The following is a 72,089-nucleotide window of genomic DNA, read 5'->3' as shown; positions in this document are numbered from 1 at the left end:
GTTTCTGCTGCAATTGATGCTGGATAGATTTGGAATATCAGATTCTTAAAAATCTTTGCTGTAAAACACCCAAAGTTCTTAACCTTTTCAAGTGTTGAAAGTTGACCGCTGTATCAACAGAATCACCTGCCCTTCCCTACTGCTCTTCAGCAGTGAAAACTTAATATTTTCTTAATAATACACAGAAAAATTACAGTTTCTAATATTCCCAGTGCTGTACAAGAGAGCAACTGAACAGAAATGAAATTGTGCTTTACTCTTTCATAACCACAGACAGCTCAGTCCTTTGTAAAGGAGAAAACACTATTCCTGTCTAGTGGCAGTGCCAGGCTCTGAAGGGAAAAAGGGGGAAGAGCAGAACTCCCATTTAGCATTAAGTCTATTAATATATTCGTGAAATTTGGATCAATCTTGTATTCACTGTACAGATATATAAATCAAACCAGGACTAGGTTAAATCAACTATGTTAGAGCTGCACACTAGAATTAGAAATAAAATAATCCTGAATTCCTAAATTTGCAACACTCCGTCAAGTCTTTAATAATAAACTACACTGTACTGATCATCTTTCTCAGGTCACCTCTTGGAGGTGTTGAATTTCCCATATCTGCTACTATAGATTTATGCAAAAGCATCTTATATAACTCATCTTATTCTGCCAAGAGAGGCAGCAGGGGAACTAACCTGATGTTATCACTGCCATTTAGAAGTATGTACTAGATATGGGCTGAGTTCTGACAATATTTCGGTCCAGCTTAAGCAAGGTTTCAGTGTTTGAGCCCCTCACTAAGTCAGAACTAAGGCTGCATACTCAGTCAGAACTTTCCTTTCTGCTTCCAAAACGTGTATAAAGATTTTGTGTTCAGCCTGAAGTGAGAAAATAGACTACTAATAGTTTGAGATCACCCCCATAAGGATGTCTTTAGAGCTACAAATCTGAATAACCTTCTCTTAACAGAGGAAAAGGATGATTTAAAATCAAACTTTCAGGTCCCTGATAAGTTTTGTATAACATAACCAAATTATCCTTTTACTCATTTTATTTAAATGGGGAGAGTATGTGTGTGGGGAATAATCACCAGCAACCACTGATAACTCCTGAACTTGGGCAACACATGAACAGATGCGAGAGCTGCAGGCCTGTGGTTACATTTTGTGGGTAGCTACAGCACTGATCAACTTAGGGGAAGTCTTAGTTTTCAGCTGGACTCAATAGCAAGTCCAAGCCACATCCAAAGGAATGACTAAAGTGACTGAGGTGAGGAAACACTAGGGGGGAAAAAAGTAACCCTGCCAAAGATTAACTATGGAGTGAAGAGTCACAAGTTTAGAGGGATCTTTAAGAACTGAAAAGAAGCTGGAGTACTTGGAAAACTTCCCTATAAATTACAGTTCTATACTTCTGCTGGGGATATTGAAATTGTATAACTGCAGAGTTCGAGCTCAATCTCTACATGCCCTTCTGTAATCAGTGATTACTTCTGCAAATGTCATACTGATTAATCAGATTCTCATTGTCAGAGAATTGTGCATTTCTGTTTTGTATAAACAATCAATGTACAAGAAGTCCTTTTCCAAGGGCACGACAGGCAAATACATTATGTAATACCCTACATTAAAGAAATAGAAAGCGTAACATTTGAGACCTTCTAGACTCTCCAGCTAAAACCAGTGTATCAGCAAAAAAAAAAAAAAACAACAAAAGGGCATTTCTTGTTGTGAAGAGGATAATCGAGATTTCAATCATTATGTTAAGTAATGTACAATGGAAATGAATTCACAATTTAGATACATCCTCAACTGCTGTAAGCCACTAAGTCTCAGTGCACACTAACTTAACCTTTGTGTCTCCTATGGAAAGTGAGCGTTTTGAAAGACATGTTAGTGAGCACCATACAAGCCTTTTGTATAGGCAGCCTGGGGAGGAGGAGGGCGGTAAACATGTATTGCAGAACTTCTTTGTGAACCATTAGCAACGAATTTACTCACTGAACTGAATGAAGAGACAAAATGCTAATAAAAGCTTGCCTTGGGGAACAACTTACTTTTTTTTTTTTAAGAAATCCTATTTCTATTTCCATCATCTCTGAGCATTACAAAAAAAATCATTTTACTTTATTCACAAGAACATTTGTTCCTGTGGCAGAGGAGTTGCCACACTTGGGGTGAATGCTCTTATTTGGCATGTCTGCTGTTTTGAGCAAGATCTATCTCCCCTTGTGTTAGACATGGTGTGACCAGCTCCACCTCAACAGGGAGTTTAGACTTCTTTCAAAGACACTGGGGAGAAGCAAGTTTATTCTAAGTAATATTAGTCCCTTTCTGGGGTAACTGTCAGAAATAGCAGACATAAATCATAGAATCATAGAATAGTTAGGGTTGGAAAGGACCTTAAGATCATCTAGTTCCAACCCCCCTGCCATGGGCAGGGACACCTCACACTAAACTATATCACCCAAGGCTTCATCCAAATCAGTGACACTTTTACTTAAAAAAAAAGAAATTAAATCACATCCTAGAAGTGAGTCTGTGAGGCAGTCTCGCTGACCAGCTCAGATGTAGGCACCTGTTTGACAGTCAGTTAAAATTAGATGAGGAAAAATCCCCATAATTCAACTCTGCAGTCTTAGTTTTGTGCATATCTGAAGCCACAGCCTATGCAGGAAGTTGTCAGGCAGACCAAGTATTACTACGTTAATCATTATTTTTGAACACTGGGTATTACCAGACAGCTTCATTCTTTCCTCTGCTTATTTCCAACATCAGTGAAAAAGGCTTCCTTCTGCCTCTCTTCCATTATAGCTTTAGTGATTAAGGTATTTCTGTTATTTTCTTTTCCTCCCAGGAAAGAACAGACCTCTGAAGCTTTTCTTTGTGCCTTTACATATGACATTCTTCAGAGCCAGTCATGAAACAGGGCCTTTCAGTAGCAGGTCCATCAGGTGCGTCACCAAGCAAAAAAGGAAGGGGGAAGAATATCTTGTTATATTGAGTATTAAAATAAAATAGTCCCGTTCCACTTAAGGAATAATAGTGTTCTCTAAGTGAAAAGTAAAGAGAATTACTGTCGCCTGTTCCTTTTAGAAGAGTATCCACACCTTGCCTGGACAACAGTAGGGAAGTTATTAAAAAAAACTAAATTAGTTTGGCCATTAAAGTACTGGCCTCTTTTATATTGCATGCTATATGATATGAATACCTAATTTATCATTCCTAGAAACACAGTGTAAAAACCATGAAAATACTACAAGTCTATGCATAGTTATAAATGGTCCCTTTCAAGAGTGAGGAAAGATAACCCTTTCTTCACATAAAAGCTTCATCATGATAGGCTATATTTATTTAAATGTTTGTTCATTTTTGATTTCTTGTAGCAATTAAAGTGAACTATTATCACGAGTTAGATAGAAGACTATATAGATCATTATGACGACACTGCAAATTTAGCGTTCTTTTTATGACTTTGCTGTTAGACCATAGGTTACTTAGATTCATTGACAGACTTGAAAGCTAAATTTGATTTCCTGCTATCAAAGAACTTTATATTCCTTCCTCCTCCCCACCCATTGCTTAGGTACGCTTTGTATTTTCTTTTTACATAGCCTCAGCAACCCCAGACTAAGAAAACTAATTGCTTTACTGTTTTTGAAATTGCTGCGAGCATTCCACTGTAGAGAAGCTGCTTTTCTAAAGCAAACATATATGGGTTTCTGAGATAGAAAGGCTTCAATTGACATCAGAGGGCTTTAGAATTGCTTCTTACTGTTTACATACTTTTTAACAAGGCTGAATTCCCTTTGTAGAAATCATTAGTGCAAAATTCTTTAGCAGACTACATTCACTTCAGTCATTTCAGTTGCTGTTTATTCTGAAATGATTTAACATTCAAAGCAAATGAAGGTCTGCTGCAGTAAAAAGACAACTTCTTGCTGTGCCGCTCTGTGCCACTGCATGTAGTAAATACAGATCAGACAGTACAACAGAATTATAGCAAGAGTGATTTGAAACATAGCCATTTCTCTAATGTTCTTACTGACCACTACTGCTTGTAATGCCGATAAAATTCACAGATTTTGTGCTATTTTAATGTCTCATTTCCTAGCTTTTCTTGTAGAAGTCAAATCAACATATCTGGCCTTAGTCTCATAGCAAAATGAAAAGCCAAAATCTTATGTCCAGTTAAGGAGTTAAACACATTTCCAATTAAAAGCTATTATTTTTATAAATCTATTTCCAGTGAGAAACCTTTCCTTATGACTTCTAAATCCGTAAGATAGGTTTGGGACAGTATAGCATCAGATCTTACTCCAGCTTCCACAGGGTATTAGAGGCAACTCAGACTGATGTGATCCTGACAGCTGTTTTAAAACAAGTGACAACTAAAACTTTCACTAAATTTCTTTTCCGGCAATGACAGGGCCAGCCAGTCGACCCTGAAAATCATAATGGAATAAACCAAGAATCCTAATTTCACAAACTCAAGGCACAGGGTAATGGAGGAAGACTGGTTCCAAAAACAGTCTCCTACCTATTCCCTTTGTACAAGTTCACTTCATTAGCAGCCATCAGCTACTGAATTAACAACAGACCTGAAGAAATCTACCATTTTCACATCAGGACTAAATCATATTATGTGTAAAAAATTAAACAGGAAAAAAAATAAAACCACCCAAAACATTTATGTCTTCTGCATATGAACTACTGGATTCCTATTAAAAATTTCCCAAAGACTAGTCAAGCACCAGGCAACAGATCAGTGCACTCAGTGTTTTCTGTATTTGAAAACCCTACTGCATAAGTTATGAGCCAGACTTTGAGCATAAACCGTGGAAGTTTGATATGCAAAGGAAAGTGGGAGCCAAGTGAGTGCATTTTCATCCGCATTCCTCCAGTACTAGCTTTAGTTACCTGGAGACAGCTGGCGTGGTCACACATAACCCATTGTGGTGCTTATAGCAGCTATGAAAAAAATCTGAGCTGTAATTTTTGGGGTTATAGGAAGGGTGTTTGCTTACCAGACAGGCCAATGTTATCAAATAGAAAAAAATAAGACACCCTGAAAAAAACTGGGGTGGCTGCAAAAATTATTTCTTTTTTATCTTCAGTTTCTTTAAACAAAACCAAGGAAACTGATAAAAAGGAATCTGACTCTGCCTGGAAATTTCAGTCTTCAATAAATGTGCATGTGAGAGACTGGGGGTGGGAGGGATATTCTCTGAATTACGTTTTGAACATCTTTAAACAACATTTCCTGTTATTTCTCTGCTCTTTAAAGTGGTTTTTCAGAAGAGGCTGCTATACACTTGATAAATTCCACTTTAATCAGCAGGTGTGTCTGTAACAGAGTAGAATAAAAAAAATGGCTAATCAGTCAAAATGTATATAATCAAATAAAGAAATCTCATAGAAACTCCAGGAGACAGTGTCTGGAGGTGATTAATAATTAACATTCCCATTTTCAAAAGGAAGTTTTATTCTTAGAGGTGACTAATTTTCCAATTCAAGATTCCATCTTCCTTACTTGCTTCAATATCCTGCTGCAAACAGAAGTGTTCTTCCCAAAATTTATAACTCTCAAATAAGACTCAAATGCATTTTGATAACAGCACTTGCTTCCTAGAGGTTAACATGGAGATTGTTGCCTCCCTTGGTTTATGTATTTCAAGGGAGATTAAGCTGTTCCTATACAGCATGAACACTGTGCAGCAATGGATGAAATTATAAACACTGTACAAATATTCTTGCTTGTCAAAATGGCTTCTACCTTAAACCAATACCCATAGCAAAACATTTGCCACAATGTCATTCATAATTTCCTCTATTTTCTCTCATTCCATGCAGATATATTTGAGAATTAAGATTGGAAATTAAAGGTTTTGTTCTCATTCTAACATAAAATAAAAAGTTATAGGTGAAATAAGGAATACTTGATATGCAGTGAAGAAATGAAAGAGCTGCAGTATTTCCCCTCCAGAACAGATTAACATAATTGCTGTAAACTATTTCTGTCTAAAAAGACAACTCTAGTTTATATTTTCTAGTAGATCAACTGTAGTTAACTATCCAAAACTCTTTAACACTTAACTCTATGACTTAATGAAAAGCACAGCATAACCTTCAGCAGTAAACCTCTTTCAAAAAGAACTCATGCGCTTAGACTGCCAAATGAATTTAAATAACCCCTAACAGTGAGAGAAACAGGAATTTCCTGCACCAGCGTGAGCAGGCATTAGCCATAGGAGAATCCTCTAGTCCAGCTCTTACACAGAGAGCACATGAACACAGTCTCTGCTAGAGAGCTCTCTCAGGGTCTCTTACAAGCCCCTAATTAAAATACCACCACCAAATTCAGAGAATCATAGAATAGTTAGGGTTGGAAAGTACCTTAAGATCATTTAGTTCCAACCCCCCTGCCCATGGGCAGGGACATCTCACACTAAACCACGTCACCCAAACTGAAGGTAGGATTGATTTCCCCATCTCTGATGGAGTGTGCCCCTTTCTGATTACTGCTTAATCATCCCTGCTAGAAATAACTTTCTCCTCGGGCTTATTAAGAGACTTCTGAAGAGAACCTTTTGCTTTCAGAATGTATCAGGCTGCCCAAATGGCAGGTATTTTCAAAGGTGTTCCCAAAGAAGGATAACCTCCCTACAAGGTCTTTACTGCTTTACCCAGCTCCAAGAGCTGCGCACTGCACCGGCATATTAGCATGCACAGCACCCCTTTATGAAAAAGCATAAACATTTCCAGCAAGGGCACTCCGTGCAAGTTTGTCTGCTAAGTGGCTTTGCCTTCTCCTTAAGATATGCTTAAAATAAAGCAGTTCTCAGCAAAATAGATTCCCTGTTATTCCTTTCCCTGTGGAATGTATTCAAAGCCAGGCCATTTTTAGATCCTTTCCATTAACTCCTGTGCATTTGCATCCAGCCCCTCCATCTTTTTATGGAGGGAAGATCTTATTACAGACTAAGCAACAGCCCCATGCTTGCACTTAACTGATGTGTTAGCAGTAAATCACTGCAGAACCAGCTCCCTCCACTTCAAACAGCCTCTGTCCTCTGCAGGCAAAGGTAAATCCTGGGAAGCATATATATGTCATTATTACAAAATCAGTACTGAAAATATTAGTGATCTGATGGTTACATATGACACTGGATTAGGCTTCAGCGTTCCTGTTGAATGTTACATTTTACTTGGAAGAAACAGTGGGAGGAAACCTACTGGATCTGTTTCATTTACATGCTAATTAGCAAAATTAAAGTGCCAAAATATTTCACCAAATTCTTTCAGACTTTTTTATATGAGCTATAGTTTCTGGAACAGTAAAAAAACTCAACTTGCTTTACTAACATATCAAAGGATATTATAGGGGCTCCCCTTTCTTGCACTGGGAAGAGGCTGTCTTCACAATTAGTTCCAAAGGCTCTGCATCCAAGGCATTTCTTGTGGTTAAAGATAAATAAAACCCTCTGATATGTAGCTACAAATATTAAATAATATAAATCTATATTAGTTATTTTTATTATTTGGTATTCATGGCTACAGATCAGATAGTCATACCAGTTTGCTTTGAATTAATCAAAGATATAAAATGAGACCAACATATATGCATATATGTATAGCTAAATATACATACACATACAAGTCCGCATCTCTTTCAAAGAATAGATACTGACAAAGACTACTCTGAATATCATTTCTTCCATGCACAGTGGTAGAACAAAATCTACAATTTAATTTAATGAAATTTTGATTTGAGCTACTTAAATTTCAACCAGCAGAAGTAACCATTTGTCACTTTGTCACACAGTATGGATTATATACTGTTAGTTCTTAAGAACCTCAAATATTTAAAGTCCTTTACACAATTCCTATTAATTTTATATTTGCCATTTATCTTTCACATTGTATTTTTGTACAATGTGATCTAACCAGTTAAAAAATTCATATTTGATAAACAGAAGCAACAGAAGACAACTCAAGCAAGAGAATATCCAGGTTGATGCTTCAGTTTAATAAAATACCGAAGTATCAGCTCCTTTGAGTTCACTGGAACTATTTATATACTTTAATAAACCACATGCTTCAAGCCAGAAGCCACAGAACACTATGGCTATATTGATAATTAGTTTGGAAAGATACCACTTTCATGTCCACCTCTGGCCCCAGCTCAGACTTGAAGTAAGTGAGTGGGCTTCATAAACCCCACAAGATGTGATCACCAAGCTGACTGCACAGAAATGAATGCAGCTCAGCCACCAAGAGACACCGGAGCAGAACAAGGCTTTGCCCCCTTGTCTAGGGCCTGCGTAGCTGTCCCAGCCAGCACAGCTAGAGTTACAAGAGAAGCAGATGGAAAACATCAAGACACCGTAGGTGTCTCCCCCTTCGTTACTCATAGGTGCTTATACCTGATTATGCTGAGCAAAGAACAGGAATGAGACGAGCAAAGAAAAGAATAGAAGCTTAATGAAAACTACCTTTTAAAATACTGACTGATACCTTTTTTAAAGCATGATAAAAATAGACAATACAATCTCTGGCAAAACCCCCAAACCTGCAAATCTATAGTTAGCTCAGCAAGTGAACAGCAGCAGAAGCTAAAAATCAGAGTGATGGCATATATTTTTAAGAGAACTGATAAATCATTCATCAGCCTTTAATTGTTGTACTCTATAATCACAGAATCAAGCAATAAGCATCTCATATCCAAATCAAACACTTCTACCTGGCCATTGACTAAAATTGGGAAGCACTTAAAAGACTTCTGTTTTGTTTTAATTACAGACAGCCCAATTTCAATCTATTTATTACGTCATTTGCATCTCATCTGAAAAATACATATGCATTTCAGCATTTTTAATTGTGTGATTAGACCAATGACACTAATATCTGCAAGACTGTTTCTTCTATTTTAAATATTACTACTCTGCTACCAGAACAGATTTGTTCTGAAAATACTTATTCACACTTTACTGTATTTTGAGAATGTTCTTCAGTACTCAAATTTAGATAAAAATAGAAGGAAAAACAAATTCTTCCTTGACAGTTTCTCATTGTGATTGCACATTTTTAAAATGCATTATTTCTACTACAACCCATGAAGTCTTACTTGGGACTTCAGTGAACCTATTATGCCACTTATCCTTGGAGTAAAAGGCCTGCTAAGGAACCCGCATGTCCTTGTAACAGAGAGAGCTAGAAATCAATTTGATGTCAGATTCCCCACTCAATCTTTGACATGAGGAATATCACATAAAGAGTTGGGTAGTTAACATATAATTTAATGACTTTACTAATTCTGAGAAAAGGTTAATTAAGGTAATTCAGAGATAATGGGGAATTGTTTGAAACTAAATGACAAGTTTTGTTAAAAACTCTCAAAAGCAAACCCTAACTTTATCAAGTTTTCCTACAAAGAGAATACTTCAGCAAATGTGTGGGTTTGACTGTCTCAGAGGGTATTTTTCCACAATATTGTTATACTCTTATGCTGTAAAGAAATGTTTTTGTAGAAGAACATTCAATTATAAGTTTAAAAAAGAGCAGGGTTTATACTCCATATGGATACATGCAAGATCGCCTTTTTATTATGTTAATGTAACTCTAACAATAATGGAGAACCTCTGACTCATTTATAGCTTTACTTGATCAAAAATATGCATTTAAAAACATGAGCTATAGTCTAAATAAAGAAACAGTCTTGATAGTCTGTTTAAAGTATGACCATAAGCAACTTTTGGCATCCAGTTTTACACAATCACACCCAGACCTGCTACAGTTTCTGCAGTATACTTGGCCAGTGTATACAAGTACTCGTTATTAGGATGTGTCCCTTTGAACAGGAAATTCTTTTCCAGCACCTTTGTTATCAATATCTCTTCCCCAGAATGTATTCAATTACCTTACAGTGTCTTCACATGTGATCTTGGCTGACAATGTATTTTAAGCAGGTTAAAAATAAAACCAGCCAAGTCTGTTTACCTTTGATATCAGTGCACATTTTTCCTTTTGGTTTCACTTGGGTTGGTGACATAATTGACCATAAACTTTTCAAAACAGAGTCATAACACTATATAACAAGCTTCATCAGTGACATCTCTGAAACAAGGCTGGTGTGCCCCAACATACTGCTAGAGGCATCTACTGACAGAAAACTTTGGAGATTCTGACTTTACCTTTGGGCATTGTAATTTTTTTATTCATCTGAGTTTCCCTGTGAAAATGTCCAAGCATGTCAGCTAAAGCAAAGAATCCTACAGAGACCATTATCTTTCACAAAAACCATGGCAGGGGGATTGGAACTAGACGATCTTAAGGTCCTTTCCAACCCTAACTATTCTATGATAAATGCATTGCTCAAGGTTAAGATATAGAAATAAGTTTTCTAAAACACAATAATGCAGTTAAACCTGGAACTACATTTTTAATCTTACCCAAAGAACCTCAGGGTCTGCACACCACTGCCAAATTTCCGACAAGAAACACGGTCCTGGGGGATAAGTGAGTGTTTGGGAGGAAACACATGCTCCCCTCACACCCTTCAGGTTACAAGTCTGTGAAACCCTTGAATGGAAAACTTGTGTGTAGCTATGTAGTACTTCTTCACTGCTACAGCTTTTCCATCCCCAAGAGTGTTAATACTAATGATGTTTGCACTTCAGACTTCACCAGTGTGAAATAGCTTCCAGCAGCTGCGATGCCTGGCCCTGCAAGTGTGAAGCCTGACATAGGCTATGTCCTGTGCTTCAGAACGACACCATGCTTGCAGACCATGGGAAGAGGGAGCTCTGCCACTTTTAAACTGACAACATAAAATGGCAGCTGCAACCAGCCCTGGGGGAAACTCCTTGGCCATTTAGCTGTCAGCAATATTTCACACATATATATATATGTACATATAGAGCCTGTCAATAGCGAATAGCACAGGTAAGAGATATTTCTTTGCCATAATAACGTTCTTCAGCTACCAAAAAACATTGCAAGAATTGCTCCATTTTCCTTTGAGATAACATACGCTTTTAGATTAACCTGGTTCTGAGTTCTATCAGTACCACAGACTCCTGAACACATAATTCCAGATCCAGAAACCACAAGGTTCAGCTTTACAAGGTTTTTGGTTTGGGGTTTTATTCACAGCTTTTCTAGAGGCAAAGAGCCAATCTTCTCAAGGTCCTTGTATTTTATCAAGGGCAGAGAGCGGACATTATTCCTTTCCAATTGAAATCTCATCCATATTATTTTCAGTACGTAGCTCTTGTTCATCAAGTTGACGAAAAATAACACACTGAAGAAACTTGCCAATCCATGCAAGTATTATATCTTGACATGCAAATACCAGGTACTGACACTCAATACTACCATACTATATATGAAAGGTTATTTCCTCAACTTAGGAGAAATGCAGCAGTCACATGAAGGAAAAACATGGCAAGAAAAACTAAGGTTAAAGAAATAATAGTGTTTGGTTGTTATCTAGATATAAATGTGCAAGGGAAAAGAACAGAAATTAAGTTTCACGTTTTGTACCAGCTCCTGTGCTTTAATCCTGTCTACTCACTTTATTGTCTGGATCTCCCAAAATGGGATGTGAAGGTCAGTGGGTCTCCTAGTACTGATGGGGAGAATAAAAGGGGCCTTTGAATTACTTTCTTTCCTTTTCTTCTATAGAATACATAGTGATTACAAAGAATATGCCTTATAAATTCATATTTGTTTTCTTTTCTTACTGCAGCTTACTTATTTGGTCAGAAGCTGTGTTAGTAAAGTATAGACACAGTACAATGATTTTGCTGGAAAAAGTAAGGGTTAGTTCAATGCTGTTGCTTATCTTGTTTAGGGCTAGGAGGTGCTATCTGAAATTCTGGAGATACAGAAATAAAACTGGAGTATTTTGTGTGAGTTTTTGTAGCTCTCTTAGTAATGCTACAAAAAAAAAAAATAAAGCCTGCAAAGCCACTCCTAAAAGACATACACACTTTTCCTGGGAAGGTTTAGTTATCTGTCTACTCATGCCTTGTGCTGGTCTTCTGAAGAGTCTTGAAAGGCTCTTTGAAGAGGGAGCAAGACAAGTGCCAATATCCTGAGCTAATCTATATATTAATTCCTCCAAATTCAGACACAAGACTTTGAAAATATGCATAAAAGGCCAAAAGCCAGGAATGGCACTTGTAACTGCATTCATTAACAGCAAGAGCATACCCATTCTCTGCCTAATGAGCATTCAAGATTAATAACTTACTGAAATCCCTGAGCTTTGATTTAGGAAGCTAGAATGTAAGATATAAATGCATTATAGTTATGTCATCAAAACCAGACCAAGGATAAAATCTTGAGCCTTTGTAATTGCTACACATCAGTTTTCATGATATGGGTCTTAATTTCAGAAACCCTGATTTACTTCCTGATTTTTGAGTAGTTTCTATTCTAAACAAACAACTGGAAATTCTGAGTTGATGAATAGTGTCACCATATAAATAAAAATTTAGAGTATGTAATTGCTTCTTTAATTCATCCATGGCATACAGTTACTACCTCTCTAGCCCTCTATAAGAAGCTATTTAACTGAATGTATAAATAGTTGAAGAATGATGCTGGGAGATTAAGTCTAGGAGTTAAGAAAATAATGCATACATTAAACCTACAAAATATTAATTCTATTTTAAAAATCAGTTTCTGTAGAGGAATTTAATAAACATTATGACTTACCAAAAATGACAGATGCAAATTTCAAGACCAGACCTGTTAACAGTGCTGTGATTTTTTCCTAATACAAATATGACAGTGTTGCATAGTTTTGACTTTCAATGTTCCATGTTTTGTTTCAGCAATATGCATAACATGTTTTGCTAGTTAGATCTATTCTCAGCTTAATTCAGAAACACGTGTTAGATCCTTATACAGCTCTGTATAAGGACCAGCATGTTACGATTTAGTTCACAGCTACCCATATTTCTGAAGGAACAATAGCTACACCAAGACTATGTTTCACCATGGCTCTCCTGCTGTGGTGCTATACCTCTGCTTAATCTGTTCTGTACAAGCCTTGCCTTTCTTTTTTTTGGTACACTTTTTATTACAAAATTTGTCTAACTTAGCAAGTTTGTGTCTCATGGTTCTATGCTTTCAACATAAGTGTGAATGCATGCACTCTCTCGGCTGTCACAAGTTATTTTCACAATTGTTATGACAAGTTCAAGTCTTGCTCCTTTGCTGAAGCACAAATCCCTCTGTACAGGTCATGCTGGGACCAAGTCCTATGGGTGCTGCCTGCTGGTGAGGCAAGAAAAATTAAAGTAAAACACCCTGTCAGATATGGGAGAACATAAAATCTCCCTTCATTCCCCTGCTGAGAATAGGGACTGTTGTATGCTACACTAAAAGTCTGCTAGAATTATCAAGGAGTAGAGAATACATGTGGATACTGTAGTTAAAAGGTCAGAATTAGAAAGGGTGACAAGTCACCCTTCAGAATTTCTTTAAGAATATATTTTTCATTGTCTTAAAATTTCTTCCTTCACAGCAGTAAACCTGTGTCAAGACAAACTGAAAGGACTTGTCCCCTGTTGCTCTATGGGTGAAGTCTCTTCTGTGGTTATAGTAATGGAAGAATCCAGCATAATTTTCAGCAAACGTAAAGAGCTTCAACAAAACCCACTATGTATTTAAATTTGTCATTGGCTTTTACTATTTTTTAATGCAGATTAAACACAGTTATCTGAAATACCTGTTCAATTCTGGATCCTTACTACTGCTTAACAATTTCACTACCAACTATAAAGCACAGCTTCAAAAGTATTGCATGAAGAAAGCTCCCAAGTTATTTCTATTGCTTGAGTGACATAAAAGCATCTGATGTTATTTAATTCTTACCATGATGCTATCACTGCCATCGAAAAAGGTCTCTTTGTAAATGAGTATTTGCTTATTACTCATTGTGAAGACAGCTTTGTTTGCATCTTTGCGTTTTTATGATAAATTCTGTAGCAGATAATTCCATGAAGATGGGACATTCTACAAACATATTTCACATTTCTCCACTTGTCACTTGAATTTCAACTGCAGTGGTTGCTATGTAATAGGTGAACAGGCACCGTTCTTATAAGGACTTCCTTGTTACATCGGCTGACTCTTGCCCTCTGAAAGCTTTAGCTTTCCAATTCCTTCTTCCTGTAAAAATTAATGAAGTCCTTCCTGTACTGCACCATATTGCAAGTCATTCTTTATTGCAGTGGTCCTTTAAATAGCTTTTCTGTCATAGAAGTTGCTCTAAGGGTGTTAAGTTGGTATACTGGAAGAAATTCATTCATTCACCCTAATTACAAAAAGCATTTCCCTTTATAACACTGTAAAATCTGTCTGGGTGAATGGTACTCTAAGTTATAATCTAATTTTAGCACATGATTTTTTCCAACCACTTTTTTTCCTGTTTGTTGTTGGGAGTAGTATTGTTCACTATATAACAGTAATTGTATTTAGTGTACATCCTTTTTTTATTTTTATGTAATATTTTGAATAATTAAAAATTTACAGAAGAAATAAAACAGGCTAGCAGTTGTTAAACAGAATATCATGTGTTTCTTGACTAAAAAATGCCTTAAAACTAAGCTTCTAATCTTGAGCTTTTCACATATGCCATTTCATGCTGACTTTGCACTAGTAAATTAATTTCTAAGTATATACACATAATTAAATAATCTGGAAGTCATAGTTGAAGAAATTTCACATTAAAACCCCTTTCTGTCATTATATATGTAAATGCTAATTTAAGTTTTGTTTAGTAGAAGAGTTTTGGATTGATACATTTGCTTTGACTGTTTCAAATGCATGCAGCTACTCAAGTCCAACAGTTGAAGACACCTACTTTGATTGTAGCTCTATAAAACCTGGTTGAGGTCAAGAAACATTTTAATGAAATATTCTACTTCTAAACAGATTCATTAACAGATTATTTTCAAGAATAGGTCCTGTTCTGACAATGGCTTATACATGTAGAAAATTAATTTGCTGAGAAGTGAGCTGTATTTTTGTCCCCAGTTGGAATTATTTAAATAGGCTCAATCACAGTATTTAAATATCTAGTGCTTGCTATATAAGAAATTACACATATAAATTAAAATACAAATTAATGGCTTCTTTTTTCTTATAGCAGTTGATTTTTTTAGTGATTATTTATACAGTCAGAAAGAAATTCAAATCTTAGAATTGATACTGGGGGCGGGGGAGAACCCTTACAGCAACATCCAACACAGAATCTGAGAAACCTTTTTAAAGTCCTAAACAGCTATTTTTAAAAAACACAGGAATAGACAGTAGGCAGTCTTGATTTCAGTGGCACTCCTAACATGCTTAAGAACAGAAATTTGCATAGCATTTGTAGACATGTACTTAGAAGATATTTATTGTCAGGTGCTGAAGCTGCTGGGGGGGGGTTGTTTTGATCAAAGTATTTGCTTCATATTTCTAAGGAGACAAATAGAAGACAAGGAAATCCAGCCTTCCTCCCCCCACCTTCAAACAACATGAGAGAACAGCTCAGAAGGGGTGGCATTCTAAATCATGCACATTAATGATCAATTCATTACATAAATAATTTTATAGAATTATGCAAATATTAATAGAGAAAAAGCCAAGTAATTCTTTAGCTTTCAAAAATGGTTTTGTATTTTATTCCTAATACTGGTCTGCATTGTTCAAGCTATACTTAAAGTACTTTATTCTGCTGTTGAAACTACGTGCCGATTCTCAGTACCCACTGACACAACTATAATTGAAGATATCGATTCCAGCTCTTTCTACTCATACTACCTGACTTCACATGATGTTCTCAGTAACCCTGCTCCTACAGAAGGCCTTTTGGTCCTATTCAGATACAGTAAATGGAAAGGTCTGTTCCAGAAGGGAAGTGGGAGTAAGATGCAGGGTGGGCTACATAACTGTAAATTCCTTGACTTGCTAGAGCAGACGAGCCAACAGTCCCCAGTATTTGACTTTGCTGGTTTAAACAGTTATCAGAGAAGACCAAGTTAGGTAAAATATACTTTTTGTTATGCTAAAAATCAAACCCCAACAAATTAGTCTTGCTCAAACCACTCAGCTGAACTTGCTCAATAAATCTCCACAATTGAATTCATTTTTCCTAATATAAAGAAAACAAACAAAAAAAGCCAGCATACAGCAGGGAAGGGAAAAAAGAAACTGATATACTAGGACCCACTTAAAAATTGTATACAGGTAATGAATTCAGGGCAATGACCAGATCTGTTAATGAAGAAAACACAGACTATTCTACACAGACAAGGCCTATTCTTGCAGGAGTGTGGGAGGTGGGAGAACAGTGAATGGGATGTAGGGAGATGACGCAGCTCCATAGGATGCTGCTAGCATGGAGTCAACATTCTAAACAAGGGAAACACATAGCTGGCATAACCATACACACATATATGCAGATCCAACCCCTAAAAGAATTTTGAAGGCTGGGGACAAGGACATTGTCATGCTTAGTATATATAATATCAGTCCTAAATACACAGCAATAGGTGAATTGATATAAGTTTTATTATGAATATCCAACTATCTGTCATGGTTTAAGCCCAGCTGGTAACTCAATACCATGCAGCTGTTTGCTCACTCCCTGCCAGCCCCCAGAGGTATGGGGAGGAGAATCGAAAGAACACAACTCCCACAGGTTGAGATTAAGAGCAGTCCAGTAACTAAGGTATAACACAAACCACTGCTGCTACCACCAATAATAATAATGATAAGGGAAATAACAAGGAAAGAGAATACAACCGCTCACCACCTGCCTACCAATACCCAGCCCAACCAAGAGTGATCTAACCCTTCCAGGTAACTGCCCCCAGTTTATACAGTGGGCATGATGTGCTGTGGTATGGAATACCTCTTTGGTTAGTCTGGGTCAGGTGTCCTGTCTCTACTTCCTCCTGGCTTCCCGTCCTCCCTGGCAGAGCATGAGACTCAGAAAGTCCTTGGTCAGAGTAAACATTACTGAGCAGCAACTAAAAACATTGGTGTTATCAGTGCTGTTCCCAGGCTGAAAGTCAAAAACACAGCACTGCACCAGCTACTAAGGAGGAAAATGACTGCTACTGCTGAATCCAGGACACTATCATAGACTGGCTTTGCATTACTCAGTACCATAAACCAGTAGATGGAGATATCTAGAGCAAAACAGCTGATGCTATATATCAGCACACAACCTTTATGCATTTTGAGAGGGTTCCTTCTCGTCAGGCCCCATGGACTAAATACCCATTAGCTGCTGGAGCAATCAGATACTCCTGGAAACTATAATCTGATTTTGTTTAATTTGTAATGATTTGAATTTCCATGTTCTAAGGCTCCTCCCTGATGTATGACAAATTGCAACAAGAATAGCCATTTACTTCAAAAATTTTAGATAATGAGCTGTTAAATAAAGCTATCTTTGACTCAAGTGCTTTTCTGCTGTGGACATTGTTATTACCAGTGAGTACTCATTGGGTCAGAAGGAGCAATCAAGTACAATTGCTGCTTCAATTATCCCAATTCATGAATCCCCAAGAAAACAAAGAAATTCCCAGATGCCCTGCTGAACTCAGGATTAAGATGATTCCTGGCACTTTCCCTTTCTCTAGTGGGCACAGACAACATACATGTGCCTGAGCCACAAGGCCATGCACAGTTGGGAATACCTCATTTTGTTACCTTAAAGGTGGTAGACCTCTCACAGAATTAAGTCTTCACTGCTTCTGAATATTTTTATTATTGTTCAGCAATTAGACTGACAGAATTTGCAGAATCTGTGCATTCCTGCTACACTACATAGAAAATAAAAAAGTACTTCAAACTGTAATGGGAAAATGTGAACAACAACAGCTTAACCACTCTGTGTGTATACAGCAACATATTCATGGAAAAGAAGTTTTAGCACTATACATTAGAAATTACTATGCTTGATGAACTTTTACTTCAAGATCAGGGAAAAACACCTGAGTGGCTTAGGTGACTGATAATTTTTTCTACATTACTCAATTTCAAGAACAAGTTCATGAAAAAGGGGAAGGAGTGTGAAAAGTGCATATTCTACTTTGAAGGAAAAAATGATAGAAAAATAAAAATTATTTCTACATTTGACCAATCTTACTTTGTGCAGCAGATATTTTGTGCTAATGAACTTATTACCTTCAGAAGACTTCCTTTACTTCTTTCTTCTGTTTTGCTTCTTTATGGGGAGTGAATGGGAGTCCAAGGCTGATACTTTCTGGTTGAGGTCTCCCAAAAAGCTAGCATTAAGAGGTTTCAATACCTCAATTTTGCTGACTGAGCAGTCGCATGTACAAGCACATGCTGGTTTGCTGTCCCACTTGTTCAGTTTGTATCAGTCTTCAGAAAAAGGCCCTCCTTCGTCATCCAAGACAAAGCGTACTTTGATATATTTTATCTCCTAGAGCAAATCATTATGTAGAATCAAAGAAAATACCAGCAATTTTGCAATAACAGGGCCATTGGCACCCCTAACAAATGAGGAAAGTTCATGACACCACTACGAAGTGATTAAAGATTTTACTGCAGACTGAAAAGATAAATGTCACATCCCAATTGCTTTATGATACAGACTTTATGATGCAGCCATTTCAACATTTAGGCCTCTCAAGTTCTTGCTTGAATTATATACGTTAGTGAATAACGCTGCTTTTAGTTTGCAATGAGTATTTTCACTTGACAAGGGATCTCAGACACAAATTTGGTTGGGTTTTTTTTTGTCCTGAAAAAAATTGAGGATATAATCATGGCATCACACATGGCTCAGGATCAAAATACTGCTGCGTTGCAAACTATTCTTGAACTCTCACTTTACCAGATACAAATAAACCCCCCAACACTAGAACTGCTATAACAGAGCAGCAATAGTCTAGAGGCCTGCCTTTATAATCCTTTGTTACATTTATGTAACTAAGTTTTAGCTACCTGTTTATTAGTTATTGTCTAGTAGAATGAGACATATCAATATGAAAAAAATATTCATTCCATTTCAAAAACTTCTTAAAAAGAAGCAAACTGAGTCATCTTGTCACTGTTAAATACAAATGGTGTCTATATGAGAATTTAGGGATCTGATTAGTTAGTCACAGCTGAAGATGGGTTGGATAAACCCTGCTTTTAATGCCCTACAGAGCACAGCTTTACATTCAGAGTGGATGGCTGACGCCTTTGCTTGCTACCTTACCACAGAATGAGAAGGTCAGACAAGTTTCTTGTGAGCCCATGAAATACTGCTAATAGCATTTCTTTGCTCAAAGCCCATGTATGCTCATTTCCTTTAGTAAGGGTAGACAGTGGTAATCAAGGTAATGCCACAGCCATGCTACTGACTTACTCTCAGAGCAGAACACAAGTGAAAAAGCAGCTTCCCTCCCAGGCACAGCTTCCTTCCCAGTGACTGCTAGACTGAATATTGTTCCAGTGTCCATTGGTTTGCTCTTGATTAGCAGCAGCAAAAAGGACAAAAGTCTCAACACTCTTTTCTACAGAGCCACTACTGACTAAAGAGGCACTGTTTGTACATGAACACATTTCACAATTTTCATAAGAAACATTTTGAGCTCTAAACAAAAATCAAATTAATATTGGTACACAGAATTTCAAAAGAGGTAAAAGTGCAAACCAACATCCATGCTACAAAGATGAGGTAAACATTAACATCTTCATGAAGACAGACAGTAAAGACTATCAAGGTCAAACATAACCCCTTGTATTAAGTTGGCTGCCTTTACATATACTACCTGAGCAAGCCCAGCTGTTCATAGCAATTGCTTAGTTTAAACAAGGCAGACAGGCAGAGATCAGATCCAAAGCTGATGCACCAACCCAGCTGAACTAAGCACATCTGAGCCCATTTATGTGTGCTGAGGAGCCAATCCTGACACCTACAAAACTGCTTATGCCAGTCAACATCCAAAACTATTGGCTACATTTCAAAATATCTTTTGGATCATCTTGGCTTATCAGAGAATTTCAGAAACTATATTATTATAGCTCTCCTTAAAATAAAGCACAGATTTAGATTACAACACAGTTTCAGTTCTAACTAATATTTACATGCATTGATAATGACCAGAAAATATTGATTTTTAATTGTTAAGGGTTTTGCCTCCATAGCCTACCCATTATTTCAGCTGCTTCTGAATGAAGACAGTAATTACCTAATAGAACACTACATGCAAACTATTGTAGATGTAGATTTCATGTCGCAAAGCTTGGCATAAAAATACAATTGTGAGATATGTCTCTATGAATGAAATAGCTGGAACAAGAAATGTAGTTGAATCAGGGTATTACAATGAGCAAGGAAAAAAAAGTTCATCAAACAGCTCTCTAGCTCACATTACAATTTCAGTTCTACCTAACACTGAGGGTTCTGCAAGGAAATTCAGAGCATATAAATTGGGTTTTAATCTGTAACAGTAAAAACAAGCAACAAAACCCACAAAATAAATCAGGAAGAACCCACCTTAGATGCCAAACTCATAGAAACTAAAAGCTCTGGGCCTGAGAAAAGCTTGTATCCAACCTGCCCTGTTCTTATACTGCCTGTAAAAGTTTCCCACTAACACCTGGACCTTCAGTTGCCCCAGCAGAGCAGTGCTGGGAAAATTACACAGGTGTTTTGTCTGAGTCATTTTCAGTACATATAAAACTAAACAAAATAATTTTTAAATGGAAAGACAATGCAGGAGGGTTGTGTTAGTATCTTTTGGATAAAGACCTTGAAAGAGATGTGTCACTTTCAAGAGTGCAAAACTGTGCAAAAGTGAAGTGTAAAACTCATACTGTTACAACAGCATCTTGTTAACAACTGTCCCAGTGTATTTCTCATCTGCATTAGTCCCAACTGACTACAATTGGATTTTTAGCAGTAAGCAGGTCATGCAAGAAAAAAATTTAAAATCTGAATATCACATTTCTACAGTAAACTTCAAACTCTAGAACAGGACAGCGTTCATCAAAAGTGCTTTGACAATGTGCAGCAATTGAGCAAGTATATCTCCATGCAATGACATCAGAGTCAGGAAGAACACAGTGTGTCCAAATGGAAGATGAAATCATCTGAAGAGCCTCCTTGTCACCATCCCTAAGAAGTGAGAAAGGCAGTGGAGTAGGAGGAATGGCAGAATCAAACACTGTGTGCTTCTAAATGACAGCGGGAGCCAGCACCTACCTGACAAACTACTCTGCGTGTTACCTTTGTGTTACAAACTTTCTGTGGCTTCTAAACAGTTTTTGCAGGAAAGCTTCAGCTTAGCACTGCATGCACTGGAATCTATTGGAATTTGGCTAATTGAACTTCACAGGTTGCAATGTTTTCGTTCTAGATAAAGCCACCAACACAGGGAAAGAAATTAAACATGTCTAAGGTCACCTAGGAAGTCAGCAGGGTATTTGGCTTCCAAAGCAGCAAAATTCAGCAGAGTGTGACACATTTAAGTTCACAAATATTTATTACCCATTGCTTTAAGTGGATTCTTAAGTGTTTGGCTGAATAAGAATGGATTTAAACACATTTTAAGCATCTCTTTGAATTCAGGCTGAGATATTCTGACTTCACATCTTTTGGTTCAAAGGCAAATATTTGTAGTAGGACAATGATGAATGGAATTTTTTCCCTACTGATTTTTTTCTCTTAATTTCACAAATGTATTTTAAATTTTTCTGATCTCTAAATGTTTGTTTTACTTTGCTCACTCTCTTTTCATTGTTACTTATTTCATTTACCCACAAATAATAAGTAACAAGGGCTTATTAATGCACTAAACATTGTAGTGTTGGATCATTTTTTAAAAGGAAAGAAATATCAACCTTCATGAACTTTGGGTAATCTAGAACTTCTGCTTACATAGCTTTTATCCTATCCAGTTTTAGGGAAAATGATAATTATGGAACAATACTGTTGCTTAAGAAAATATGACATTACAGATTAGCTCATTGGTCTGCAGGAATATCAACTGTCATTAAGTATATCAAACTGCAGGTCATAATTCTGAGTCCATAACAACCTTTTCTTCCTAATGCAGCACAGGAAGGACAGTGAGCCACAAAATAACTTTCTTATTTTTGAAGGGTAACTGAATTACATCCACACCAGAACGTCAAGAGTACCTTCCTCCCTTTTTGTGTGGAGAGCTTCCTAGTTGTAGAAGATGTGTTGAATTTATACTAAAGGTAGTATAAAAGCTCCGTGAGGTTGTAGATTTCTAGTCAAGACTAGGTCTCATCAGAAGCAGTGTGTTAGAGCACAGGAGATAAACACATATGGTGTTTGTAATCTACTGTAGATAAACCCAGCTGTTGCAGGAAAAGCCTCCTGAAAAAGATCTCATCAATGATCACCACTGGATTTACCAGGCTCTTGTAATCCCCACAAGCTCCTGACTGCAACCAGTGTTCTTTTTGGCGGTTTTCATTAATTCCACAGTGGTGGAATTTTTTTTAGAAAACAGATTATTATCCCATTCTTTCTTTCTGACATCAGACAAGAAATCCTATTATTATCTAGGAAAGAATCCTCCATTCCTGGCTGTACAGATTGACAGATTGAATTTTGTGGTGATGTTTGGCAACAGCATGCCAAGGAATAGTAAATTGTTATCTCTGAGGATCAGAAAGTCTGAGAAACTTGTAAGTAATTGAGTTTTCTGTTTGAAATATTGTATTTGGAGACTTTAAAATTCAAGAGACAATCATCATCTCTAAGTTTCTGAGCATCAGCTATTTTACATCTTTATTCCATTTTTAATAGAGAATTGGTTCAAAGAAGTGCCACTGTCAATTTTCAACACAGATCTAGAAAGAACATTCATGTGTCTTTAATGGGCATTGTATCTTAGATTGACTCTCTGAAAACAGCGCAACTTGTTTTCATGAAGATTCTCATTTGTATTTCCCTGGAACTTCCTCTCTTTCTACTAACTTTTTCAAGCGGAAAGATGGAATGAATAAACATCACTGTAAAATGAAAAAGGCATAATGAGAGTGAACTTTGTTTCTTGTATCATCACGTACCTTTTATAAAAACACTAGCTGACAACTACATGTCCTGTTTTTTGACTGTGGCTTTTTTGACTGACTAAAGGAGAAAAAAAAAGTTAAGCAACTGGATTCCATTATGTCTACCAAAGAGTCAACAGCTATTCCTCAGTATAATTCTGGAACACATTAAATTAGAAATCTGACAGAAATCATATATTTAACAAAATATTTCCATTTAATCACATGAACAAAACTTGTAAATAACAGAGTTCAAAGCGTTGGAGCAGATGGTCTTTCTGTTTTAATTCTTTATCTGATCTGCTGTATGCCAGTAAATCTCCGAGTTTCATTTGCTTTATTCAAATCCCTTGGCTATTCAGGACACACTGTATCAAAGCATTCTGCTGTGGAATTTCAGTTGGTTTATATATGCTCCTAAACTAAAATTAAACATATGTATATTCTGTACACACAAAGAACAACACAAAAACACAACACTGAAAAAAATATTCTTCCTTGGTGACCTATTTACATTCTTTGTATATATGTTATGTTTATATACAGGGAGAAGACGCAGGCACATAAGGAATAGGTCAGAATTCAAAAAGTGCTTATTAGAAATTCAAACGCAAAAGCAGTTCTAACTACTTTAAAAATCTTTCTCCGTGTCATTTTTAATCCATCATTTAATGAATATATTTTACCAAAATAGGATTAAATTGGTTTAACTTCATTGCTACTAATCACTTGCACTAACGTCAAGGTTCAACGCATTGTACATACTAGCTGTGCCAAGTTCAATTTGGCCGACAGTTTAGATTTAATAAAATTGTTTTTACAGGATTTACCTCTACATTACCTTGTAATGTGAATGACACAGCCTCTTTTTGAAAACCTTATGTAGTCATAATGCTGGCTTGAAAAAAGCATAGGTCTTCTTGACATCTTCCTACTGTGCTGTAAAACCATGCAGCGATATGCACATCACCTAATATTTAGTCACTTGGAGGCATAAGTTCAAATGCATCTTTCCTGTCTCATGTGAACAATTCATTCAAGAAATAAATCATATCACCCTAAGACTCACTGATAATATGCATATTCCTCTATATAGCCTGACATTAAAAAAAAAATATCCTCTTAAGTTAGGTGCCTGAAACCCACAGATAGACTTATTTGATAAATGCATTACCTGTAGTGGTCTTTGGATTAGGTCAGTGGAATTTGGATGGGAAAGGGAAGAAGTGGGAATTGCAAGACAGTGATCTCCAACTTAACACTCATTTTTTGAAAGAGTATTTCTGTTGCTGACAACAAAATATTATCCTTTATAGTTCAGCTTTCCTTAAGAAACAGTCATTTTGTTACCACAATCCATCATAAACCAGCCTATTTGTTTGATTACATCCAAATATTTTTAGTGTTTACTATGGAATGACATGAACTGTGGTAACAGCCTTGAAAGAACAGAAAAAATCTGGGTTAGGTGTGAGCACTGATGGACAGCAATCTCAGCCATGGAGGAAAAATAGTTTTGTCCTACTTTCTGAGCAGATGAGAATTAGAGAGAGAATGAGCAACTTCTAATTTTAGGGCACTATTTTCACCCAGGGAGAACTCAGAAAAACATATTAACCGTTGGCACATGGAGGATGTGTCCATGGAGGCAAAGACCATCCCTGCTACTCTTGACACTTTACAAAAATAAATACAGTTACCATTGTTTATACACTAATTAAAATAAGAAGAAAATTATAGGATTTAAAGAACACTGCAGGATGCACAGTTATGTCTCATTGGCTCTGAGACTACATCAGCTGCCCAGATACTTCCTCAGATTTCAGTGCACAGAGGTACATGGACCTGTAGCCATTTAATCATTTACTTTGCAGCCCATCTTTCTGTCTAGCTACCTGTCACAGACACACAGCAAGTGTACTTCCAATTTCTCCCCCCCCCCAACCATGAGAAATGAAGGGGAAAATGAAATACTGAAGCTATGTTGAACATTTGTTTTTGCAAACATATATTATTAATCTAGAAGAAAAACAGTTTAAGGTCATTGTAGGTAATATAATGACTGCTGTAGTGACAGGGCAAGGAAGCTCTGTGGGTTTACAGCCACACAATGTCCGTGTACTTTAATAAAAGCCCCTTGTGCTGTTTTTGTAAACTTAGCCAAGGACCTACTTGTTGCTTAAGCAAAACTCTCTCATGCTTCAGTGTAAAAATAAAAACTTAGCAAATTATGCTAGCCAAGAGCAAATGAAGGTGAAAACATTGCATATTTGGAAAGTACCTCTAGCCGCTATGTGTCTATGAGCCAGTGATTTGAAAAATCACTACTTCCAGTTTCCTTGGGAAGTCAGTAGGTTTTTCTATTTCCTACTTTTCTGTGCACTATTAGCAACCTTGAATCAGCTGAGACGAAATACATTGGAAACATCAGGAAACTAAGCAAACAGCCCATTTGGAGTCTTTAAAATAACCTGTAGCTATTTAATGTTGAACACAAATGACTGTGTGAACTGGGTGCACTAAGGGACTTCGATAAACAGAATTCCTATTTTCCTTGTGCTTAGGGAAATCATTGCAGCGTTTAGACTGTTATAAGTCAGGCACTTATCCAAAATGACTGCCACCTTGGAAGTTATTGCCAGCCTTAGCTATGAATGTCATTGGTTTCTTGGGTCATATCAAATCCTCTCCACATTGTACAAACAGATCATGTATTTCCTGAAGATGCATAGAATGTGCAATATTTGATTTAAAAATCTGGTAGCTTGCAACAGATAGTTTAACTGTAACATAAGATACAAATTCAGGTTATCTCTGACAAAATATATGGATTTTGACTTCCCTTAAAGCAGCATCAGAGAAGGGAGCAGAAACTGGATTGGTGATGGCATTGAGAGGGGAAGACAGAAAGTAGTAAGGATTGTAAGGATTTGAGGTAAGGATTTTTTCCACACTATGGATGCTAGTAGCTCTTTGACTGAGGAGTTAATTTTATCTTTACACTAACCAGAGCCAGGACAGTGTCCTTGTGGCAGTTACCAGTGTCTGACATTTCTGTAGAAGGTGTGAAGCTGATGAGAGGTGCCCTGAGCTAAAGGCATGACCTGTGCACGGTGGGCAGGTGAGGGCTGAGTGATGCTCTCCTGCCATAGCAGCCACCTCCTACCTGATGCATCCAACTTTCTCCTTGTTTTTCCGCAGATGCATCCGGTTTGTTCACACCTGAGGACAAGACGGTCGCTGTTTGGGGGTTAAACAGGAGCTAACTTCAAGCAGAACCGTGCCCCTCGGCGACCACAGGTGGGCCACGGCCGGGCCACCACGCACGTCTCCGGGGAGGGAGGGGGGGTGCACCCAGGAGCGCCTCTCCTGCCGCGGGCAGCGGGGGACGGGAGGGATGTCCCGGCCTCAGCCCGGTACTGGCTGCAGGGGACCGGGGGCAGAGCCGCCGCTGGCTGCCTGGTGGCCCTGCGGGGACTGGGAGCCCCCTCGCAGAGCGCTGGGGCCGCTGCGGTCAGAGGTGGCACCCACCCGTAAAGGCGAGTGGAAGTGCAGGAGAGCCACCAGGTCCTGGAGCGGACCGCCTGCCGATCTCGCTCCAAATGCATGTTACCTGGGTTTAATTAGGATTGCACAGCATTCCCTGTCTGGGTACATGCATAGGCTAGGCTCCGTAGGTATGCACAGTCTATAGGCACACACGCATGGTACTGCATCCTCTACATTCCCAGCTAGTCTTCATTCATATGTATGCCGCGACTAAATATTTGATCAAAGGTTGAACGCTAAGGCAGATCTGTTATATTTTTATATGCACGACCCTTAAAATAGACTGTTTTGTGAAAGCAAGTGTCTAAAGAATCCCGCTGCTGCCTCCCCCCAGCCGCGCAGCCTCCCCCCCAAATAATAATAACGCTGCAGATTGTAGAAGGATTTGAGTCTGCAGCCAGAGAGAAAGGGATTAGGGCGAGAGCACTGGAAGTTAAATTGTGCTGCATATAAAAAATGGGCGGATTGGTCTCTAGATGAGAGCTTGGTACCACCTTCCTTTCTAAAATAAAATCTCTCTGGCATGAAGTCACAGCCTATTTCACATCCGGTTTACCCTGGGACGTATTACTACTGTCTTGGTAAAGAGAAAGCTTTTGTTGTACCGCGGCGGTCGGAATATTGGGAAGAGAAATTCGGGTGCTGCGCCCGGAGGAGCGGAGCGGCGGCGATGGCCGAGGCGGAGTGAGCGGCGGAGCGGGAGCCGCGCATCCTCCGCGCGGGCGGGCAGAGCCGGGCAGCTGCGCCGCGGACCCGCGCCCGAGGGGCTCCGGTAAGGGCGGCCGCTCGCTCGCACCCCGCGCACGCAGCCCGGCACGCAGACGGACGCGCAGACACACACCCGCACCCCTCCGGGCGCTCCCGGCTGCGGGCACCGCGTACAGGCGCGCAGGCGGCTCCTCTCCCCTCTCCGCAGGTACCGCCGGGTCGGTGGGATTTTGATTCCCTATCCCTCCAGCCTGAAAACCCGCAGCGATCGATGGCCATTGTAAATTGCCTTATTTATTTATTTTTTTAGCGTGGACTGATTTCCACCGGTCGCTTGGGAAAGGTTTTGTTTCGGGGTTGGGGCTCTTTTTTTCCCCCTTTTTCCCCCTCCGCGGGAGGCGGTGGGAGGGGTGGCTTTCTCGGGGTGAGGGGGAAATACAAAGTTGAAATGCCGGGAGGAAAACAAGTCTCGATTTGCTCCTCAGAGATGGGCAAATCTCCCACCGGGACTCAAACCTGCATCAAAATGTTTCCTTCTTCCCCCGGTTTTTGATTTTTTTTTCCCCCTTTTATTTTTTTTTCTCCCCCCCTCCCCCCCCTTTTTTTTCCCTTTCCTTTTTCCAGAGGGCTCTGCTGACATTCTCCCAAAACGTGGATCTTTCTCCCATTTTGAATGGGAACACCCGAGCGGGTTCTTCAGGAGGTGCGGGTAGTTGGAGGCCAGGAGTTGGAGGGCTGCAGGGGTCCAACGCTCCTTTAAAGTCTTTGCTAACATTTGTTTTTTCTAGCTGCAAGAAACTTTCCTTCTCCAGGATTTATAGCGCCTGTATGGGTTTATTGAAGCGGGGGGTGGTGAAGGGAGGGGGGCAAGCGTGGAGCTCAACAGATCAAGATAGTTGGGAATAATTCACTTTCCGTTCTTTATCCCGAGGAGCCTTTTGCAAAGGCAGAAGTTGGCAGGACCGGGAGAAGGCGATTTTTGAAGCTACAGATGTTGCCTTTCCCTTTGTAAGGGGGCTGGTTACAGGGCAAGTTAGATGCAATCTCGTCCCTGAAGATCTTTATCCACGCTTCCCAGTCACAGCCAGCTCTTTGCTACCCAGTGAGATTAGATCAGTCCTACTCCATGCTTATCTGCAGATCATTTGGCTATAAACGCATTAATTATATCTCATTGCTTACATGCCGCTTTGTAATGATATTTTATTGATTTAAATTGTCCCTGAGAGTGTGTAGTGAATTGGGGTAGCTTTATTTAAAGGTACAACAACATTTGCACGTACAGTGCTTTGCTTTCTCAGGCATTTAAAAAAAAACCCCAATTCACTACCGGGGGGAAATACAGGCTTCCTATTTTGTTGCCCTTTTTAATGTAATGAATACTAAAAATCATCTGGATTCCAACACACAGATAAGTAAAAGGACCTGCAGCATCTTCCAGGCAATCAGCTGAATCTGGAACACCGGTTCCACAAATACCAGTTAACTTTGTATTTTATGATTTATTAGAAAGCAAAAGAAACCCGAGTTGTCTTACTTTTTACTCAAAGGTAAATGAGAGTAACTCAGGGAAGTCTGGAGGGAGGACTGGAAGGGAAGAGAAGGCTGCTAATGCAAAACCATTTCCTAGCAGCAGAGACTGGTAGAGAGGTAGGAGATGTGTGTAGGTTGTCAGCACATGGTTTGATTATGAATCGTGCTCTTTAGCCCAACAAAAATATTAGTGTGCGTATGCAGCAGAAGATCAGAGAGTCAGAATCTGATCATTTTACTCCTGCTCTGATGCCACTATTTCAGGGAAGAGTAGTAATATCTGTAAGAAGTTGTTTCCGCCACATCAAAGCAAAGCAGTGGCTGTGAGGGAAGCACCGCTCTTCTCCCCAGTCACACTACCACACACTGACACCTTCCAAGAGGTTTGGAAGTACTCAGGCTGGGTCAAGCCAAACAAAAACCAGTTACACTTGGTTATCTGGAAATGTTACAAAGGCTCCTTGTCACATTTTCAACATAGGAGGGAACTGACTAAGAACTGGTACAGAGTTTGGGGACAGCTGCTTTAACTCATAACTGGTTTTGTTTAAATTCAAGAATAATGCGAACAGGAATACGCCCTTACCGCAAAATAAATCCCACCCTAAGCCTCTGTCTAAAAGTAAAAGGTAAATGAGAACAGCCAAGGTAAATGAGAACAGCCAAGGCCATGCTCCCTTATTCTGGATGACAGGAGCTGTAGTATTGTGAGGTCACTGCCTGACATCAAATTATTCTGCAAAAGTTTCCTAAATTGGACATTTTTTCACAGTACCTGTTTCTTGATGCTTATTTTCCTTCTAGTTTCAGAGCCCACCATGAAGAGATTCCTGGTGCTTTGTGACTGCCTCTGGGCCTGGAGCCTCCTCCTGAATGCACTGACTGAAAGAAGGTGGGGAGATATTTTTTAACGTACTAACATATTTTTGGAACGTTTAACTTAATACAGCGGCATGAGACAAATACTGCATGGGCTGCACTACTACTATGTGTACTGGGGGAGGTTAATCCCTATTCAAATCCCAGCTAAATATAACCAAAGGAAGTCTGAAAGAAAACTACAATTTGTTTGCATAACATCTTTTTCGATATCGTGAAGAAAAAACGCAAAGCCCTTCTGAAACAAATTGAAATACCTCTTAAACACCTGTGCAATCCTTTTTACCCTGATAATGACTGCTCAGAAATACAAATTTCTTCAGAGAAAAAAAAAAGTGTAACCAAATCTTTTTTTTTAACCTTTTTTAAACGTAATTTAGTAAGTTTATTGTCCCTGCAAGAAGAGGCAAAACTTTTACTTGTCTGTTGATCAGGATTGTGTCTTAACTTAGTGGCTGGTTTTGCAAATCTGAAGTAGACCATCCTGGTGGAGGGAGACTGCTTGGATGAAGGAGAATCTGTAAGCTCAAACCCCGTAAGGGTTTGTGTTTGAAAGGCCATGCTGCACTGAAAGTGTATGGAATATATGTTGAAATCATAATCTAAAACCAGCATCAGTATTAAGAACAATTTGTAATCATACAACACCTCACCTAACAACTAGTAAGTTAACTAAAGATTGTCAAGGAGTTTAGAGTACACTTGAAGTACTCTCTGCAATTCAAAATTTAGTAAAGATTTTTAAGAAGAAGCATAGATATATTTCTGTATTTTAAAAATATTAAAGTCCAGTCAATAATGTTACCTAATAACCAAAAAGCACTAGAAATTTCATATTGTCAACAGCAATCCCAAAAAGGTGTATCTGTGCCTTGACCTCCATAGTGCCTGTCTCCTTATGCATTTGCAGCTCTAGATAAAACTTACCTTCTGGAGATTTTAGATAGAGTGGGGTGGGCAAGGGTTCATCTGTACAAGCATTTCCTCTAAAAATAGAAGAATCAAATCAGGTGATTCATGTAACAACTGCTGCATTGAATAAACATGGCACTTTAGAAGCAATACCTTTATTTTGATAATATATTAAGAAAAGTGAGATTCAAAGTATTCATGAAGTACTTCATCTGGCCTAGATAGAGAATTTTGTGGAAACATGTTTATTATATAGATACGAGTATATATACATGTGTAAAATGTATTTATTATATATTTAAGGTATGCATGTGCATTTTTAAAGTGAGAATTTAACTGCATTGGACTAGTGTTTAAAAATTATATGGCGTGTCACTATTATAATGACCTGTAGATGGAGTTAGTGCACAGTTTTTTATTATACTGTGGTTTAGTATGAAAACACAATCGCTTGCAGTCACCTTTCTCTCTAATTGTACACACCTTTACATGAAATACATCTGTTTTTAAAACCATTGTGTCATAGTAACTTCCCTTGCCTATTCTTCTGGAGTGCTGTTAATCCTTTAAGATAAAAGAGAATAATGAATTAGAAGTGTCTGTGATACAGAAAGATGCAGCCTTCCCGTATCATTCTTCTTGTCATAAAAAGCAGCACTAGGAGTATTTTAATATATGTGTTTTGAATGAAAAATCACAACCCCTTTGGAGTTACAGTACAATTTGTATGTACACAAATGTTCAGATTCTTCCTGTTGTGATCATATGTCAGTTAAAACTAGCCCTAAGAGTGCTTTTTACCTCTGACAAAATGGTGGGAAGAACAGGTAAGGGTACTGACAAATGTGACACCCAGAATGGAAGCGGTACATTTTGTTGCATCCTTGCTGAGTGCACTGCTACCAGACCATCTTCCTGATGCCTTTTCTGCAAACATGCTCATTTATTTACCACTACAATTTCTGAAGTCTTTTTATATCCTTTTGCCACCTTAATTCTGATGACCTTCTACTATCCTTGAGATATGTGTGTACAGCAGCTTGTTTATTGACAATGAGTGTTAATGTAAGATTTAATCCAGTGAAAAGATCTGTGTTGCAGTTCTACATCAGGCATATGAGGAATGATCCTTTGAAAGATAATGCTCACTGGAGACAGCAGGAGAACTTGTTTTTTGGTAACATAGGAAGCATAAAAGAAAAAGAAATATTAATGGCTGTGACTTAAAATTCAACTGTAGGTATGAAAAATAAATATAAATCAACCCTTTTTAAAACAAAAATTATATGATATGGCTAAAGGAGATTAATAGTATTTTTTAAAACTGTTGAAGGTTTTGTCTCTTCATTAGAAAAAGTGTTCTATATGCATTAAAAACCCTGAGTATTGTTCTCTACAAAGTCACACCCTACTGAAATAAAACAAAAGTTAGTAAAACTTCTGTGAGTGTCTGTTCTGAAACTTGGTTAAATTTGTAGTGTTATGTATTCAAACCTGTATTGCAGAATAGCCTGGAAGCATTTCCAGAGCGCCTATATTCAGGTTATCTTTTCTTCTTCTCTCTGTATTAAATACAAGTGGATCAGACATGTGATACATAAATGATGCTTGATGAAGCTTAACAGAAAATAATTTTGTATATATTTCAATAGAACAAGATCATTTTGTGTAGCAGTATATTCCTCATAAGACGGCCTTTGCTGGTTAGAGCAGGAACAACTTGCAGAGCACTGAGAGCCGCAGATGACCGTAGCTGTACGGGTAACAAGCTGCCCAATGGAAGGATCACTTCTGTGACTAAACCCAATCTTAACAACAGGTTTTGGCACTCTACTGGTTATCCAGTTCAGTAGCAACGCATGAGACAAAATCATGTTTTGGAAAGCAGTGGTTTTGCTTTTGGTCATGATGACTACACAGGTTTATAATGGAAGTATTCCCAGCAATGAATGAAAAAACTATACTGGGTTTGGCTTTAAGACAACTGTAATCTATGATTAAGAGAATCATCTATGACAGGTAAAGGTTTCAGATTTAAGAAAAAGGTTGATTCTTATGTGCTCTACAGCAGATAGAAATCACTAAGCTCAAGGATTGCATTACATTTGTATTGATGAAAATAAGATTTTGGTAGCTGAGCTCAAAGAGATCAATTTGATCCTTGTTCAAGCAAAAGTTTAGGACCCTTGCCTGAGTTAGAGAAACACATTAGGGATCTGTAAGTGAAGCTTGATAGACATAAGAGATTTCCGTATCAACAGATGGTTTTGTTACATACTTCTAAGGAAAAGTTGGAGGTATTCCTCCAAATCTAATTGCTAAAGGAAAATAGAAAATAAAGCAAAATTATATATTGAAAATGAACACTCACTTGACTGACTTCTATAGCCATAAGGTAGGCATTTCTGTATTTTTTGTTTTATCTTTATTCTAGAGTTTATTTTCAGTACTTAAGTGTCAATGTCCTAAGTCACTTTATCTTTCTTCATATGCAAACTCTTTATAACTATTATGAATTAAACACGTTATCTTTTGCTGACAAATGAGCCTTTTCCTGAGGAACACACAGAACATTATGACCATTAATGAATAATGAGATGAACACTGAGGAACTGACATTCCATTTGCTCTGTTTATAGAGGCATTGATTTTCAAGCATTTTACAAAAAAATGTACAATTTAAGAAGAAAATGTTTCAGTGAAAGAACCCTATAAACTACTACAATATTGTTTTAGGGGGGAGATATTGTGAACGTAAACCCCGTATATGCAAGATTAAATAGAATTTTGAATTGCTTTGTAAGCTTATTGGTGAATTACTGTTTTTCAGTCTTCATGGTTCTGTATTTCAGCTATGGACAAACCTCATCACAAGACGAACTTAAAGACAATACGACAGTATTTACCAGAATATTGGATCGTCTGCTGGATGGCTATGATAACCGCTTGAGACCAGGACTGGGAGGTGTGTTGTATTATAATTTTATATAAGATTGGTTATGTGTTAGGTAAAACAATGCTATTTTCCCATTATATACTTGTTTCGATTCTGTTTCTATATACACTTAGAATAATGCTGGCATGCAGTATCCATCCTTTAAAAAATGCCATGTCTTCTCTGTCTTTCACATACTTGACTTTCTCACACTTATACCCCAAAGAAGAAAATGATTCACAATTCAAGAAGACCTCTGAATATGTATTAAAGTTGTGTGAGGAATAAAATACAATAAAATATAACCTGTGACCTGACAAATGACAAGTTTATGAATCAGGCCTAAATAGCACATCTATCTATGACTACCTTCATGAGAAGATTTTGGTTGAGAAGTGAAAGCATCAATCAGCCTTAGCCATAAAAGTCTCAGAGAAGTTTATAAGATTTTTTTTTCTACTTAGGTATGTCAGCATTTGTTTCTCTAACATTTTGTCTTCACAGCTTGATAAAAATGTCTTTTTTCTTCTGCTCTTGGTGCTGAATCCATAAAAAGGTACAAAACCACATAGCAATTCCATCTTTCTAAAAACCTTGTTATGAAGGTATTGTCTTTATCAGCATCCCTATGTTCCCTCTGATTTGTTCTGCTCTGACAAAATCCTAAAACTAGGTCTTAAAAGCTTGTAGTTCACAGACTTGAAAGTTCTGAACATACAAGCACAAACCTGTCTTTCTGGTGAATGGAAAAGTTGGATTTATTTCTTTCAGATTTTTTTTTTATCTTTCCTTTTGAATTCTTCAGTTAAAATAAAACAGAGCAACCCACCCCAGAAAGTATAGTTCAACCATATAATAGCTCTCAGAGGAATTGCATTACAAGAAGAACAGGGTATTACATTAGAATTTTTATACCATCTCCTGAGGATGAAATTGAAGATAATTAAGGGTAAGCTTATTCTATGGTTTGAGGCTATCACCTTGCAACAGTTCTTGAATTGTGAGCCAACTTCTTCAATGGGTTGACTTTGTGACTTCAAGGAATGGCCAAAGATAAAATCCTGTTCATAAAATTAATGCATTTTAAAATGTGTTAGTCTTAAGTTTTTGTGTGCAATTTGAGATAATACACAAAAAAATAAGAATCACTTTTTACTTTTATCTACCAGTACTTTTGCCTGCTTACTTATAAACACTTGGACTAGTTTAGAAATGAATGCTCCTTAATCTTTGATTAATGCAACTGTACAGTTCAGTCAGCTACTGTATCATAGTAAATAAACATAGCAGAGAGGGCCATAAATAAATGAAACTTTGCAAACTGTGTAGAGTCTGGTACATGTCTACAGGAAAATTTTGAGCATATGATGATTTCTTCTGAGTTTTGTAGCTATTATGTTTTATTGAACTGTTACTAGAAAAGCAAACAAAGGGAGCTGCAGGGAAAGGATTTTTTCTCATTCTCTGGGTTGCAGATTAGGGAACTAAGGGCATCGGTACAGTGTCTTACATATATATGTTTCTATCTATATTTCTGAAGCCAGACGGCAAGAGTGTACTGGGAGAATGGGTCTGCATACTTCATGAAAGGATCACCCATTCCAGCTAAAATTTGATCATGAGAGCAAGATTGTTTAATGTAACTGCTTCTATAGGATGAACTGAGTCTCTTCACAAATTTTAATAGCCATTTGCGTCACTATCAGTTAAAAGCAAAAATGAGTGGAGCATGGGAAATATGGGATAGAGGGAAGGCAGTGTTGGAATAATTAGAGAAGTTGAAATAATCTTTGCATCCCTCCCTTTTTTAATTGTGTTACATGTTCCTGCCTGTAGCCAAACCCCTCAAATATCACAATTTCCCTGTTGCTTAGTACATTATATTTTCATGGTGTCAGTTCAACAGAGTAAACTTAATTTATCTGTTATATGTATATATATATAATCCCTCATCTGACCAAATTGTGGATAGTAAATTAATGTATAAAATAAAATATAGTAAGAAGTAGCTTTAGTCTTTTAAGTGTTAAATAATGTGCTATTCAAAAGACATACATTATATATTTCAGACACTAGGGACAAACGTCCAGGCCTATGCTTTCAATTCTGGTACCAATTTATAATAAGAGAGTTTGCTCAGGAATTTTGAAATTCACCTCTGAAAAAACTTCTTGCTGAGGTGTCTAAATATGAGCTAAGAACCTCAAGATGACTCAATTCTGACACATTTGATTTAGACACTTGGTATAATGGGGAAATGTATTCTGAAATGTTCCATATGGAAAAGCATCTAGTGAGAAATCTAAATCAATATATCAAATAAAGCAATGTTTTTGGAGTTGGAAGTTCAATAGCCTTCAGTTACAGAATGATCTGTTGCTAGAAATGTTAAAATTAAATGTAAAGGCAGTGATTTCATTTTTCTTCCCAACATCAGTGATGTCTTAAATATTTCAGTCAGAACATGATTTTCATCTACTCTAAAGAGAAAGTTAAGAAAGGCACAAATATAGTACCATGTTTAGATACATGTAATTAGGTCTAATTTATTCCATGTTAACTATGACATGGCTATCAGAGAATTTAAGAGATTGAAGACCCTCATACATATATGTTCTATGAATGAATTTTACACTGTTAGGCACCAGTACCACTGGTGTACCTACTTGTGTAATCTGGGTACCATTGATGACACCACAGCACTGTTGCAGTTATCGAGAAATATCCATCCTGTTGTATGTCTTCATATGCCTTCATCAACAATAGATTAATTGCAACATTGCATGGTACAGTCACTTTCTTCTACAGAAAGGGGCATATTGCAGAAAACTGTTTATCCCTGTAGGACCTCTCCTTCTTTAGTGCAGCTTTTCAAATATATACGCCTACAGAAAACAGAATTATATGCATAAAACAGAAAAGAGAACCAATTTCTCTCTTTCCCACCTATGGAATAAAAAGTAAATGACAGTTTCTTCGGTTTGTTTCTCTTCCCTTGTGTTTATGCATGAAGAATTCAGTGACAAAATGGTATGTTTACTGAAAAATTGTATCGAACTGTGAAAGGGGCTTGATCTTGATATGGTTCTCCTTACTTACAGAAGTAATTTCCTCCTTTTTGATATAAGTGCTATGATATTTCTCTATCTTAAATTTGCAAACTTATTAGTGTGGTGAACAGACTCATAGTTTTAAGTAAATATCCTGGTGAGGCAGATGAAGCACCATGAAGCCAGGAACAAGATCCTGAAGAGATCTCATTACAAGGTTGGAGCTATAGTACATATTCATTGGAAAGCCAGGTTAAAAGATGGGGCATTAAGATAATGAAAAGAGGTGCTGAATTTTGAATTACTCTTTCAGTATGCATCAAATCAGTGTTAGATTAATATTAAATCCTTCCTTTCCTTTTTTCAGATCTTCTTTTGGGGTATTACTTCAAAAGGAAAAATAAAACACACATATGCTCCATTAAAGGTTATGGGAATAAAAATTATTATTGTTCAGATAACCCGATAAGGCCATATCTGAAATTAACTGAGTAGCTCTGAGCATTTTGCTGTTAAACAGAGGTCATTTCTTATTAACAAGAATAAATAAATACATAAATGAGTAGGTGACCCACAGTGAAAAGTTACAGTGATTGAATATGCTCCTTATTTTAAGAATGGCACTGTAACTAAAATTAATCTGATTTTTCTTTAAAAGGAACACACAGCACTGTATTACACATTGGCACATTTACACCTCCTATCAATAATTATTGATATAAATTATGTTATTTAGATGATTGCCTCCTTCATATGTGGGCATTGTCACTTAGTCAGACATTGCCAGGAAATAGCATCTGTTATACCCATCCATAAACATGTACAAATAACTACATTTACAGTTATTTGTGCCTGGAAAATAAAACTTTAAAAATGAATGTAAAAATGTTCTGAATCATACTAGATGACAACTATTAACTCTATGAGAAGATAATAATTTACAAAAAGCAAGGAGGAGGAATTGCAGAGAGTAAAATACTGAAGCTGAAAAAAGAGGAAATCATGTTAGACATTAAGAGAAAAAATGAACAGTGAGGTCATTTAGGTAATAGCATAATTTTCTGTGGGAAATATCTGGATCCTAGAACCAGAGGTAATAAAAAATATCCTGAGTAATAAAGATGCTGTTCTCTTTTCAAATACACAATCCTGAACAAAATAAAGGATCAGATTGTGCTGGGAAGGAGTTAAATAAGTAGGAAATTTCATCTCAGTGTTTGGTGACCTCTCCTAGTAAGCCACTATATTTAGAGTGGGAGTTTAAAAGACTTGAAAAGAAACAAAAAAATGGTGGAAAATATAAGTTCTTCAGATAAATGACTATGCCATAGAATCATAGAATAGTTAGGGTTGGAAAGGACCTTAAGATCATCCAGTTCCAACCCCCCTCCCATGGGCAGGGACACCTCACACTAAACCATATCACCCAAGCCTTCATCCAAGCTGGCCTTGAACACTGCCAGGGATGGAGCATTCACAAAATTGCCTTTTGTTGTGGGTTGTGTTCATGTGGCTTCACCAGACTTGCACAGGGCATGCTGGTTGTACTGTTGCTGAGATTTATGAACATGAAATCAGGTGCAGTTACAGATTTTTTTTAGGACTATCACCTTTGCAGTGCACAAATCTCTCTAAAACTAAAGGATATCACGCAGTCTGTGACCTTTCAATTGTAAATGTGGTTTATCCCTTTGAGAGGGATTTTGTACTAGAAAGGTTGCTCAATACAGAACTAAGAGTGGGTTTGATAAGGCAAACAAGAATCTTTTAAACTGAAATTCGCTTTTACAGTTTGGACGAATGCCTATTAGATCACCCCAAGTAGATTATCAACATTACCTTAGTACTGAACAGAGTTATACTTGTTTTATGCTATCAGTAAAAGCTATTTGTTGGCCTCTCCTGTGTGATGTTTATCAAAATTGTGTGTGACTATTCTGAAGTAGAACATCAGCCAATCTTGGCAATTCATCGCTTCCAAAGAATGCTTACATTTATAGTGATGGAAAAGAAACCTGACAGTATTATGCTAATTACGTTTTAGAATTCAGTTTTATGAGATCATTAGCTATAAATATATTATAAACTTATCTCTTGGTGATTGAGGTCCAAATGGAAATTGTTGGATTTCGACTAGTATATGGGCTAACTTAAAGTTCAAGGAAAATACAGGTTTTGTCTGCATGTATAATAAAAATTCAGTTAATCCTAAATGTTTCTACCTTAAATTAAAAGAGGGTCTTATACTGGACCTCCTACACGTAATTCTTCAAGTAAAAAAGGACTAGATGCTATACTGAACTCCATAAAAACTGAAAGGGCCGATTTTGGTCTTTTTGGCACTCTGTAGACACCACATTGATGTAAAGGCAACTGTAAAAAGGCATAGAAGACCCTAGGAAAATTGATCTAATACAAGGGTAGGGAGGTAGGAGGGATATGAACAGCTCTGAGCTGTTAATTGGCATGGGGAGAGCTGCCATGACACTGCACAGCTCTCGGTAAACCCTTGACTGCAGCACAGACTACAGCAGGTAATCACAGGACAGCACACACTTCTCCCTTTTGGTTTCTACTTTTACAGATGCAGCAGCACAAAATCCTTATGAGTGTATTTGTTGTGGTTCTTAAATCAAAATATATCATAGGATGCCGCCAGGGTGATTAGTCTACGTGACTTTTTTCAGCAGCAATGGAGTACGCTTATACAGGCATCCAAATTCCTCTCCTTCAAAACCACAGGAGAAGGCTTTTCCATTTTAATAACTGTAGCACACACACCAAACATACAGCAGGAACATGTGCGTTACCAAATGAGATGGAATTAATTTAAACCACCAAAATATGCAATTCAAATAAGCCTTATGCTCAAATACCAACAGGTCTGAAAGGGAAACAGTTAATATATAGTTTCCTATGGTAAATAGGCTCATTTCCTGCCTTTTAAATAAATCTGTATTTCTTATTTTTGTTCTCAATTTGTAATCCAATCACAATTCTAGCTCTAATGAGCTCCCTGGGAGTTTAAATCAAAATATTTATTGTTATTAATGTTGAGAGTTTAAGTTAGTCTAGCATCATTAGCAAAACACAGTATTTGTAAACAGTAAAATTACAGTAGTTGACATTGGTGCTGTTTTCATAGCTATATGTGGATAAATTGCCTGAGGCCATGTTTCAGAGTGCCAAGGTGTGGTAATCAGTTGCTATTTTATTGAACCCTATGGCTTTCTTATAGTAAAATTAGCAAGTTATTAATTTCCTTGTTTTTGTTTTGGTTTTTTTTACACTGGAATTGTTGTATGTTCTACAGATATCTCTGTATTACTTAGTCCTGGTTCATGAGGTAGATTTTTGTAATCAAGAGAGAGGTTAACAAATCTTTACAACTACTGGATTTATCCTTAGCAGTAAGATCAGCTTCTGATCTGTGCTTATTTTGTTCAGTGATTTATAATTTTCTCTAGTTCTTAAGGATATTGTGAAGGTTTTGACTACAGCTCAGGAACTGAGGCTGATGAAAAAATGCATACTGGGCATTTGAAGTATAGTTTAAGCCTTCCCATGCTAATCAAGCTGCAAACTGAACATGGTTAACCTTGATTCTAAATATAAATCCCAACTGTATGAGTAAACACATGTCCTGTACAAGGTTGACTCACAACTTTTGAAACCCTTTACAAAGCACAGTTGAATCATCTAATTAGTAAAACAGTAAACATAAATCTCAAAACTTCCATATGGCTTTGGAGGGGCTAATCTTTTCCTGTGTGTTCATACATATTTTTTCATTGCTTTTGATAAAGAGGTACATATCAAAGGAAAAATAAATCATTTGGTGATGTGTACAGTGGCTTTATCTGCATTTGAAGAGAACTGGGATTAGATGCTCTGCAAAAATGTAATCAGTATGAAGAAAACACAATCCCTTCTGAGTTCACAGTCTGAATTTTCTATTACTACTTATGTCTTGCATGCCACTTAAAATATCTTCGATGTTATATAGAAATGAAAGACATCACTCATTTTTCCACTCCCTTGGAAATCTTCCGCCTTACTGCCAAAGTCTTTGGTTTCCATTTTGTGCTCTCAGAGTGATTGACCATATGTGTCCAAAAGCTAGAATTCATAATATGCCACTGATTCAAACAGCATATTCTTTGTGCAAGGTAAATCAGTTAGTTATGTTATATTAGAGGCTCACTGAGAGCTGAGACTCTCAAATTTACACCATTGAAGGATGATGGATTGTGCCTGAGGATCTAGTGTCTTTCTCTCTCCTAATCACACCAGTGCCTCCATTGAAAGGAGATGGAGAGACAGGCAGTCAGGAAGAAAGCTCTTTAAAAAAAGTCATTTGAGTTTCACTTTTCAAGATGTAAAACGCTAATAGGTTTCATGATATTAGTTTCTCAGTCTAAAGAAAAGGTGATTCAGAAGCTGGAACTTGAAAAGAATCCATTCAGCAATGTTCTACTGGACCTCGTGAAATCTCAATGTCCTTTTTCTGCCAGCTGTTACAGAAAAGATCATAGTCTCTTGAACTGTTGTTAGAGTGACAGGTCAAAGGAGAGAACACTTTACTTCCAAGCCAAGCAAATTCTGGACAGCCATATGGTTCTTCCAGTAATGGAAGGTTAAATTCTTCCTATGAACTTCTTTAAGATCAGAGCCAATTAGCTGTCAGGAGATTACTTAAATTTCTCTAAAGCTTATAAACAATGCTAAGGTCACACATTAATTTCACTGGACAGCCAAGGAGGAAATATCACCTATCCGATGTTTTTGTCAATAGTCACTGTAGTTTGTACACATCTCAGTCACAGATATAAAGCACAAAAACAATACTATCAAGCAATTCAGTCACATTATAGTACTTTACTTTCTGTGATTATGTGTAGCACATCGGAAACTTCATCCTTTAACCTTTATAATGATTCCTGGAGATTACTTTGCTACCATCCAATTTTTGCATTAACTTACTAACAGAAAACATCTGTCATTCGGTGCATTACTAGAACAGCAGTAGAATCAGATACGATATTATATCTTGATTATTGTTGTCTCACAAAGGAGATATTTTATTGTATATATATCAAACCCTTATATTAAACTGCTTATATATATATACATATATATTTAGAATTTGTAGACTTTTTGACTGAAAGTGAAAAACCTGCATATGCACTGTACAACACTGATTCACATTAGAACTTTTTCATTAGATACAGAAATGTATATTGTTGCTGGCTGCTTAATCTTGATTCCTTATTTCACTTCTATCAGAAGTTTCTTGTTAGATGGAACAAATCATATTTTAGCAGTCCAAAGCCTTTCGAAATCAGAAGGTTGTATTATACTAGGTTTTAAATGTAGTTTTTCTTAAATATTTAAATAGCATTATACAGATAGCTACGTATATGCATTTCTTAATCTTATGAAAATTTTTGCTTGCTGCATGACTTTTGTTTAGTATACCTGTACTTCTCTGTAAGCCTTTTTTCTTTAGGATTACTTCTAATATTCTAAATTTCTTTTTTTTTTTAAGTTATTTGAGAATGTATCACTCCTTCCATATTCCATATTTGAAATTTCTACTAAAAACTCCATGCTGGCTCGTACAGCTCTATAGTAAATGTACTCAGACTTACATCAGTGTAAATTCTGAAAGCTGATGGGGCTAGCTGTTTGAATTTATGCCTCCAGGTGGTGTTACTCCCTGTGGCTATATTTAAATCAGTAGAGTGATTTTGATATATGCCATCCTGGGTGAATATTTTGTGATGTGTGGCCTAGAAAATATCAGGATGTTCCAAAGTGCACAGAGCGGGGGAGGAAAGGAGAGGAAGAGGGAGGTTAAACTCCTGTGTTTCTCAAAGTGACTTTAAACAATAGATCAGCACCATTTTAGGTGTCCCAGGCTCAGCATCTGTGATGACTAAAATCATTATATCCTTCTGAAAGTGGACAAGGGCATTGTGCCATGGAGCAAATGTATATCTTTGAAATCACAGAGAAGTCCAGCTTTATGGCATAGTATATACATATAATCTGTGTTATGTACATGTTCTAGATTTCTGAATTATCATTTACACTAACCTATCATTGAGGCCTATTAAAAAAATTGGGTAGCTTGAGAAATTTACTGTTAATACCTGTATCAATTTAAAAACAATCCTGAGCATTTACAAACTATAATGTTTATACATAAGAGAAAAACTATAGTAGATAAGTTTAGCTGATACGTACTTGGAAAGTTTCAACTCCTTTTTTTTTGTTACAGTTAAGGGCAGTGCAGCCATTTCTCACTCATGCCCAATAAAATATCTGTATGTTTTTACACAGCTTGATGCATTATCTCTCTTTTTCTTCTATGTTCCTGCATCTCAATAAAAAAGACAAAATTCATAAGCCCAGGGTTAACTATTAGAGACCTTCATTCAGCTTGCCCAGAAACGCTGAGTACCCACAATGAGACTTTTGAGTACTGTGTAAAATACACAGCACTGTTTATGTTAGCAGACAAGAAGATTTATTAGTCAGAGTGAAAAGATTTACACAACAGCGGAGCTATGGCTGCTGTACTTTGGCATCACAAGCCATGTCTTAAAAAGTTCTGTGTTCAAAACCATTGCAATAAAAAGATTGTTGCTGACAATACTGTGAAATTACATCAAGAAGCAATAAATTACCAAGACCGTATTGTAGACCAATTTTAGAATGACTAATGAAAGCCAATAATTTTTCTATTTATTGTGAGAATTTGTAGTGGTTAGATCTAATGAAGACTGTTGATAGGCACTCACTGTCCTAATTTCCTGCTTCATCAGAGCGTGTAACTGAAGTGAAGACTGACATCTTCGTCACCAGTTTTGGGCCTGTTTCAGACCATGATATGGTAAGTGATAGCCTGTATTTCTACAACATTCATTTTGTCCTGTCTTTTTAATTTGGAGGATGAAAGATCTATATGTAACTTATTTACTCCTTTTAAGGATGGGCCTTTATTAAACCCTGGATTCCAAAATGCTGTCAGCTTTTATATGCAACCTTTCCTGCTAGTTGCGGCTGCATGTAAGTGCCCTGAAATTAGCAGCCTTGGAGACTTTAATAAGTGTTTTAACAGACCTTCTATTCGCTACATAATATATTATGAAATGCATTAGGGTTTGGATACACATTCTTCTGAGAATGATTGCTCAGGTCCTTGCTGGCACATCACTGATCCAATTTGCTGAGAAAGATCATCATCTTAAAATGCAATTAACACTTATGCCTACAGTGTGACATTCATACAGTCTAACCTGTAGTTTTATATTAAAAGCTACTGATCAATGGGAAGTGACTTTCCTAGATCTTGGCTGCTGAAAGAGAGAAGATTAATGAGAGAATTAGTGTCACTTCTTCATGGAATAAATATTAAAATCAAATTGGTAGATAACTGCAGGGAATGGAGAAGTTCAGAGCACTGAATGAAGATGTTGTGAGCTCTGGTCTTAAGAGATACTAAAAATTGTGTGAAATTACGCATAAGGTACTTAATATTTTGCATATAAATGAGGTCTTCACAAATAGGTAGCTATTGACAGGGAAACCTGGTCTGCATTCACTAGTATCTGCTGGATTCCCTGTTAGGATGAATGCTGAAAGCATCCTCATTAATTTAAATGAAGAAAACAGTTCAACCTTGTAGCTGGCTACAGTTACCTGAATACATTCACCAAAATAAAAACGGGGGGATGGGGGGGGGAACACAAACCCAAAACAAACAAACAAACAAACCCAACAAAACCCCAACACATTATCACAGGAAAGGAAACAAGCTCCTTACCACAAAACAGTCAGTTGTTTAATTCAAACAAAATCTGTAGACAGGCCTTAAATACCAGGCTACTACAAGTCTCTGACTACTCAAAACAATGTTAAGGGATGGAATAACAGAGAATAACTTTTACAAGATAGTTTATTTTCCTGAATGAAATTTATGCAAAGACACCATTTGCCTGATTGTTTGGAAAACAGTATTTATAAAACTACAGTCATATTTATAATTGTAACTGACAGCATGATATTTAAGTGAGAAAGAATAGCTTGGGCACCAGCACAAAAGTTCTGACCAGTCATTCTGATGAGACTACTTACAATAGGATGGTAATCTATGGAATTAACTGCATTGGGGATTTGTCTTCTCAGCACATACATACAATATTGTCTAAGCACTATATATACCATGAACAATAAATAAATAAACAAATAAATTATTTCTGCTTTTTTGTTCTATGATAATGCTGTGAAATTAACATGTCTGCTTATTACTTTAAACTTTACATTAAAAGAGGGCACATTCCTTGGATTAAAGACTGATAGAAACATCTGATATACACTATCTGTATTTGGTAAAATACCTCATCTTGCTTTCCCATTTCTGTGTCAAAACAGGTAAACAATCACCACTGGACAAACTGGAAATTTCAAACAGTCTTGTGACTAATTTTTATCTTTTAACTTTAATTTAATAGTCTTTGAATTCAAACTGTAGCAGCTGCAGTTTGTAAGTGATCTGAGGCAGCTGCAGTTTTATAGAAACTTGCCGTTTCAGGATGGACCTCTTGTTAATTTCCTGAAAATTAATGCAATTTAAAGTATTGGGCTGGATGTAGATGTTTATGAGAGATCAATGGAAAAAAGAGTAATAAATGTATGTGGGTGAATGTGTGCTCTGTATTAATATTTATTTGCGTTGTTTGCTGTAAGTCAGCTGGCTAAGCTATTGTTTGCTCTGCTGAGTCATTTTTACTAGAAAACTTCAATAACGAATAGCAATCTAATAAACAAATGGATATGGATGCTGTCCTATGTAGACATAAGTTTAGAGTAACTGACAGGCCTGCTGAAGTACTTGGCACTATGTAATGTTTGGACTTCAGCAGCTACTTTGTAGTTTCATGTGCTTTAATAATTAAGTAGAAGGTAAGGCTAATTTGTCATTCCTAGGACAAACTAATATTTGTATGAAATTTGAGTTTTAAGGAAAAATATAATACTGAAACCAAAAAGAATCTACTTTCAGAAATATGAATAGGTATATTAAAAAAAACCAAAAGCCAAAACATTGACTTCAACTGTAATTCAGTGTAGCTGAATTACTGTACCATAAGCCTTCACTACCTACAAAAATATTCGTCAAAAATAAAAGCCCATACCACATGGTTCCTGATTCTCAGTTAAACAGGAGAAAGAATTCATCATTCTCTTAATATAGTGTGTGACCAAGAAACACACAGGCAGGTGTTCATGTGTTTTGGAAACTAAGGAATTACAGAAGAGTATTTAGTATAAAACTCCTACTCACCTTTCCTAAAAAGTAATGTGTGTGCTGCCTACTCATGTTAACTCTTTTGCGTAAGGAAATAAGTGTGAAATCAGAGGCAGAATGAGAAAGATAAAATTAAGGACTTGCAGAATACAAAGTTTATATTGATTCCTGTGTAGATGTAGTGCAAACTACTCTGTGCACACTACAGGTTGGTTGTCAACATCGTCACTTGAGGGCTACCCCAAATTTGCTCCAGTGAGCAGATTTACAGTAAGCATAGCCTGGGCTGTGGGATTTGGTAAGAGAGAGGCCTCACACGCAGCTGTACTGGCACACTGGGGGAACCATGCGCTGCTGTCTGAGACTGGGACTGATGGCTGGGAACTGGCAATGAGCTTTTCCAGCTGACGCCATGTGTTATGAAACTACAGCCACAGTGAGACATCAGCATACCTAGAGACCATCTGTTTGCAGAATCCAATGAAGCAGATATATAGATAGTAGGTTGATATATCAGGGAGTACATGGTGTTCCTACCCACTCTCAACGCACTTTTTTAAGAGCAGCATAGACATAACCTGTTAATCTATAAAGAGAATGTCTTGGCTTGTTCTTAAACTTGTGAATAAAGTTAAAGAGGAAAAAAAGCACTTTTAAAAATATCTTTTCCTGGAAGAACTTTGCAGGTTTTCAGGCATGCTCCCTCAGATGGTGGATTGGAGTAATCAACAGATATCTGGCTATTTTCACATGACACTTGTGAAATTTTTGATGCATATTATGTGGGATAAGAAGCATTTTAAAATTAACTTTTTTTTCATAAAGACATTATTTATTCTTTTTTCCTAGTAAACCTTCATTCCCACTGCTTCTGTAGTGTAAGCTCCTCAGGAATTTAATTTTATCTTACTACATTCCTGTACAGTTTCTGGAAGAGATATTAGATGAGTAAATCAGAGAATATTTAAGTCAAAGTGTTGTAAATATTTAATATCATTCAACTTACTGCCAAAGCACAGACAGGCATCTTCTTTCTTTACCTGCACACTAAGGAATGAAGAGTCTCTACTGTGGAGAATTTATTCTAAATTTCACCTCACTCATATATTTGTACATAGACCACTGCTATAGTACATGGTTTGAAAAAAATCCTTCTGTTCCTTTGTTCTGTGTGGCACCTTCCTGTAGAAGAAAGCCTTAATTAAAGTATCTGATGACTTAATCTTAAAGATCAGCTGTCTGTCAGGATTCATTTGAGGAGAATTATTGTATGTATTAAAGTGGGTAGTGAAGCTAAGGAGTTGAGAAATCTCAGCCAAAATGAATTCATCCCCTATACTGCAACAGACTAGGACAGAGAAAGATTCAGTCTGTGCCAGACATGACCCGCAGATACTTTTTAATTGAGTTCTGTCTTACGCTGTCAGATCTCTCAGACTCCATGTTCTCTCCCAGCATAAGAAGCTTGTGTTCATATAAAATGAAGAACCAGACTCCCTTCTCTCAACCTGTACCACCTCCCACTCACCTCCTTCTTTGCAATTGAAAGAGATAAAAAGGGAATGGTTTACATGCACGCTGAAATGATGTCACCTTCTGGGCATGTCTTTTACCTTCCCCATGTGTGTAGGAGGAAATTTTCCTTGGAGATAGTAAAATATGGAAAAAAAGCCTTTTGAACCTCCTTCTTGGCTACTCTGCTGCACACCTGGGACAAGATTTTGCACACTACTCAATCTAAAGCCTTCATCCAGTGAAATTCTTGAAGCAAGTAGTAGGCTGTAAGTGCACAACTGCTGTCACTGGAGCTGAACTCATCTGGGCTCACTGAGCACATACTTAAAAAATAGAAATACAATTAACTATACACCTAAATGATTCACAGACATGGGATGTAAATAAAAAAACCCCAAAACAACAATAACAAAAATTCCCCAACTCCAAAACTCAAACAAACCCAAATTAAAAACATTTCATGGAACCACAACATTTCCAAGTCCACAAGAAATTTATTTAGCTATTTCATGCCCTAAAACCACGAAAACCACACCATCAGTAAGAACCACCATTTTTACTTGCTGATAGTTACACAAGAAATAAACAGCTCACATTTGCTTATATTGTATGAAGTGTTACCATTTGCTAATAGAAAAATTTCAAGTCTAAGAGAGTCTGCCACAGAGAGATTTTGGATACCAATTCCAGAATGTTTCTATTTACTAACATATTCCTTGTCCTTATCACTGTGTGTGCCTTCCTACACAGGAATTCCCTTCATTTCAGGATTTGCCATCTCCATTGGCAGGAGATCTCAGAAAAGGTTCAGTTTCTCAGCCAAATAATTCAGGGTAATTTTGAACAGTGTTTAGATAGCCAATTTTTATGTTTATCACAATAGCATAACCATTAATGTTAGAAGGGTCAGGGTAATCCCATACTGAACTTTCATGACTGAATGGATTTTTCCCAGGGAAAACTGTATCCATAGGAGTTTTCCCCACTTTCACCCCATGTATCTCTGTATTTATAGTATAATACTCCAATGTACTTTTCCTTCCCATCTCCTCTCTCTTAATTTTGCTCCTGTTGGTTTGTAACAATTCTTTCATAGTGAGTGCTGGTTATTTTGATTCACCCTATGTTCACTGCATCTGTTCCCCACTGACCTAGTCCTTGCATAACCAACTATAATTCTTGGTCCAAAGCTGTTGCCAGCTTGTGCTAGCTGTAGCCCAGTGATTTGGACCAATGCACCTTCAACATCTCATAAATTGGACCACATAATTCTAAGTGAACTGTGAAGTTTTTGCAGGTTGACTACATACTTATGCTAATTGAAACAGAACAAAAGACTCTAGGAAGACCCTATCTCACAAAGCTTGTTTTATTCAGAGAGACATATTCTTCCTGGGCTATGCTACTGACTGCATATCTACAGTTTCAAATAACAGTTTTTTAGAAAGTGAAGGAAAAGTGAGAAAAGGGTGAATTATTTTTTTCCCACTATATCTCACCTTCTTGTCTAACTTGATATACTGTTCTCCGTAACCTTTGTTCTGTTGAACACAGTAATGGTATTGTAACTGTTTAATAACTGCTTCAGGTACATTGTAATATAGGGAAGAAATGTTCTGATAATTACTGATTTCCTTAATAGTCATCTTTCTTCTAGAGACAGTAAGAATATATTTTCGAAGTTCTCACATTGCAACATATGGCATCACAAGTGTTTCCCTTTTTTCTGAATTGATGTAGGAATACACTATAGATGTATTTTTCCGTCAAAGCTGGAAAGATGAAAGACTAAAATTCAAAGGACCTATGACTGTTCTCCGGCTAAATAATTTAATGGCCAGCAAAATCTGGACACCTGATACCTTTTTCCACAATGGAAAGAAATCTGTGGCTCATAACATGACAATGCCAAATAAACTATTACGAATTACAGAGGATGGGACATTGCTATACACAATGAGGTGAGTCCTAAAACATTATATCCTTTATTCAGTTTCATAATTTAACTTGTTAAAGCATCATATTTTCCAAACAGGTAACAGGTTTCCTTTTTGATCATTATTTGACTCCTGCTTCATAATTATTTTCACAATAGGCAATGGAATGATGGACAAACTGAGGCATTTAGGCTGGTATGGCTTTTTTTCCGTCCTGCTGTGCTACCTTTACACTGCCTGGATGTGACTTAGTACATGATTTTGAAAAGGTACCTATAGTATTGCAAATCCATCAGTTTGCAAAGGACCTTACTTTGGAGTTGCTTTCAAGGATTCCATTAGCAAAGTATTATAAAGCCTAAACTAATATAATCTAGAATACTAGATGGTATGCAAGGGGTATTAATCTTTAGATCCTATGGAAAGCAGATTCTAAGAACTAGCAGATGCATAGAGAATTCATTGCCCATTCTTCATATTTCTTGTGCTTGGGAATACAGAGCATGATAATCTAAAAATAGACATTTCTTATTCCGTTCATAACAGGAAAAACAAATCACTAAAGCCTTTGGAAGGTTAGGAGACAAAATTATTTCTGTGCTAGCACCAGTTTTACTGGAAATGTATGTTTCTCTTCATGGATAACTGAACTTTGGCTACCTAGTTCTCAGCAGAGGAGTTAAATCCTTTTGAAATAACAATGATACACAGTCATGGAAGCATTCTGGATTAAAAAATTACAAATGAAATAATGAAAAAAATGGTATGCTGTCTCTACAGAGCTACACATCCCTCATTTATGTCTCCATGGAATCAAACAAGGCATAACGTGATTCTTTTGACTAAGGTCAAGGTAAACAGCTTAGTACATAGGTGAACACTGAGTTTTCTTTTAACAATTTTAAAGATTTTTTAAAAGCAGTATAAGTATTTGGAGGAAACAAAGTCTCCAGGCTTTTGGGAGTCTGTCAAGTTTGTTCAATTTATTCTACGACATCTTTAAAGACTGCCTAGGATAGGGCAGAATCTGCTTGGCTGGTAGTTAAGCAAGTCCAGGTCAATTTTATTTGTCTTCCTAAATGCTTGACTGATAAGGATTTAATTCAGGGGAACACTATCTTGGCAGCACATCGTTCACATGTCTCTTTTTTGACCATAACTATTTCTATTTGCTCACCTTTGCAAGTGCCTTGAAGCAATCTTCTGCCCAGTATTCAAGTACTATTGTTCATTCCTTGCTGATGCGTGGTATGTGACTGTTTATAGTTTATTTAATCTCTTTTATTGAGAAACATGTTTGCACTCAAGCTGATAACAATGCAATGATTGCAGTAAATGTCTGAGTATCCAGAGTGCACCAGTTTAATGATGACAACAAGGAACCAAGTTCATTTGCTGATAGATTCTAATCTTCATGCCAAGTTAGAAGTCTGAGCATGTCTTTGCTGTACAGTGGATGTGGTAGAGGGCCAGAGCCAGCTGCACTGCTGTGACCACACATGCCTATTGGCACCCCCAGCCAGACAATTCGCGTCCCATTCTAGTTGCTAATTAATCACATAATAGATATTATGCTATACTTATTCTATGTGTCTTAATAGAAGTCTATTTGCTATTTCTATGAAACTAGAATAAATGTGTCCTTTTGCTCATTAATCCGTTATAGATTGACTGTGAGAGCAGAATGTCCAATGCATTTAGAAGACTTTCCTATGGATGTACATGCTTGCCCCTTGAAATTTGGAAGCTGTAAGTTTATTTTAAATTGAGGTTTCTCCCTTTTTAGGCCAGTTTACAAAAGTATTTTGCAACTGAGAAAACCTCAAGGTTTTAATCTTGTGTATTTTTATTCTTGTATATATTTATAGTTAATATAATTAACCTTTTGTATGTCTTTAATATCCTCCAATGTCATGCCTGGACATTCACAAAAGAGAAAATCGGCAGTGATCTTAACATCTAGAAAAGTAGTTTGGTGCTTAGAAAATATTGGTAAACTTATAGTTGGTTTATTTTGTTAAGACCCCAAATCAGTGTTAAAGTAAATACAGACCATGGGTAACTGATTTGGTTTAACTGAAAACAATTCCCTTATTGGCGTATTTAGAACAAAATTTTGCCTTAGATTATAAAATACTCATATTACAAACATGCAACATTTCTGGAAGTGAAAAATTTCACAAATCTCCAAACTGAGTCCTACACTTGCAGCATTAGTTACATTTGTAACCTATGATCAGAGAACATATTGGACAAAACATAACGTAATAGAAATCATTGTAATAATTGACAAAGCTGTCTGTAAATTGAGAATTTCCCCTAGAACTTTAATCTGAACAGCAACCAACTGACACTGATGCCGTCAAACTTAGCTAAACATATTTAAAAAAATTAAATACAATCCTCTCCAACTCCAATAAAAACAAACAAAAAAATATCCGTGAAAAGCCCTTTCACTGTAGCTGGTTCTACACAACCAAGAAAGACAAAACTGTGTGGAAGATGTGATAGTGTACAAAGTGTTTCCTCAATGGCTATTTTTTTCTAGTAGAAATGGCTCGTTTCACTCATGATGGGTACTTAGTGGCTTGATCAATTTCAGAAGTCAACAAACAGAACACCCAATTCATTCTTCACATGGTACTAGACAGGGTGATAATTTACCATGAGCTGAACGGCTCTATGTTTACCATGAGAAAGGAGTGATGTTAGGTCTTTAAAGAGCTACTGGCCTCCTAGATAAGATGTAGAGAACAAAAGCTCATACACACTTTGAGTATCACTGACAAGAATAGTTTACTACTGAACCTTAAGCTTTCTTACAGAACTTAAAACGAATCTTCAGAAACCTCCTGTGAAACAGAAGAGGGTGGAGGGGAAGCCTCACTTGGGCTAATAATAGGGCAAATAGCTGCAGTGGGTTCTTCTTTAATAACGGGAGACCTGTGCACCCAGTTAGATCTGGAGTGCTTGCAGGATCAAATTTCTTTTGAAATGCCCATGGACAGTGTTTATGGGGAGCACATGCTGGATGTGGGAGGTGGGAAGATGGCTAATCCTGCATAAACCCTGCTAATGCAAAGTTAAACCATCAACAGTTTTTGAACAAATGCGAACTATTAGTTTGAAGTTCTGTAGACTGGATAGAAACCTACCACATCTGTGCATCATTTAGCTGCAGCCTAAAGACCAAACACTCTCTAGTCTGCACAATAGTCCCCATGTTTTCCCTACCTTTATTTCTTTCTGCCCCATTGTGTCCCAGATTAGTGTACTCTTGGCTCACAAAGTGCGTGGTTTTCCAGATTATTAGAATCTTGCTTCCATTAAATGATTAAGAGATGCAGAAATTATAAATGAAAAGAACTACACCATAAGACAAAAACAAGATAGCAGAGACTTGCAAGTATATCTGCATGTCTTTTGTACCTGAAAAATATTTTTTATTATTACATTATACATAGTTTTCTTAAATGAACATTAACAAAAAAAAAAATCAGTGATATTTCTCTTTGAAAGATCATTTCTTACACTAAACTCGAAGGTAAAAACTGGCATTCTAAGGTCAGAGTGCAGGCATAGTCTGTCACATTTTATAGGCTATCTTTGTTATTTTTCTGTTTTGATCACTAGCTATCGTGTCAGCTATCCTAAACAAGCCTATGCCAGGCAAGTAACTCGAAGTGCTGGAAAGGGCCATGAGACAAAATCAAGGAGTTTTCAGCAAAACTGCATTCACCTACTAAATTCAGACGAGTTTCTAAACTGGGATCCTCATGGAGAGAAATTCCTTCTGTAACGTGGCTTTACTGAAAACACTGCATGGGAATTAACTGTCCAGAACAGGACCTTAAACCATCCCCTCCTTCTCATCAGGTTATATGCCATAATTATTAGATTATAGAATATTTGTCTCAATAATTAACTACTGATTTAAATAGAAATATCTTCCATGGGACAAACGGCTGGACTAAAAAATTATATGAAAATGGGACTTGCAGTTGTACATAGAAAAAGAATAGCTCTTATATTTAGTTGCCACTTTGCAGTGGGAATTATATTAAATACATTTGGATATTTCTGTAAAACAGCTGAAGTTCAATATAGTCATCTCAATGTACTGAAAAAAATACTGAAAGAGACATTTAATTGTCATGAAATCCATGCTCTAAGTGCAGACTGCAATATTACACTTAGTAGCTCCCCAGGGTAGTGTTTGCCCAGCTCTGTTTGTTTTGGATTAAATTGGATAAGAGTTTTCCATGTCCTCCCCTATTACTCATCACATTGGAGCTGGATTCAGAAAAGCCTCATACTGAAGGAGCTGCATGTCTCCTATGGTCTCTGCCATACTGTAGAGGCCGATAAATGTTTGACCCAGCTCCAAGGCTAAAGTGATTTGCCAAAATAGCAGCTTAAGCTAGAGGTTATTCCACTATAAATTCAATGTGACAAATGCTAAAGAGATTCTGGAACAACAAAAAGCCACACGTTGGCAAAACAAAATCAGAAAGGCAGATGCTCTTCTCAACTCTTAGCACAAAAATCTGATTGTCAGTTTAAAACTAAGGCCACTCTGGAAAGCAGCAGTGGTAGGAGCAAAAGACTGTGCTGCTACTTATGCAACATCTGAGTTGAAAGCTGAACAGAGCACTGAATTGGGAAGTACAGGGCAAACTCATTTCCAGCACTGATGAGTGTACTCCCTTCTCTCTCAACCCACTGGCTCTCAGCAGCTTAGCTAATCAGTCCCGTTTTTTTGCCAAACTACTCTCATGCTCCAGAATAAGCAAAATGCCTCAAAATTAATATTATTGCCACTCTTTATGTGACTAGATTAGCAAGCCAATTCTTGTATTGGTGTGGTCATTATTTTTAAGACATAGACTTGCATTTACCACTGATTCTAAAAAGCTATGTATATGTTACAATGCTTGGGGAATATGAACTCTGAGGGTAAAAGCACCCTTCCATTTCAATAATGCAGGATCAAATGCCATGCAATTAATTTACTAGCACATTCCATTCAACACCATCTCTTCAATTATTGTTATCTCTTACATCGATAAGATAAAATTACTAACAAATGAAGTCAAGTGAATCAGATTCCCCTCCTTCCTTTCCTGCTTGCCAGTACTGAAAAAAGGGAAAAATCTCATCCTCTAGGTAGTAGTCTAGTATCATTTTAGATATCCTAAGATGTCCCACCCAGTTTCCAGCTGACTTTAGTGGGTGCAAGCTCTGTGCAGGTTCTAATCACATATTCTGTCCCATACGTGTCTTGGATACCCTTAGGTGTGAAGAATGACACTAGATGCCTCTACACAGACAACTAACTCCCACTCTAACTGCTCATAGCAAGAGTGTCAGACTCCAGACTATGTAAAATGACAGCAGAATTTTACAATGGGACCAAGATTAAAAATACTGATATGTTGATATATACTTTGATTGCTGAAAAAACCTAAATAACATACAAATAACAGCACAAACAACCTGGATAGCATATGTAGGAATACTGAATCACCTATGTAACATACTAGACTACTGAGGTTTTCAGAATCCACAGTGGTTCTCTGTTGCTTTGTTCTAGTCTCAGATAAATGTGAACTTGAGTGTGAGCATTTCTCAGAAATAACCAAAGCAAAAACATTAGATTAATGTGGTTTAACCTCACTCGAGCCTAGGCAGCCTCAGAAACATCTACTATGTCTGTTACACAGCAGGGTCAATGTGAGGGGGAGACAACCAAATGGAGAGATGATGTAAGGAAGAGAAAGATTTTGATGCCATTGAGGACAAACCTTAATCCAGCCATACAACAGTTATTTAGTTAATCATCATATGGATAGACCTGTAAAATCAGTTTTATTTCCACTTAGATAAGAAGTTCCAGTAAGCTAACTGTGGGTTTCTACAGATAATTAAAGAAGATTTAATATCAAAACAACTGCTCAAAACATTGTTCTGATAAAGCCATATGGCAACAGAAGGTGCAAAGCTGAAATGCAATGTGTTTTTTTTAAATTAGACGCTTATACGAGAGCAGAGGTTGTGTATGAATGGACACGAGAACCAGCAAGGTCAGTGGTTGTGGCTGAAGATGGCTCTCGATTGAACCAATATGATCTCCTTGGACAAACTGTGGACTCTGGAATTGTTCAGTCCAGTACAGGTCTGTGAAAATGCTGTAGGTTTGTTTTTTGTTTTTGTTTTTTTAAGGGTCATATTTAACTGCCAAAACATAATTTAAAGCAGGAGAAAAAATGCAAAGACCAAAGAATGAGAGAGACAAAGTGCAATACATGTGCTTCAGATTAGGAAACTATGAGTTTGAAAAGACAACATATCATGGGATTCTCCTTTTTCAACTAGTGGCTAAATTATTTGACCAATTAGAAAGCTTCCCACAGTGACAGATCTAGCCAGAAAAACAATTTATATTATAAAAAAGCAATCCTCATATTTTTGTTGTATTGTCTGCTTACTATATATGCTTAAAGAAAAATAATTGTATAAAAAATGAATCCTCAAGGATCACATTCTTGGAGGCTGTGAAGTTGCTAAAAGCCAGCATATAGTTTCTCAGGGAGGCATTTAGAGAGTGGAAAAAAAAATATGTCATCAAATAAAAAACCATGTGGAACATTCAAACAGGATTTAGATGTCTTAATGCTAGCACCAGCATATAGAGACAGACATATGGCCAACATCTATAGTATTATATACCTGTAACCTTAAAACTGGCTAAAACACATTGTTTTTCATTTTGTAGTGTTTAAGATGTTTTGTTTGGGGTTTGTTTTCCTAATAAGTTGGAAGTGGCATGAAGACCCAAATACCGTAAAAAACTGAGCATAAGGCATGAAGAAGAGCTCAAAGTGTTGACTAGACTGACTGTTCAGTGGACCAAAACAAGCACTGCATTAGAAGTAGTTGTATTGCTTTGAATGCACCCAACTTTGTAACTAGAGAAGTACACTTACACCTGCATAAATTAAACCTTCTAATGTGTCATTCATAAAGTCAATGAACATTTAAGGAAAAGTGAGTAATTTCAAGCTGAATCCTAATTCACATCTGAATTTTATATTTTGTTTGCCAAAGTATATTCATATGCTCTATTAGGCCAACAGAATTTCTCAATGACAAAAGTTTCTAGTGGACCAATGTTTAGCTTACTACTTGGAGGCTTCTGTTCAGTTAATGTAATCATAAAAGAAGTGGAATGGCAGTACTAATGGCACAAAGACAGTATCAACACTACTGCTCCTGCAGATTCACTGCTTCCACTACTGAGCACAGAGGCATGGATTAGACAAGCAAAGGCAAAAGGAGAGATTCTCTTGGCCTGGCCACAGCTAGAAATGTTGCCATTGACTTTTGTGGAGCCAGTAATCCATCCCAGCTGCCCTTAGCTGGAAAGTCAATGGGATTTGTGAGGAACAGCAAAGATCAAGCTCTTTGCTCTTTCTTTTCTGAAGCTACTCGTTCAGGGAGACCTTGGCAGCCTGTGTGCCTGCACTTCCACATTCATTGACAATTCTCTGCTGGCTGTATGCATTATAAGGGCAGCAAGATGATCAGAAGAGACTTAGAAGTGTGGGAACATACCTAATCTCAATAGGCAGTGCCAGGTATAGCTCAAGGTAATTGGATAGTAACATGAGAAGCACCCTATAAATTGTTAAGAGAGGCAGATGACATATTTTTAAACAGAACTGAAGGCAAACATAAATGTAAAAATTCTTCCTGTATTTCTATGAAGAAATAAATAGTTCTATTGACAGTATTTCCTCGGTTTGAAATCTGCCTCCTTCTTTTACCTATGAATCCCTTTACCATGCCTATCCATAAAGTTAAATACACTATAGTTAATAATTGCTGAAATAAAGATGCTGTTGGCTAGATGCAGAATAACATTACAAAGAAATAACTACAATGGTTATCACAAAAAAAGAAAGCCCAAACAAAACCCAACAAAAAAAAAAAACCAAACAGAAAACCATTAAAGAATTTTTTTATTACCAAACTTGCAATCATCTTTAGTTGCTATCTGATAAAAATATACAACATATTTATTGCTTCCAAATTCAATGTCTCAACAAAAAATTCTGCTTGATTTGCCTTGGAAAGGAAAATGCTTTGCCTTCCTCAAAATAGTGTTGGGGATTGGAAGTGGTTAACACCCACTTTTCTCCTGATTCAGGTGAGCAGCTAGTCTCAACAGAATCCTCCAGCAAAAGTTTGTCCTCTGATCATCTCTGCTTTAAGACATGATATACGTAATAAAAAATACGAAATCCCTCCATGCTTTCAGAGTCATGGATGATGACTCACCTGACAAAAAGAGAAAAGGAATTGAAAACAATCTTCACTTAAAAGTCTCAGCACCTTTATTAGGCAAGAAAATGAAGCTCTTGTGCTGCTGATTCTGTGGATCATTAGAATCTACATCATCTTGGGCAATTTTAAGATAGTATTTACAGTTGCCTGTAATTCCAGACACATATTTTCCAAGATTTTGGGTGTAACTGAGTTACTTCAAACATTCTCAAAACTATTAAGTGTCTTAGTAAATCCATAAAGTCCTTTCCCTCCCCTCTTCCCGCCCACCTTTAATTTCTTCCTTTGCTAAAGGCCATCTGCTATTCTTATTTTTGGATCTAGAACAAGGTAACTACAAATGCTGATTTATTTATTATGTTGGTAAAACTTCTGTCAGTCTCCAACTACTGACTCATATTGACTCAGAAAGAGGTTAAAGTGATCTTTTTTTGTAAGTACCTTAACAGATGCTTAAAGGGCTTGTGCAAGTTCCTATTTACATACAATTATTTTGGAATCTTGAAAACATTGCTTTCCTCTAAGAATTATCAGGATTTATATTCACAATGGTTTATTTTTTTTCTGTTGGTCTGTAAAGCTTCTGAGAGGATACTGTTGAGTTTCTCTTCATTTACATGGCAAAAGTAATATATGAGAAATGCTATGTTTTAAATTAGTGACAAGGAAAACCTTACTTCCTACCTGCAGTGATAAGGAAAGTATTATTACAACTAACCCTCAGTCCCCAGCTCAAACCTTATGTCTGATGTGATCAACATCAATTTTAAGTGCTCATCTAATAAACTGGGTTTATTAGAAATAGTTTATGGATCACTGAGTAATAGGTTTGATGCAACATTACTGAATTATCAACTATTTTCTTTCAAGAACATAGGTTAGTTTATACCACCTGAGCATTAGAATACACTACAGAATTAAGGTCTAGTTAAAAACTGCAGCCAGAACACTGGAAGTATTCAAATGTGGAAATCAAAGAATCATTGAAAACATTAATATAGAGGGAGTTGTTTCACAATTTTAAATGCTTCATATTCTGAAATACATATAAACTAATTTAAACCTCAAAGAACAAATAAAATGAAAACAAAATTTATTTGATCAACACATTTATAGAATTTAGGAATTCCAGGAAAGCTAAAAAAGAAATACCTTTGCTTTAATTTCTTTGACAACAGAAGAGAATCTAAGATACCTAAACTACACCTTGCACTACAGCTTATGAAAACCTAGTAATCAAACGATGTGAATACAGGAAGTATTTTGCTCAAGAACTATTTGAAATTTTAGCTTGTATGGAATTTTATGGCCTTTGAAGAGAATTATGGAGGAATTCCTGGGAAGTTATATAGTGGTCAGCAGAAAGATTTTTTGTTAGAGAAAGCCATAAAATGTGGGAAGCTAAAGATTCAGTAAATAACAGAATATTTTCATGTCCTGCAGTTATTTAAGTACTTATTTAAATAATCTCAAAGCTCTATTATCTGCTAATAAATGACTGCAGTCCATTGGTACTTTGGATACTAGGAAACATGGTTTTGGCTCCCAACTGAACTGTAGGCGTTACTCTAGACCTGTGCTTTGCCTCCATTCCTAACCCTAATGGCACTACCTTTATCTGACTTCTAGTTCAGCCCTGCTGCAATGCTTAACAACAGATGAGAGTAATCCCTATCTTTTTAATTGCCTTTATGCTTTGAATCTTGTTCTCATTTTCCAGAGGTTAAAAATACTTTGATAATTTAAGTAGCTAAATAAAGCTTCAGAGTACAGTGGTGTGTTCACTCTGTATTCTTAGCTTGCCATCTACAATTGCTGAATTAATGCTGACATACCGTTGTGAGCATTCTATATCTGATTGCATTAAAATAGCTTCCCACGTCATATTTTTGTAGATAAAATTAAATTATTAACTCTTCTAGCCAAGGCTGGCACTCTTCATGAGATCATAATCAGAAGAAAAGAAGGTTGTTTCACTGAAAGTTAAAGAAAGGTGGGCAAAATTCAAGTAATAATGCCTGCTATACTACTTCTGTCAGTCCTGTTTTTAAAAGAAAATTTTTCTTGTATAACTTTTGCTATATCTTTCAATTTATAATTGATTCTCTTTTCCCCCTTTGCTACTGTCTTTTATATTGAATCATATCAGGAGTATTGTCACATCTTATTTATAAACTTTCCTGAGGGTTATACATTGAACAAGATTGTTCAAATGAATGTTCTTCTAGACACTGAATTAAAGAAAAGGGCATTTGACATGCTTGGTGCATAAGCAGTCACTGTCTAGACATAGTTTTTCAATCCAATTTAAGTTTTTCCTGTATGAGAGCAACTTTCTCTTTCCAGCTGCCTACATTTTAAAATAGAATAACAGTAATTTCACATGTCATCTCTAATCTAGACAGAGGTTTCCATTCAGTTACATGTCCACTTGTTCCTTTCCAAAGGTAGTATTTATTGCATAATAAGAAGAAACAATCACCTAAAAAAAAAGTCACAATAGGTTTCCCAATCTTTTGAGAATATACTGTTTTTAAAAATCCAGCATTATTTGCTGTACTCTGGCACAAAAGATTTATAGAGTTATATAAACACTTATGATTGCTTTCAGTTGCAGTTAAAATACTCAGCTCATATGTTTTCAGAGCACCAAAAAGCTAGTGAGAATAAAAAGTCTTTCATTGCCCATTTACTTTAGGAGAGAATACTTATTTAGTAAAGTACTGAGTTAGCAGAAGAGGAACAAAATCTTCAGAGTACACAAAGCACAGAGAGTGATAATGCAGACCCAATCACATCAACAAGTATATCTTAAGCCTGGCCCAGAAACACTTCTGAGAACCTGTCTTGATTTAGCCTTTATTTGATGTCTACACGTGTATATTATGGTGGTTTTCTATCTTCTAATGGAGTAAGACCTTTCACAAGAGGCCTAAACAGCCTCTAATGCAGACTTTCATTCACTACTCAGAGAGATTAAAATATGTAAATTTAATTAGCATTTCTTAGAACCGTCTAGTTTTGTATTATTAGTGAAACTTCAGAACCTTCTTTATTAAATGTTTTCTTCAAAACTAACCCAATTTGATGTGAGGGCATTTTTTTCTTTTTTTATAGTAGGGGTGGATATATTGAAAAAAGTATTTCCTATAAAGCCTTCTAATTTGGATATTTATAAAAGTTTTAATGTTCCTTTTTCTCTTGGTTGTAGGGGAATATGTTGTTATGACTACACATTTTCATTTGAAGAGGAAGATTGGTTACTTTGTCATCCAGACTTATCTGCCATGCATCATGACAGTGATACTCTCGCAGGTGTCCTTCTGGCTTAATAGAGAATCTGTTCCAGCAAGAACTGTATTTGGTAAGCATGACATATAACCTGCTTGGCAATCATCAGCCAAATAGGCTTAAGAAATTTTATGCTTATGCATAACATGATATTGAAGAACAGCACGAGCCTGGGCATAGTGCAGTACACAGTAGCTAACACCTTTCATTGCAAAGGTGTAGCAGAAACTGATTTAAGATCAAAGATTGTGGAAAGACCTGAAAATACCTTGAGCAACCCATTACAGTTTGATTTTTCCAAAACAAGAACTGTATTAATAAATCATTTCTGACAACAGCAATGACATTCATAGTGGGGATTGTCAGAAAGGCTTGAATCAATGGGTGTTGGTCATTTGACATCCTTAGGCCCTTTGAAAATTCTTAAAATATCTAATCCATCAATCCCTTCTACAAGCTGCTGCTAAAGGTCTGCTCTTGAAATCAGTGACAGCTTATTGTGCTTACAGCGGTGAATAGATGTACTCGACACATGCAGTAAGAAGGCAATCTTAAAGTTTACACAGTTGGTCCCTAGTGCTTTAACCACCTCTTGCAAACACTTAACCTTAAAATTAGAAACAAACAACTAGCACAGACTGCAGAGATATTAATCCAAGTCAATTACATAATTAAAAAAAAGTAAAAAATCTTCAATTAAGGAAAACAGAACCTGGGATTTCTGCTATGACCTAGTCTTTTTTGTGGTGTTCAGATGGAACACCAAAACACCTTTGACAGGAGCAGGTGGAAGTACACACAACCAAGTTAGCTTTTACACTGGTTTTCCTGCTTCAGGGCACTGTTGGAACAGGAACCCATGCACCCTTCTGCTTTGTCAAAGAGCACTTGCCCATTTACATTGGCCAGAGAGTCATAGGGACTGATGCTGAAAAATGCAGACTGAAACTCTTGTTCAAGAACTATATTTATTGACCTTTCCTAGCAGTCTTTACAGCTGTGCTTTAGTTTCCCAGTGCCTCTGGAAATCAATCACAACTTGCATAGCTTTAGACCTCATAAACCAAGTAGAGGCTTTCTGTTGATATATAGATGTGTGTTTACAGAAGAATGGTTTAGACCACAGTAAAATTAAATTTCATTGGCATAATATTGTTTAGATTAACTTCTAAAATTAGTCCTGAGTTTTTATCATCAACTTCACTGATAATTAACCTGGGATTTTTATGGGCCTCTGTTGTCAAAGCTACTGAAATTGTAACTATTTTATCTCTTTTTGCTTATGCCATTTAAAAAGGAATGTCAGATTATTAGTTTGAAATGCTGTACTTCATTGGTCCTAGATTCAGAACAATTTCTAAGATTTCCTAAGCTCACAATAAATAATATAGAATCAACCAGGCTGGAAAAGATGTTTAAGCTCATCCAGTCCAACCCTTACCCCAGCACTGCCAAGGCCACCACTAACGCATGGCACTGAGAGCCTCATCTACACTGTGTGTGAACACCTCCAGGGACGATGACTCCAGCACTGCCTGGGCAGCCTGTTCCAATGCCTGAGCACCCTTTGGGGCAGGAACTGTTCTTCAACTCCATCTAAACCTCCCTTGGTGCATCTTGAGGTTGTTTCCTCTTGTTCCTTGTTCCGTGGGAGACCAGCCCCCTCCTGGCTCCATCCTCCTGTCAGGCAGTTGTAGGGAGTAAGGTCCCCCCTGAGCCTTCTCCAGAATAAACCCCCCAAATCACTCTACTGTTCGTCACACTAGTGCTCCAAGCACAATGCTCAAGATGCTATTCTCACAGGCTCAAGAACCCACATATTTTTGAAGGTTTTCTTTTTAGAAGACAAATACTCCTCAAATAGTCTTGTGTTTATCCCATGGTTATGTATCATGATAGCTTGTTCATTTCTTAATGGCAGTGAAACAGCATTGCAGACAGTTTTGCACAAAAGTATATACATATAGAAACACAATTTATGCCTGTTAGTCTACTTGGTACAAGAGCTTATATAAATTATAAATCCTGGTTTGCTACCAGGTAAGTGAAACGTAAGATCTCTAGTAATGGGTCAAAGACAAAATTAGGTTATCTGTCAGGGAAGAGAAACTGCTTCCTCTTTCAAGCTCCTTACACTGGCACAAAAATACACTGCTCATTATTATTTTGCCTATTTTAGACCACTGCATATTTTCACTAACAGTGTAGCAAAGATGAGCTCACAAGACATATCCAATACATGACATTGCAGTTGTCAAGGTAACTCCTGCACACGTGATTTGATGTAAACGCCCAGCCTGCACTTGCAGAATCTTTTTCAAGCAGCTGCAAGCAGTCAATTCAGTGGAGTCCTGCTTGCTCTTCATGGCTAGTTAAGGGAAAAGGTTCATCAGCAGTGATAAGCTTTGGTATCAGAAATGTAAATTACATTATTATTGTTCTTACATAAATTCTTTGCTGTTTTCAGGACAGCAGTGAATAAAGGGTCAGAAATCTGTAAACCCATCAATACAAGCAACTGCAGTATCACATCAAGTTTAGTGCGTTTGAGTATGTATTTGAATGAGTATATAGCAAATAAGCTGAATGCAAACAACCTTTTTAGTTTGGTATCTAAATACCTTAGAACTGTTCCAAAAAAAGAATGAAAAATGTTCAGTTGTTACCTCTGTAGGACAATTCACAGGACATGAATATGGAACAGCGACAGTGATTCTCCAAATACCAGGAAACAGAAAGTAGTATTCAGTCCACATCTCAAAATATAATTTCCAGTACAACTTTAAAAACATTATTCTACTACAACAATGTCAAAGAATAAAGGTATAAAAGATGTTTTGCAGACCCTGAAATTCCCACAGAACTTGAACTCTGATCTCCTCAATTAACAATTGGGCTTAAGTGGGGAAGTTCATAAGAATTAGGGGTGAAGACAAGGCTTTCCTACCTGTTGTGGCAGTTAACATAGACACTGATCTAAAGACACTAAACTGTTTTGCTTTGCAGGAGTGACAACTGTCCTGACAATGACTACTTTGAGCATCAGTGCGAGGAATTCACTCCCCAAGGTGGCCTATGCCACTGCCATGGATTGGTTTATAGCAGTGTGCTATGCCTTTGTGTTTTCTGCACTCATTGAGTTTGCAACTGTGAATTACTTCACAAAGAGAGGCTATGCATGGGATGGCAAAAGCGTCGTTCCTGAAAAGGTAACACTACTTAATATCTATTTCTCTGTTAGAAATTCTTAGTATTTAGAATAGGAAGTAATTAATTCCAAATAGTTTCCTCATATATTCGCACACAGCATTTCTACACTTAAACAATAATTACTTAGACATTGAGTACTTAAATACTGCTTTTGACATAGTGGGTGATATTTAATGCTATCAGTAATTTAAAATTTTACTAAGATTTTGACTTGTGCTACTAAGCAGAAATGATAATTATTTTTTTAAAGTCTAGCAATTAGTAAGAGAAAAAGTGGATGCCTCAAATACAAACATAGGAAAAAAAATCTTGTGGCTACGACATTTGACAGTTTCCTAAGTACATTGCTCCCCAACATGACCATCAGGAGGACTGCTGTGTGATCAGATCAAATAAATCACTACAGGACTTTTTCTTTTCTTTCTTTTGCCTCCTATTGTTTCCTTATTTTTTTTATAAATAAAAATAGTATTTTTACATCTTACTCTGTAAGAAAAACTGATTTGTTTTGGGAAAAGCATTGACAGTTTTGCCGGGACTATGCAATCCTGATCCATACCTCCATGAATGCAGCAGAGAGACATCACACTGACTCGCTTTTGTCTGGGATCAGACATGGTCTGTAAACCAAAGATACATCAAAAAATTGTTGAGGACTTGAAGGGGATGAGGGAGATTTTTATTTTTCTTTAATCATTTGTTTGATTCTTTGTTGTCTCCTATCTTCATCATGTCTATTGTAAAAAACAGGCTGCATTAAAAGAACAAAATCCTTATATGTTAAATACTGCCTTGCTAATATAACCTACCTTGTAACATACTACTATAATCAGCCATTTCATTTGTTTCAAAGAAAATTCCATTTTCAGAAAAAAAAACCAACCAACATATAAACACAATATTCAAACACTGCTTAAAACATTGGCAGATTTATGGCTTTGCATTCCTCGGCAGGTAAGGGTCTTTACGTATCGTTTGATTTAAGTCAAAAACATGCACTATCTGCCGATGTAAGGAAAGGCAAGGAAGGCAAACTAACAATGAACAGAACATTGCACCTTAATGAAATTTAGAGCTCTAATCAGCTGTTGTATTACCTGACGTGAAATACTAAAACCATGACTGGTGTCAGGGCTATCTGCAGATCAGGTTTCTCATGACACTTAAATCTATGGAAAGATCCTCCTGAAACATCGGTGAAGCAGTACTTTGGCTGCTGAATGTATTGCTGCTCACTAGAGGACTGGCTTCGTACTGGGCAAGCATGTTAACAGCCTTCCTGCTCAGGAGGAGAGGAATGGACATGTAACTAAAACTTCTTCCTGACATTGCCCTTTTTCTTTTCAGTTTTTTATTTCAACCTGTTTGTTCCTCCTGTTCAGCCTCAAGCTAAGCCAAATGTCATTGTCATGAAATAAAAAGCATCAGTCATCATGTGAATCCCTTTTCTTCCTAAGTAGTAGAAAGTTAACTTTTCAGCCCCAAGGGGCTCCAAGCCATGCTTTGAAAAGCCTATGCCCACTTGATCCTTTGCAGCTTCCTTCAATTTCCCAAGTGCTCTGCCGGAGCCTGGTTATACTTGAGAAGAGCACTAATGCTGAGGCAGTTGCTTGTACTAGGAAGTATTCTAAATAATACAGTATTTCTGCTTTCTGAAACTTTCATCTCTTGAACAAGAACTCTATCAATTCCCCCCACTGGGTAGTTTATGTAACTATTAGTGTGTAGTTGATCTACCATTAAAAGTACTGTGACTGTAAAAAAAGATTACCTTTGTTGTTCAGCTGCTTCTTGAAAACAGAGAACTATATTTGCTATATTGGGAAACAACCTAATGGATCACATTCTGCTGATATTTTCTTTTTAGGCATATCTTTTCTTTTTTTTTAATCCTTTTCTCCTTAGAAGACGATAGAATGGGTAACACTTGGCTGCTCTTTTTGTACCAAGAACTGCCTAAAGATTTTCTAAGCTCTTGGGATTTTTTGGCTATGTTTTTTTTTGTTTTCTTTATTTTCCTCATAAACTAAGGCACTAGGAGCAAACTGATGCTTTCCTTTACACCACCTTAGAGATCTAGTACATCTCTCATGTTTATCATGATGCAGTGGCTGGTGGAAGGGTTTGGACCGTCTGCAGCAATGACAGTTGAATTCCAGCTAGTGTTCCTGTCAGATGGGAATCATGTCAGTTTCAACTTATGAAAAAATAATACAACAGCAATTATTACTTCTTTTTCCTACAAGTAGATCCTAGAACACTAGAAAACATAATGACACTGGGAAAAATCTAGATTTTCTTTCTGATCAATAAGTTCTTCTCCACTAAAAGACTTTCAATACATTCTTACTTTAGCAGGATAGTTAGGTGGATGCAAAAAATGATACAGCTATTTAAATCCTTCTACATGGAATGACATTTCAGCCACTATGATCCAATTGTAACATTTAAACAAGAAAATTAAGTTTCTATTCCATAATGCATGGGTGCTTTGTGAAAACTCTTCATGAATAGACTACTGGTAGCGTTGCAGTTGATTAAATGATTCATCCTTTTAGTGCATAGTCACATAATTTTGTTTTATATTTTAATGTATAAAAACTGTGTTAGATTGCATTATAACACATTATTTATCTTAATATCGGAAAGCTACAATAAGAAATTCAGTGTCTTTTAAAGTTTCACTCCTGTTGATTAAAGCAATATCGAATTATGAGTCACTGCTGATTAACATTAAAGGTCATTTTGTTGATCAGTGAGCCTAGCTATCAGTAAAAGCCCTCATTACAGTTTATCCATTATCTAATTTGGTTTAACTAATGCAAGTAATGCAGACTAATGATTTTTGTCTTCACCTAAGTATTTTGTATAAGTCATGTATCCAGACCCTAACTTCTTTCTTACATATTATTGCAATATTTGGTATGAATTTGATTAATTGAAAATTTTTTTTCATAATCTGTTGAGAGACAGTGAGAATAAAACATTTTCTTTCTTCTTCAGCCAAAGAAAGTGAAGGATCCTCTCATTAAGAAAAATAACACATACACAGCTGCAGCTACAAGCTACACCCCTAATATTGCAAGGGACCCTGGGCTGGCAACCATAGCTAAAAGTGCAACGATTGAGCCCAAAGAAGTTAAGCCAGAAACAAAACCTGCAGAACCCAAGAAAACTTTTAACAGCGTCAGTAAAATTGATCGACTATCAAGAATAGCTTTTCCATTGCTTTTTGGAATCTTCAACTTAGTCTATTGGGCTACCTATTTAAACCGGGAGCCCCAGTTAAAAGCTCCAACTCCACACCAATAACCTCATTTACTTGTACAGTTCTGTTTTGTCATTTGCTCTGGGAATTGCTTCCCGTCTTCACATACAGTAATTCCCATCTGCTTCATTGCCTCTGTCTTAAAGAAAATAAAGGTTTCTTTATTTATCAAAAGGTAAAATATATCGGTATATTTTAAAAACCTGTGGGTGAGGGAGAGAAAAATGTAAGCTATATACTTTGGAAAAGTGATTCTGAAAGTGGGAAAGAGTTGTAGAGTAATGAAAAAAAAAAAGGTAAAAAGAAAAAAAAAGGAACTATTTGTAGGTAGCTTAGTACTGAACATCCCCAAGAGGTATTGTATATGTACATGAAAAGGATATTTTTATTCAAAGGATTGTAGGGAGTGGGAAAATACTCTTTATGATATTCCTGATGCACATTCTATATTGTATCATTTCTTCAACCACTGTTTATAATCTTTTCAAGGACGTAAAGCTTTCCATTTGCTGAATCAAATAAGAAATGTTATTTTCCTAATCCCTTTTCCCTTCTATATTCAAAACACCCAAATTATAACATTAAATGATCTTTAAAGAAAAAGGAAATCTACTCACTGTAGGTACAGTTTGTCACTGTATAGCACATAAGATCTAATGGTAACAAATGCTTTAATCTGCTGTCTTATTGCAGCCTTGTTCTAAGCATTAAGTTGTCACTAGACTAGAGTTCAAACCAGTTGCACAATCACGTGCAGATCCCAAGTTCCCTTTATCACCTGTGTAATCCAAACAACTCCTGGATGCTTTTACAGATAGCTTTTACTCATCACTATATTTTAGAGAGTTAAAACAAAATTTTTGCAAGCTCTAGATATGTTGAATGTATTCTTTTATAAAACAATACATTAAAAAGAAGCTTTAGACTGAGATTTATGGATAGCAGAAAGAAAATATAATATTTAAATAATATATGTAAATATGCAGCATGAGATTGTACATTTTTTACTTTTTTAAAGTTGTGTTCTTAAAACATCACGTAGGATTCACCTCTTAGCTCTTAATATGTTGCTAAATGCTCAATAAAACATATTTAGAGCCTGAAGATAAATAAATGATAAATAAATAAATCAGCAGTCCTGGAAAGCCTAAAAAATAAATACGCAGAAAGTGCTTGGAATTAATTCCATTTGTAAAGTGGTTAAGTGTACAGTAGCTTGCAATTTGACAATGTCATCCAATGTATACTATTAGATTAATGATTGGTCTGCTCAGGTCATGCATAAATACTAAAGTATGGGATTATATTTGGTAGGTAAAAATGGTGAAATATTTGTTAAGACAGAAGTTCATCTGTATATTACTGCTATATTTGCTGATACATAACTGTTACAATAAGTGATGTAATATATGTAGCATTAAATACAAAGAAGTCATACATAAAAGAATGTACAGGAAAATAGATTTTATTGAGTAAACTTACTACATTTCATTTTTACTGTAGCAATATATTTGTAGGAACAATATGTAAGGGCTTTAAATACAAGATGTCCATTTTGCAGGTATCGTGCCCCCTTTAAAAAATTCTAGTCAGTATCTTTACTGCTGATTCTTAGAAATAAAAATGCAGATAAAGATTTTTCAAAGAGATAGGAAGAATTGTAGACATTTGCAAACATCAATTAAAAAAAAAAAGTAATACATGGTATTGAATGAATTTTAAAACAACGCTACATGAGCCGCCAGAGAAACAGCTACTGTGAGTCAAATTTCATAGGCAATGTTTTCTAAACTCTATCAATAAAAAGTTGACATTCTCTACCTACAAAAGGAAATAGTTAATGTTTTATTTAGGGAATTTTTTTCTTTTCTTTAATAATGCTTCATGTCTAACATTTAGTCCTGTCTACACTTGATAAGTTATCTGATTGGACCTTATTTAAAGGGGATGTTTCATCTTCTGGTATCATGTGTAGATATATGTATAGAAAAAAATAAACTATGGCTCTTTAACTTCTGTGTACTTGTTTATCTTGTTATTTTTGGCGTTAAACTAGTGTGTTCATTTAGGGCATTTTAACTTTCCAGCAATCCATAGCTACCTTTTGGTCTGCATTTTGCACATTAGATGTGAATATTACTTACCTAGTCTGCTTTTTGCTATGCAATGATTGCATTATATCACCTCTTAGTTAGTCTATGCCAATAGTATTATACTGTATAAACTCGATTGCACAGTTTATCAAAGACAAGGTATTCTCTATGTAGCTTTTTTACAATGCTTTGCTAAACCATGTAATAATAGTAAGTCTTCCTTGAAAATAATGATACACTCTTATAGAGGACAGTTTCTGTTTACTCCTGGAATAATTTTAAAAAGATGACATTGAATGTTTATTGCACCTCAGTGCAGTGATGTGGCAATAAAACCTAAATCTAACAGAGGTTGTTTATGGCAGAAGCATGTATTGCTTTACAGAGTTTAGCAAAAGCTCTTTATTTTATGTCAGATTGTAATTCTATTATAATAATAAAGCTAAAAATGTTCAATAATGAAAGTGAATGTTTTACTTTGGTTTTCTTTAGTTACTGCCTTTTATGATACATTGTTTGATAAACTGCTATTCATCCAATACCTTAGCTTCTGTGGATTTGGTAATGAATGCAGTTTTAACAAATGTAAACTTTTTTTCCAGTGTTTTCTAGGAAGAAATATAAAGGAATGTTTCCAAAATTGACATTCAAAAAAGATAATTTAGTCTGCACAATGTGTATCCCATAAAACAACTGAATCAGATGAACAATTGTTAAAGTTTAGTACCACAACAATGAATAGAATTTAGGGTCAGAACAAAAGTGTTTTGTCTCCCAGGTAAAATGGTAGAGAGTGAGAGTAAAAACATGGCTATTTATTTTAGAGATATCACTGTTTAAATAAATGCACATACCTAAGAAAGACTGTTAGAAGAGTACCTCAGGCTATGTAAAGTAATATTATTTCACTTATTTATTGAGTTTTGGGGTAGCACTCAAACAAGCATACATGTATGTTGAAATCTCAGCTCTTCTTTCCCACACAGAAAAATATAGAGACAGGAGAAGTCACTCCAGTGCATTCAGCCCTCAAATTTTCTTGGAAAACTTCTTGAAAAGCAAGTATTGTGCCTTTATGTAGTGGGAGACAACTGACTGCAGGCACATTTCCTGCTTCCTAAGCAGGAAAATCTGGTTCAAGTATACATAAGTATATAACAATATTCATAGTGTTCTCAAGCATGACTCCTACAGACATATTCTTCAAAACAGAAGAAAAGAATGTCTTATTACAGACTCAGATTCTATTAACTTATTATGCTTTCCTCTATTTTGGGTGAAAATCATGCAGACTGAATCCCTGTTCCTTGCCTCCTACTACTAAATACACAGAGATGAATCCCTATGGAAACCCACACAGGATTTTCTGGAGGAGTATGGTAAAGAAACTGGTGAGTGACACCATCTGAACACCCACATCCTATGTTCACATGCCAGATACAGAGCATACATGGGGATTCTCAAATCTCCCTTGTCACTGCTCAGATGGTTTTAGGCAGAATTTTACTCAAGTAAAATAGGCTAGATGCAACAGAATTTGACTCTGAGAAAAACACACAGCACCATTCAGCTTCACAGAGTGGAAGAGCAGCCTTGTCAGATGACACATCCACAGATACCAGGCAGTCCAGCATGTCACCCTAACATGGCATTGCTGTGTTTCCTCTGATATTACATCAGTAGGAGAAACTCCTTCAGTTTCACTTGGATCACCTCTAGAAGCTACTGCAGGACTTTCTTCATGACCAAGAACTTTTTACACACCACTGTCGTGGTTTAAGCCCACCAATGACTTGCTGGGTTTTAGTATTTCTCTCGGACTGACCAAAAAAAAGAATTCTCTGATCTTCTTTTTTCTCTATCTCCTATTTTTCACCACTATTGTAAATAATAAAAGCTTATGAAACACCCAAATGGTTACAAAACGGGGCACACATGCTTCAGGGAGCAAATAAGAGAACCTCTTTCAGCTTTGTAGATACATGCGCTTTGTATCTGAATAACTGTCCAAATAAATTAGTGTGACTGGGGAAAGTCAAACTTTTTCTTAGGGGCTGTAAAAATATCAGTCATAATTTAAGAGATAAAAACCTCAAGATCTCCTCAGACTTTCTATAGCAGATGCACAGAAGAAAAAATAAATCCTCCTACTATGCATAAACATGACATAGCCTAAATAAAAATGTGTTTGTAGTCTTAGCACATGAATTTTGCAAGTGAAGTGTATTATCAGCTTGTCAAGCTTCTGCTGTCATGTTACATCTGATTACAAACTACGTCAAATACAACAACAGAGTTAAAAGTCTTGAAACGACAGGTTTTCATAGGCTCCTCCACTTGGGCTACCGGCCCAGCCAAACAGGCAGGATGACTTCACAGCTGCTGATAAACTTATTTGATTAAACTGCTTCAGGGCATTTAAAGATGTTTTGAGTGGATTTCGCACTTCCAGCACAGCTGTTACATGGATTTCACCCAAAGACTAGAGACATTTCCC

The 72,089-nt window shown here is 36.7% G+C and overlaps 1 protein-coding gene across 1 annotated transcript; it reads left to right on the top strand.

Annotated features, from left to right (window-relative positions):
• The first annotated feature begins 27,228 nt into the window (after positions 1-27,228).
• On the top strand, positions 27,229-67,776 carry GABRA1 (gamma-aminobutyric acid type A receptor subunit alpha1). The gene is made up of 10 exons (XM_005144967.4): positions 27,229-27,371; positions 29,645-29,732; positions 33,484-33,596; positions 43,447-43,514; positions 49,188-49,408; positions 51,051-51,133; positions 55,416-55,559; positions 60,942-61,094; positions 64,028-64,230; positions 67,235-67,776. The coding sequence occupies exons 2-10, from the start codon at positions 29,659-29,661 to the stop codon at positions 67,541-67,543; spliced, it is 1,368 nt and encodes a 455-aa protein (XP_005145024.2). The 5' UTR covers positions 27,229-27,371; positions 29,645-29,658; the 3' UTR covers positions 67,544-67,776.
• Positions 67,777-72,089: the final 4,313 nt, after the last annotated feature.

Source organism: Melopsittacus undulatus, chromosome 10, assembly GCF_012275295.1.
Source record: "Melopsittacus undulatus isolate bMelUnd1 chromosome 10, bMelUnd1.mat.Z, whole genome shotgun sequence".
Classification (NCBI taxonomy): Eukaryota; Metazoa; Chordata; class Aves; order Psittaciformes; family Psittaculidae; genus Melopsittacus; species Melopsittacus undulatus.
This window is presented reverse-complemented; position numbering and strand designations above follow the sequence as displayed.

What these genes read in the sequence shown, in the direction of transcription:
- GABRA1 (XM_005144967.4), top strand. Translation starts at nt 29,659, where the DNA reads ATGAAGAGATTCCTGGTGCTTTGTGACTGCCTCTGGGCCTGGAGCCTC. An exon ending in AATTGTTCAGTCCAGTACAG is followed by an intron (nt 55,560 to 60,941) that starts GTCTGTGAAAAT and finishes TCTTGGTTGTAG; the next exon opens with GGGAATATGTTGTTATGACT. An exon ending in TCCAGCAAGAACTGTATTTG is followed by an intron (nt 61,095 to 64,027) that starts GTAAGCATGACA and finishes TTTGCTTTGCAG; the next exon opens with GAGTGACAACTGTCCTGACA.